Genomic DNA, 72,089 nt, shown 5'->3' with positions numbered 1-72,089 from the left:
GAAGGGGCTTGCGTAACTCAATGAAACTATAAGCTATGCCGTGCAGGGCCACCCAAGATGGACAGGTCATAGCAGAGAGTTCTGACAAAATGTGATCCACTGGAGAAGGAAATGGCAAACCACTCCAGTATCTTTGCCATGAAAACCCCAGGGACAGTACTAAAAGGAAAAAAGATATGACGCTGGAAGATGAGCCCCTCAGGTCGGAAGGTGTCCAATATGCTACTAGGGAAGAGCAGAGGGCTAGTACTAGTAGCGCCAGAAAGAATGAAGCGACTGGGCCAAAGCCGAAAGGACGCTCAGCTGTGGATATATCTGGTGGTGAAAGGAAAGTCTGATGCTGTAAAGATTTTTTTCTCCATAGGAACCTGGAATGTAAGATCCATGAATCAAGGCAAGCTAGACGTAGTCAAAAAAGAGATGACAAGACTGAAAATCGACATCTTAGGAATCAGTGAACTAAAATGGACAGGAATGGGTGAATTTAACTCAGATGACCATCAGGTATACTACTGTGGGCAAGAATCCCTCAGAAGAAATGGAGTAGCCTTCATAGTCAATAAAAGAATAGGAAAAGCAATACTGGGATACAATCCCCAAAATGACAGAAGGATCTCAATTCGAATCCAAGGCAAACCATTCAATATCACAGTAGTCCAAATCTATGCCCCAACCACTGGTGCTGAAGAGGATGAAATTAACCAGTTCTATGAAGCCCTACAGCACCTTATAGAATTAACACCAAAAAATGATGTCCTTATCATCATGGGGGATTGGAATGCTAAGATAGGAAGCCAAAAGATAACCGGAATAACAGGCAAGTTTGGCCTTGGAGTACAAAATGAAGCAGGGCACAGGCTGATAGAATTTTGTCAAGAGAATACAACAGTCATAACAAACACTCTTTTCCAACAACCCAAGAGACGGCTCTACACATGGACATCACCAGATGGTCAACATAGAAATCAGATTGACTATGTGCTCTGCAGCGAAAGATGGAGAAGCTCTATACAGTCAGTAAAAACAAGACCAGGAGCTGACTGTGGCTCAGATCATGAGCTTCTCGTTGCAAAATTTAGGCTTAAATTGAAAAAAGTAGGGAAAAGCACTAGGCCACTCAGGTATGAACTAAATCATATTCCTGATGAATATAGAGTAGAGGTGACAAATAGATTTAGGGAACTGGATCTGATAGACAGAGTACCTGAAGAACTATGGATGGAAGTTTGCAACATTGTACAAGAGGTAGCAACTAAAACCATCCCAAAGAAAAAGAAATGCAAGAAAGCAAAATGGCTGTCTGAGGAAGCCTTGCAAATAGCTGAGGAAAGAAGGGAAGCAAAAGGCAAAGGAGAAAGAGAAAGATACACCCAATTGAATGCAGAATTCCAGAGAGTAGCTAGAAGAGATAAGAATGCCTTCTTAAATTAACAGTGCAAAGAAATAGAAGAAAACAACAGAATAGGGAGGACCAGAGATCTCTTCAAGAAAATTGGAGATATGAAGGGAACGTTTCATGCAAAGATGGGCATGATAAAGGACCAAAATGGCAGGGACCTAACAGAGGCAGAAGAGATTAAGAAGAAATGGCAAAACTACACAGAAGAACTATACAAGAATGAGCTTAACATCCCAGATAACCACAATGAGATGGTCATTGACCTCGAACCAGACATCCTAGAATGTGAAGTGAACTGGGCCTTAGAAAATCTGAGCAACAACAAAGCTAGTGGAGGTGACAGTATTCCAGCTGAGCTATTCAAAATCTTAAAAGACAATGCAGTAAAAGTGCTACACTCAATTTGCCAGCAAATTGGAAAACTCAACAGTGGCCACAGGATTGGAAAAGGTCAGTTTACATTCCAATTCCAAAGAAAGGCAATGCCAAAGAATGTTCAAACTATCGCACCATTGCACTCATTTCACATGCTAGTAAAGTTATGCTTAAAATCCTACAAGATAGACTCCAGCAGTATGTGGATCGAGAACTACCAGAAGTACAGGCAGGATTTCGAAGAGGCAGAGGAACTAGAGATCAAATTGCCAACACACGCTGGATCATGGAGAAAGCTAGGGAGTTCCAGAAAAACATCTACTTCTGCTTCATTGACTATGCAAAAGCCTTTGATTGTGTGGATCACAACAAATTGTGGCAAGTTCTTAAAGAGATGGGAGTACCAGACCATCTCATTTGTCTCTTGAGAAACTTATATGCGGGTCAAGAAGCAACAGTGAGAACTGGACACGGAACCACTGATTGGTTCAAACTTGGAAAAGGAGTCCGGCAAGGCTGTATACTGTCGCCCTGCTTATTTAACTTATATGCAGAGCACATCATGAGAAAGGCAGGGCTAGATGAATCAAAAGTTGGAATTAAAATTGCCGGGAGAAATATCAACAACCTAAGATATGCAGATGATACCACTCTAATGGCAGAAAGTGAAGAGGAACTAAAGAGCCTCTTGATGCGGGTGAAGAAGGAGAGTGCAAAAGTTGGCTTGAAACTCAACATTAAGAAAACCAAAATCATGGCATCCGGCCCTCTCAATCCTGGCAAATAGATGGGGAAGAAATGGAGGTAGTGACAGATTTTATTTTTCTGGGCTCCAAAATCACCTCAGATGGGGACTGCAGCCAAGAAATTAAAAGACGCTTGCTCCTGGGGAGGAAAGCTATGGCAAATCTAGACAGCATTCTAAAAAGCAGAGACATCACCTGCCAACAAAAGTGCGTATAGTCCAGGCCATGGTTTTCCCAGTTGCAATGTATGGCTGTGAAAGTTGGACCATAAGAAAGACTGAGCACCAAAGAATTGAGGCCTTTGAACTATGGTGCTGGAGAAGACTCCTGCAAGTCCCTTGGACTGCAAGGCGTTCAAACCGGTCAGTCCTAGAAGAGATCAACCCCGACTGCTCTTTAGAAGGCCAGATCCTGAAGTTGAAGCTCAAATACTTTGGCCACCTAATGAGAAGGAAGGACTCACTGGAGAAGGGCCTAATGCTGGGAAAGATTGAGGGCAATAGAAGAATGGGACGACAGAGAATGAGATGGCTGGATGGAGTCATTGAAGCAGTAGGTGTGAACTTAAATGGACTCCAGAAGATGGTAGAGGACAGGAAGACCTGGAGGAACATTGTCCATGGGGTCGCGATGGGTCGGACACGACTTCGCAATTAACAACAACAACAACAACAAATTAAACAGAGCTATAAAACATGCACTTTAATTTTACAACTTAGTTGTCAGCATTTTTTATTAAAAGAAGACCAACTATCAGTTTTATTACTGAGATAGTAGGCAATAGTAGGCAATAGCTCAGATGACATAATTTATAAAACCCATCCTATTCAAAACTGCCCTAACCTGTTTTTTTTTTCTTCCTTCTCTCTCCTTGCTGAGCAAAGTGATCTTCCTTTCCTTTTGCACCCAACTTTTCCAAGTGGCACCTTCGTGCAAAAAATTACTTGGGCTGTGAGGCGATCCATAGGCCATGATATGCTATAAATGAAGACCAATTTGAAACTATGTACACATTCAGAAACAAGAATGAATATGAATGCTTATTTGTTTGTGACAGTTATATCCTGTCTGTTGTCCATAAGCTATATACTTAATACATAGCAAGCTTGGGTGGACAAACATACATATGTGAAGATTACACTTCATTCTTTTTACCCAACCCTCCGAGGCTTGTGCTGCTGTCCTGGATTGGCAGGCCGAGAACCCCAACATCTGAAGGCAGCCAGTTAGACTTTTTCTATCTGGCTCTCACAAAAATGGCCCCAAATCAAGGATAATAGAAGACTATGGGGCTATAAATGACTGGGAAAGCAAAAGACAGAAATGCTTCTTCTGCTTGTACAAAACAACTAGCCTGCAACCAGATGTTCCTTGTAAGGAAATAGGTGCCACAATTTTAGAACTGTAGGACCAATTTGGAAAATTGGGGAAGCAGTTTCTCCCAAAACATGATTAGGGTGATGAGACTTCAAAGGAGATATTTCCCTCAGAAGGAAAGAAAGCCTGGAGATATTTTCTAAAATAAAATTAAAGGCTATGAGGATGTTTATCCTATTTAATTTGTGGTGGGAAGAGAGGGATGAACTTTTATGGTATAAAGTTTTATTGTTCCATAATTGAATAAAAAAGAGTAATCATGCTATCGTGAATAAAATGCAGTCTAGGATTGTTCATTAGTTTATCATGTAGTTTTACTTGTTTAATAACTATCTTTAATTTTGCCTTGAATTTATGATAACTGAATGCAGTCAGTTGAATATTAACTGACACTGGAGAGATATTTTTCTGTTCTTCCAGATAGCCTTGAGTTGGAAGAGAAGATTCTTCTCCTAATTCTTAGAAAATGACTTTGCTTGTTCCCAAGAGCTGGCCCAGCACTTTTGCTGACTGATCGAAGCTATCCTCAGATCTTGGTATGGGAATAAATTGTTGGTTGAATTTTGTTAATGGCAACTGAGGAGTCCCCTCCATTTCCAAAAACAGGCTAATTTAGGGAACCCGTGACGAGCTGTGCCATACATCCAGTTTCAACATCTTGCTGGTGATTCCTATTGTTCTGCTTTGCCCCTCTTGAGTAATAGTCAGATGGGGGCTGCTCATTCTCAAAGCACAAAATTAGTCTCTGGAAAAGCTCATCCATGCCTAAAGCTCATGGCTGATGGAGAGAGAAAGGAAAAGAAAGAGAAAGAGGAAATCTGTCTTTCCCATTCAAAATTAGACATTCGGTCGGAACCTTATCAGCAGGAGCATCAGCTGAGATGGGACCGAGCCATTTCAGCATCGGATAGCATCAACCTGAGATGCTAACTGATGAATATCTGAAGGATCCTGCTAGAATGCCTTTGCCCCACCATGAGACAAGAGCCCCAAGGGTTCTCAGAGGCCCCATTTCTTTGCAGTTTTCCCATATAAAGGCTGAAAATGTGCAGCCCTTGGCTCAAGGCAAGCTGTTTATAAAAGTACTGTGGAAACTGGCATTCATACAGGCCGGCGCACTCCTCCCTGCTCTCCCTCCTTCAGTCCAGCCTGCACAGCCTCTCCAGCCCACTGGTCTTTGCTTCTGATTGTTACTAGATTTATGGATAGCCAAGGGAGGGAAAGTATAGAAAAGCCAATGCAAGTGAGGAAGGATACGGGACTTATAAGGCAAGTAAAAAGCAGGACTGAAGCTGCTATAGCCAGACATTTGGCTTGTTAGCTATAGTGCTGCTAATATAAATTAAAGACACAGTGCTCACCCTCTTTCAGCTTCATGCTAGATTTGCAGAATTAAAAAAAAAATCAGTAGGCGTGTTTGGGGTGAATTAGTTTTCAGCTAGAGCAGGGGGCATACGGCCAAGGCAATCTTTGTTTATCCATTCTTATCATAAAATTAGGGCAGCACACTTCACTTTTGCATGATAGAAAAGTTATGAGAGAGAGGACTAAGAACCAGAATATCTGAGTTCTGTTCCTTTTTCAGTTCATGAGAATCATGATTGTAGCAAAGCTACCAGGTCTGGACTCCAAAATTAAGGATAACTCTGTTCTGTGCCACTGGTTCAACAAAAGACATTTCTCCCTCTTGAACTAGGCATTAACCTTGCTGGAGAGAAATTGATATTGTAATATACTTTTATTTTACCTGTCCCTTCCTTACAACTGGTGCTAATTACTATTTCTGTTGCAATCTCATCATTGCTTGGAATTTTGCAGCCCAGTTTCTCTAACTCTTGAGGTAAGTGGGTTGTTAATACATGAGGCAGTTTGCAGAATGTTAAAGTGGTCAGGGAGCATTTGGGGAAAAAACAGTTTCCACCCATGGGGGCTACAATCTTGCAATTTTTGGAATGGCTATTCAGCAGATCTTGGCTCAATTGCAAAACAAAGCAAATATAATTTGGTTCTTTCTTTTTAAATTTTCTCCCTGTTATAGTAAGAACAAGAATGCATCTACAGTAAATGCTGGACTTTTTTGTGACTAATTGCTAATTGGCAGAAACTTCTGTCCATCTCTGTAGGATGACTAACAGTACAATTATAATAAGAAACTCCTGTACTAATTCGTGTACTAGAAAAACATTTTGCACTGTTTTGTTAAATTTATGTCCCTTCCCTTTCTCTAAAATTTAAATATTGCTTGTTTAATACCAGTTAATTTAGATTTTAACTGCAATCTATATAGCCTGGTCACCAGGAAGACATTATTCTAGTTACTAATGACAAAGAAACAAGTAGAGACAAATTTAGAGATACACTATTTATAGGACAAATGCCTCTGCTAATAATGGGCATTGTTGATAGTAACATGTAATTAGCTGAATTTGAATAGTTTAAAGTAATTATTTTAAGCACAGCATTCCATTATTAAAAAGTATTCAAAAAGAGAAAGGTTGTCAGAGTACATTTAAGGAACAAAAGCTGATAAATATCCCTTAAAAGTTGATTTTATGCAGTGGTGCCTCATGGCAGAACTAAATTGGTTTAATAGACAGGTGAACTCTTGTCAATTGAATTGTAATACACAATTATGTCGAACTATAGAATAGGACTGTGAAAACAGCATAATAAGATTGCTTGTATCATGGTCTATAACAGTGTTTCTCAACTTCAGGCATTTTTAAAATGTGTGGACTTCAACTCCCACGCTGGCTGGAAAATTCTGGGAGTTGAAGCTCACACTTCTTAAAGTTGTCATGGTTGAGAGCATTATCCTAGACATGCAGGCCAGGCTCAAATAAGCATCCAATTAGGTTATAAACACCAGCAAGGAATTGTTTTTACATGGAGAATTAAAAGTTGTCCTCTGATATTAGATGCAGCCAATATAAAATCTTAATTATGTCAGAAGGATAATGGAAAATTCTTAGCCAATTTGTTCCAATTTGTAAGAGATCACATATTATTTGAACTGAGTGACAAATTATTTGTTTTGTAGTATACCCAAGTCTGAATATTGGAATGTAATTATTGATCTCTCAACAATAAGGTAGGACACCAAGATCTCTCTTACAGTTATTATTGTTGAGCCTAGTGCTGCTTATTCTATATCTGTATGGTCCTGTACTTAGGCAGGTTTTTCCTGCTTCAGTGCAGGACCTTACTTTTCTCACCACTGAATGGCATCTTATGGGATACGGCCCAATGTTCAAGTCTGTCGAGATCCTTCTGAATCCTGAGTCTATCTTCCAAATTGTTGATGTCTGAAAGTTTGATGAGTTTCCCGTCTATTCCCCTCATCTAAATCATTTATGAAGATATTGAAGAGCACTGGACCCCAGGCAGAACCTTGAGGTTCATTCATTCTAACCTTTCTCTATCCATTGCAGGATGAAGGCCTCTTCCACATGTTTCCAACCAATACAGTCTTGAGCTTTCTTTTGCCAGTTGGTCCCGCAATACTTGCTAATGTTGTCAATTCACCTTGTTTTAGGTCTCTCTTGTGGATGCTTTTTATCAAGCGGGATCCATTCAACAACTGCCTTGGTCCACCTATTATCAGTTCTTCTTGCTATGTGACCCGCCCATTTCCAATTCTTTTTCTATCCCACATTATTCTAGCTGAAACAATCATTAGTGTTCATTTGGGGGGGGGGAATTGGGGAGGAATAGTAAAATAAAGGCACAGTACAGAATCCCATCCTTTTTTCCTGAAAGGACCAAGAGAGAAACATTTTTTTCACTAAATCATAAGATGGAGAAAGGTTTTAGGGCTACTATATGTGAGCTGCAAAAATCTAGATGACTATTAGTTGACAGGAAAGCCCAATCATTTTCTGAATCTCTTTGGAATCATTCCTTCATTGTCTGGATATTTGTGTCCCAGATATGTAGCCCTGAAGCTTTACAGGTACAGGTAATCCTTGACATACAACCACAGCTGAGACCAAAATTTTGGTGCTAAGCAAGACAGTTGTTAAGTGAGTTTTACTTAATTTTATGACCTTTCTTGCTGGAGTTGTTAAGTGAATAACTGCAGTTGTTAAGCTAGTAATATGGTTGTTAAGTGAATCTGGTTTCACTTTGCTATTTGTTGACTGCCTAGAAAGTCACAAAAGGTAATCACATGGCCTTGGGACACTGCAACCATCATAAATACATGCCAATTGCTAAGCATCCAAATTTTGATATCTTAGTGGTTTTTGGTACCATCGATCATGGTATAGTCTGGAATGACCACAGAAGTTGGGAACTGGGGAACCATTTTACAAGGTGAGGGTTTCTGAGCTTTTCTTGAAGACATTTCATTATCCAAACTAGGTGATGTCATCAGTGCACTCATTTTAACCCTGAGATACACACATTTTCCTTAATTGATTTTACAAGGTCTCTTACTTCCAACCTGGCCAGGTGATATTGTCAAGGACCTATCCAAGTGCCTGCAAGCTCTGGCCCTGGATGAAGAGACAGCAATATCAACTTAATCTTACCAAGACAAAGTGACTCTGAATATTAATATATACACACACACACATTTCCCAGATCTGGGGATTTTCCATTTTTAATCTTAGATGATGATATGCTTCCCCATCAGAATCAGAATAGAGCTGGAAGGGACCATGGAGGTCTTCTAGTCCAACCCCTTGCTCAAACAGTAGACCCTATATACTATTTCAGACAAGTGACTGTCCAGTCTCTTTTTAAAAAGCTCCAGTGATGAAGCACCCACAACTCTGACAGCAAGGTGTTCTACTGGTTAATTGTCCTCACTGTTAGGAAGTTTCTCCTTAGTTCCAGGTTGCTTCCCTCCTTGATTAGTTTCTGTCCATTGTTTCGTGTCCTGCCTTCTGGTGCTTTGGAAAATAAGTTGATCCCCTCCTCCTTGTGGCAGCCCCTCAAATGCTATCATGCTATCATGTCCCCCCAGTCCTTCTTTTCTCTAGACTAGCCAAACCCAAATCCTGCAGCCATTCTTCATATGTTTTAGTCTCCAGTAATTATCTTACTTGCTCTTCTTTGCACTTTTTCCAAAGTCTCAAATGTCTCAGACATGTCTTTTTACATGTTATATATTGATTAGTTGGATGTTAACTTTCTATTTATATTATATTATGTTTTTATTTTGTTATTTTTTGATAATGTGACTGCCCAAAGTCATTTTGGAGTTGGATGATGCCTATATCTAAATAATTAAAAACAAATAATTCTGAATCATAAGCAAATCTGCCCAAACCAATTCCCAAACCCACTTTGCAGGATTTTTTAAAAGGAAGCTACAATTTCAAATCCATTATTTCACATAAATTACCATGTTTTTCAAATACATATATGACGAATAGAATCCCAGTTAAGTATTTTATCTTTTGTTAGGCTTCAATGCCACTTGTCAATGTCATTCAGCTTTCCAAATTATTTTCCTGCCTGAGCAGGGGGTTGGACTAGATGACCTCCAAGATCCCTTCCAACTTTACTATTATTATTATGGATCATCGCACAGTCAGCCAGATGTTCAGACTGGATTTGGCATTTTGTCTACCTATCGAGTCCTTACCCAGGACCTGGGATAGGCAGATGTGGATGTTTGATGGTATTATAGATATCGTCGCAGGATGGAAGCAGTTCCTAGTAAGGCCGCCTTTTGCAATTGACTAATAGCGAATTTGTCAATGCCAATCGTGTTCAAGTGGTGCTCCAGTTGTTTTGGGATTGCACCCAAGGAGCCTATTACTATTGGTACTACCCTTGCTTCCTTTTGCCACAGTCTTTCTATTTCTATTTGTAGGTCTTTGTATTTTGTTATCTTCTCCAGTTCTTTCTCGTCTATTCTGCTGTCTCCAGGCACTGCCACGTCCACTATCCAGACTTTTTGTCTTTCTTATCGACAATTGTTAAGTCTGGGGTGTTATGTTGCAGGTGCTTGTCTGTTTGAATTCTGAAGCCCCAGAGCAGTTTAATTTTATCATTTTCTATGACTTTCTCTATTTTATGATCCCACCAGTTTTTGCTTACAAGCAAATGATATTTTTTGCAGATCTTCCAAAGCACCATTGTTGCTACTTTGTCATGCCGCTGCTTGTAGTCAGTCTGTGCAATCTTCTTGCAACAGCTTACCAGGTGGTCCACTGTTTCTTCAGCTTCTTTGCATAGGCAGCACTTACTGTCTGTTGCTGTCTTCTCAATTTTGACTTTATATGCATTTGTCCTTAAGGCTTGGTCTTGTGCAGCCAGAATTAGTCCTCGGTCTCTTTCTTCAATTTTCCTGCTCTTAGCCATTGCCAGGTCTTGTTATTATCTGCTTTCCCAGCTATTTTTTTAACGTATTGGCCATGTAGTGCTTTGTCTTCCCATGCCTATTATTATTATTATTATTGTTGTTGTTGTTGTTGTTGTTATTATTATTATTATTATTATTATTATTATTATTATTATTATGCTGTTCTCTGGGAAACACAGCTGTGCAAGTAACAATGGAGTGAATAAGCCTTCAACTTGGTGATTTCAATGAGAGCAAGAAATATTCCTTGTGAAACCTCACAGTTAACGTGTTGGACTGTCTCAATTGGTGCCAAAAGAAAAAAACCGGTTGCACAGTGTCCATTTCTTGGTGTTTATTCAACTTATGTTGCCTTCCTGTTCCATATGAGAAAGCAGACAATACAGCTTATAAAACACAAACAGCATAAAAAATAAGGGTTATGCTTCTGAACAAAGAAGGATCAATCAGAAGATTAAGATGAAAACATGAGTAGATGGTTCATGAACAAGTGGCCTTTCTTCCTTCCTCCCTGCCTCCCTGCCTCCCGATTGAGGAGAAAGTCAATAGAGAAAAGCTCTTCCTGTAAATCCAATTTTCATTACATTTCCCAATAACGGAATGGTTACTGCTTTGTATAGCAGGCTTTCCCAAACTGTGGGATGTACATTTCTTTGGGGGTACAAACAAATTACAGTGGAGAAGTGAAGAATCTTTTAATTATATTGCAGTAATCTACTTTTCACAAAGTTTCATTTTCTTGTTTCAATTGTTCATTTTTATTCATTTTGGTGTTTGATTTTTTTTAGGGGAGATATGCACATTAAAATTAGATTTAAAGGGAGTTCTGATAACAAAATGTTTGAGTACCCCTGCTCTAAAGAATAGATTTATTTCCTCACAACTTTATCTTTCCTCAGAATATACATATGTAAATTTTTATATTTTTTATTTCCTTAAAAAATCCTCTGGTGCATCTGTGATTTAGTAAATAAACACATCAAACCTATTACAGTACTCAAAAATTCCACCACCACTGATGTAGGTGGCATAAAAATATACAGTGATAAATAGAATGTGACATTAAATATGCTTTAGTCCAGTTTGAAGAGAATGAAGAAAAAAATTACATCAATGTGAAGTAATAGAGGATCATGACAATAGGCTGCATGCAGTTGTGATCCAAGGTGACATTGTGTGAGGGAAAGCTATGCTGTATCACAAGATTACAAAGCACTGGAAAATATTTAATAAGTAATAAGTATCTTGTTCCAATTGCTGATTCAATGAATCATAATCAGCTGCTGGAAGAAAGGCTTTCTGAGTCAGGCCAAGAGATTCCAGCTATAGTTAAAGTATGCTTAAAAATGTGGAGTATGTTACATTTTTTAAACATAAAAAATAGCAGGATTCTCTAGATTTATTATGTAGTTCATTGTTATTTTTTTCGTTGTTGTTGTTTCTTATCCTGCTTTATGAATACATATCCAGATGCTTTTGAGAGGCCCACTTGAACTTCCCTGTGACACAAACATGCCTCAGCAACCTCTTTTTTTTTAACCATGTCCTCATGATATTGCCTTCATCTAATCACCATATTTGAAGCAGCCTTAAGTGATCTTTGTTATACTGGTGGTAGTGTTTTCCCCCATCTTCACCTGAGGGTGTTTTAGATATATTCTGTTAGCTAAAATATGGGAGTATTTATTTATTTATCTATCTATCTATTTATTTATTTATTTATTTATTTATTTATTTATTTATTTATTTATTTAAATGATCTATATTGTTATATAACCCAAAACAGTGCACAGAGTTAAAAACAGTTTAAACAATTCAAACCATAACATCTGAGGTGGCAAGCATCAATTCTAACTGGTCAGTAAACAACATAAACCAGTTGAATTTGCTTATCCTCATAGCCCAAATCCCAGGAGTGTGTGTGTGTGGGGGGGGGGGAATAGCCAAGTCTTTAATTCATTACAAAAGACTAAGAGGGTAAGACCCATTAGAGTCCATAGGTCTCTTGAGGGATGCTCTTATACAAGGAATGGATTAGCTCGGCACTTATTGGTCAGTTTAGGTAGTTCAGGCACACTGTGTCCTCTTGAATCCTTGGGCACTGCCTTCCAGAGGTTTTCTATTTTGGAGAGGAGGAAAATCCAAACTGGACTTAATCTCCATTCAAGTTTATGATGGTGAACTAGATATTTACCCAGGAGATCTAGATTGGCCTTAATAACAACAGATCAGTGGAGGTGAATAGGAGCAGTCTCTTTCTGAGCTGCCCAATTCTCCTTCCATCTGACAATTGTTCTTTGGGCTGCTTTTCAGCCCAGTTTTAGCATTCTTCTGGAATAGCATTATACACATATGCAGCTGCTTTTGAACACGGGTACAGCATGTTCTAAGATAGCGTTAAACCTGTGTTCAACAGGAGCCCAACTGTCAGCTAATATCAGTGGATAGTTAGGCTCCCTTTGAATATATCCACTGGAACAAAATCAGAACAAGTCTAGACAGATGGCTAAACCCACGAGTCCAGCCACCTGTTCTAGCTCACTACCTCATCTTCCAGCAACATCTCACATTAAGGAGAGCGATTATAGGTATTTTCCACTTATAGATAATGTGTGAGGGGAGAGGAAGGAAATAAATCCAGCAAACAGTCCTCAATTGTGGTGAGTAAAGAGGATGGTCTTGAAAGGCATTCAGAAGATTTTCTACCAAGGCAATGATCAGATAAATGAGACTCAAGTACAGAACAAATAAGTGATTTATGAAAATGGTTCAGGCAGCCCTTCTTGCCCCCAATTCTCATGAAGAGGAAGGGAAGCAACAATACATAGGAACTGAGAGAAATCACTTCAGATTCATACTAAAGTTTTGACATGGCAGAAACAGCAGAAATGCACTCAAGCTACTTTGAAAGGGAATTCACTAAAACACCAAAAACCATGGTGTTGTGTGTTTTGTTTTAGCTAAGATTCCCCTTGTCATTTTCTAATGTGATCATCATCCAATCCTTGCCTCCAAAACTCTTTTCAAGGAAGAGACATTTTAGAAAACTTGTTAATTGAGCCTGATGCTTTGTCTATCCAGTGTTTCCAAATCTTGGCCATTTGAAGATGTGTTGGGCCTCAACTCCCCTTGGCTGGCTGGGGAATTCTAGAAGTTAGTCCACACACCTTCAAGTGGCCAAGGTTACAAAATAATGATTTAATCTCACCCTCACTCATTTCTGAAGTCTTCTCTGATTAAAAAGTCTAATCTTATTATACCACAGGCATCAGCAAGTACTTTCCTGAGTAATCAGCTTGAATTGAGGAAATTTTAGCTGCCTGGGTATAATTAGGGAGAAGAACTAGCTAGTGGCTACTAAATTCTATTTCCTGTTCATGCTAATTTCTTTAATCTCTTCACCCTTGAAATTTAGTTCCCACCCTTGTCTAGAGGATTCATGGCAGTAATTGCGGGTTTCATAACAAGTGTTTAGTTGAGGGTAAGTTGCCTCTTCTTATTTGACTTCTCTATTTTCATTAGGATAATTATAGCCTGGTACTTAAATTGTAAAGTATTTAGAACTACAAACTCAGATGGATCAGCAGCTGCTTGTTGCTGCTGGAGAAAAATGAAGAGTTAAACTTTTGAGTTTTACATGATAGTTTGCAAAAGCTACAAAAGGAAAGACGCCAGCTATCAGTGCCAAAATAACCCAAGAGACCCAAAACTCAGAAGACAAAGCAAAAAGAACTAGTGTAGAATGAAGGAGGCTTGGCCAGACAGTGCTGCCCTCTGAGTGACTGGATTATGTTTTTCTAGCTCATTCTTTTGAGGTTTGGATGCATGAAAAGGAAAGCGAATGGTCTCGATGCTTTCTTTAGGGAAGCTACTACAAAGGAGGGAGGGGAGGGAATTGTGGAAGACAGGAGGGCTACATGGAAGCATGAAATAGAAATGGAGTAATACAGAAGTAGCGGAGCAGACAAGGCAGCACTAGCTGGGAGGGAGAAAGAACTGTGGGCAGGGAATGCTCTGCCAATCAGATCCATCAACATTTCCCCATTTCACACATGCTTGGGCTTCTGTAAATATTTAGAATCTCCATCCATCAGGAAATCGAGTCAACAACAAAACTGGATGCCCCCCAAGGTGGAAAAAATGACACCATTGCTTCTTAATACCATCAGGCTTACATCAGCATCCTTGGCAGGTGGCGATTGGCCACACAGCCTGGCCAATGGAAGAACTCCTCCTCAGACAGAAGGAGGGGGAGAATGCCAGAGCAAAGAGTTTTTAAACTCTTGCAGGGAAAACTCTGGAGAGTCAGACCTGACGTGCAACCAGGGAAGCAGAGAACCATACTGAGCAACACCACCACAGTCCCCCCGTCATGTCTGCAACACATTTCAACAGGGGCCCAGCCTATGGCATGTCAGCTGAAGTCAAGAATAAGGTAAGGGTAGCCTCTGGGTGTTTGTATGTGTGTGAGAGAGGAATTTTGAGAACCCTACTTCATGGAATGGTACTTTTTCAAGTGGAGGTGGGACTGAATTGTAGGACTGAAGAAGTGCAGAGATCTTTTTGCCCCTATGAAAAATCCAGGCATGAAGGGAGAGAAATGCGTTGCTTTGGTGCAGCTCCTCTCAAGCATTCCAAGCATTTCACAGTCATCCTTGCCTCTCAGTCTCCATGTTTCAAACTAATGTTTTCCTGTATCCTAGTATCACAGGCAAGAAGTGGACTGCGACTGGAAAAACTGTGGAATAAACTTTGGAATAGGCATAGAGAGAATGAAATAGTGAAAAAAAAGTTAATACCAATGAGTTGCATTTTTACTAATCCTATTCTATGTATGATTATACCCATTTTACAGATACAAAACAATATATATGATGCAACTTTTGGCCCTTAACAGTATAGAAAAAGAATTTTACACATGAGGCTTCTGATTCTCTATTTCATGATATTTATAAGGTCTGTTCATTGAACACTCAGAGGATGGCTTTTGGTCATATGAATAAACATTCCAGTCATTGGAGGTTTATATTTGTGCTTTAACTATTAAGAAATGGCCATTGAATTCAACAAACCTCACTTCCAGACAAAGCCCAGGACTTTGCATCAATGCATGATTCCAATCCCTGGCCCAACATCATCCCACCCATGAGAGTTGTTCACTAATATGAGCAACATATTTAGATGACACCAGGTTGGGGAATGCTGGGCACCTGTCACAATTACCGAAGCAGCTTTAAAAGAACTGTTGCTCCAGAACCCTGAGGACAACCCTGATATTTGTTTACTACCCCAATAAATATTTCTTTTAGTTTTTATAGATTAATTCAAAATAAGTCAACTTTAGACTACAGTTCTGATTTCTTTGCTGCTGATCTTTTTATTCTTTCCAAAAATTAATTTCAGTATACTCAATTTGGTATATATGGAATCCCAAGCAGTCTTGCAACAAAGCATTGACTCGTAATGAGTTTTTGCTATTATAATGCTTCCTTCCTACTTTAATGTATACATATACAGATTGCATACAGAGGTAATGTTTTTGCCTCTGTCTGCACAACATCTCTTCCTACAGGCCTACATCACACCGTTAATTTGGAGGTGAGATTTGAGAGAAGAGATCCAATAGGATTCACACTTCTCTTGAGAGATGTTGGACTCTCCCTTGCTGGAGTTGTTTAAACAGAAGTCAAAGGTTCATCTATTAGGGATGCTGCAGTAATAAATTCCTGCTATAATCAAGGGTTTGGACTAGACGATCCCCAAGATCCTTTCCAACTCTTATGTTGTATGATTTTATGAACATGCTACTGTATTCCATAAGTCATGTATTCCACCCCATAGAGGCTGAGTAATTATGGCTTCGCATGTTGAGGGAACCCTGTTATTATTTGCATGAGGCCTTTCTTGCCTCAGATCTCAGAGAGCTGGGAAGATGGAGACAGAATGATGGGCTTTCAATGGATTAACTACTGCACACAGAGTGCTTAAGGTAGATTAGCAAAATAGTGGGGAGCCCATGAAGCCACGAGGTGATGCAACTCCTATTTGCTATCAATGACTCTTCACTAAAGACATAGCAACGCAGCCACTTCAGATTATTGATCTGAGGTGCCATTTGGCGGATAGAATGGAAAACAGAACATGTAGAACTAATACTTGAATCATGGGTGGGGGAAGGCAACTCTCTAATTTGTGTGGGATCCTTAGCTGCTATTTTAGGTGATTTCCAGAAGGGAAAACGTAATTAAAATAAAAGAAACTGAGGGAATGGTGATGGCTGATTTGTTTATGTTCTCCCAGTACCCTTTCCTCCCACCAGTACAAGTGCTGTATAGTCACAATGAAGTGGAAAGATTCCCTGCAGAAAATCAACACTAGTCTTGTGTTCTTCCTTTCATTTTACGATTTGTGAGGGAAAACTTCATCAGGACTGTGAGGCTTATGCCCAAGCTATTAACAGTAGGCAGGAAAGTACCCTATATCTCTATCCTTAGAAACAGCTGTTAGATGCTTGGCAGGCCTTCAAGTGAGGACTTTGTTACCTTTTGCTGCTTCCTTGTCTGTGTCATGGCCTTTTATTCTAAACCACATTGGGAGCAAGAGATGATGAATTATCAGCAGGCTTTTTTCTTGTAACTTAGTTTGTTTGAATCTGTGTAGGGAGCACTCATCTATGGATCTCCCCGGATGTAAGAGCATCTGCCCAGCTCTGATCAGAGTATCCTTTGGATACTGTCCAGAGAGTTGATGAATTGCACATCAAGAGTCCTGGGTTTCAGACTTGGCATCTCCAATTGACTCCCTAATCAGTCAGGAACAACTCAGGAATGCGCCCTATCATCCCCTGTGACTGAGCTAGATGGACCATGGCTTGGCTGGGGATAAGACAGCTTCCTAACAGTTCCTCATCGATTAGAGAGAGCAAAGCCTCTGTGGATTGGCCAGGAGGCCCTGATTTCTCTCCTGGTATCCTGCCTTTCCCATGAGGGCTAGTTCTAGCCAAAGACCAGTCTCTTCCCTCCCCCTCCACAGCTCCTCTCTGGTCTGCATTCCCCACTGTCTTGCTGGAGTTTCGGCAGCAACAGACTCACCATATATGGTCAATTTTGGGGTTTCTTTGAAGGCTAGTTCTAAATAAGGGCATGGCTGGGCAGGGTGTACATTTTAATAGACAGCAGAGGGGCTGCACTGAGATATCAGGTAAGAGAAACCACCAACATTGCCTTCACACACATGTGTGTACATATATGTATGTGTGCATACACACACTTACACACACAGAGATATATAGACGAAGGTCCACCCTCCCTTCAGAATATAAACACCATCTGTAGCCTCAAAATAAAATATTTTTTGTGAATCAGGCTTCCTAAAGGAAAAGTAGTACCTTTGTCCCTTTCATCCTGTGCAAGCTGGTTACTCTGAAACATTACCACCTTTAATTGTAATAATATTTTTTCTGTTCTTAAGGAAAAATCAGTATCCTTTCAGAACAACTATGGATCATAAGATCCAGGATAAGTAAAAAAAAAGCCATTCAGTTTTAAAACTATCAAACTTTCTTCCAATTACATAGTTGTCTAGTGAACCGTGTACATATTTCATATATTTTATATTTTATTTCAATCTTCATCTCAAACATCTACAAGTAAAGAAACAGACCATAACACTTTCAACTGATGAAATAATTGACTTTGAAATAATTGAATTCTATAATACTATAGAACTTTCAGGCAAAATAAAAGAAATCCACTAAGAAGCCACAGAAAGAGCAAACATAATTAAAATTCAAATGTCTCCAATTCTTTCAAACATCCCCATAATAAGAAAAAAAACATGGAAACTTGCATCTTTTTCTATCATCAGATTGTGATTAAATATAGAGAAGGGTAAACATTGTGCATCTGAACTTCAAATTAAGTATACATTAGAACATTCGTTTTTGGTAGCTTTGGAATACTACCAGACTATATCTTAGGGCAAAGATTATACAAAAATATTCTCAGGTCCTAGGGAGTTACTACAATATGGCCCTAGAGATTGTTTTCAGTTGTTTTCTGTCTCCAAAATCTGGAAAAAGACTGCAAAAATGAGAGTTATCTTAATGGAACTTAGTAGAACCTGTAGATCTGCTGATTTGAAATGGTAGGAAACAAAAAGTAGTGACTTTAATTTCTCAGGAGAATAAGCAAAGGAGATTTTCCGCATGAAAATCAGATTTGTATATGCTTCACAGGTACTGCTAACTGCCTCTATATAATAAAACGAATCATAGAATCATAGGACTGGAAGGGACCTTGGAGATTTTATAATCCAACCACTTGCCCAAGGAAAGAGTCCTTATTTCAGCCCAGACAAATGGCTGCCCAATCTTTTCTTGAAAACTTCCAGCGAGAGAGCACCCACAATTCCAGGAAGAAAGCTATTCCAATGATTAATTGTTCTCACTGTCAGGAAATTTCTTGTTAGTTCCAAGTTGGGTATCTCTTCAACGAGCATCCACCCATTGCTCCTTGACCTGTCCTCGTGCTTTGGAGAATAAATCAACGCACTCTTCCTTGTGGCAGTCCTTCAGGAATTGGAAGACAGCTATCATGTCACCCCTAAGCCTTCTCTTCATTAGGTTAAAGATGCCTAATTCCCTTAGCCATTCATTGTATGAGTAGTCTCTAGACCTGTTATCATCTTTGTTGCTCTTCTCTGCACTCTTTCTGGGGTCTCAGCCTCTTTTTTGTATCTTGGTCAGATCCAGATCTTGATCAGAACTGGATGCAATATTCCAAGTGCGGCCTCACCACTGCAGTATAGAGCAATACTATTACTTCTCATAATCTTGATGCTATCCTTCTGTTGATGCAGCCCAGGGCTGCATTGCCTTATTTGGCAGCTGCAGCACACTGCTGGCTCATACTTAAGTAGTGGTCCATCAAGACACCTAGATCCCTTTCACAAGTACTAGTGTTGACCAGATACTGCCTATTCTGTACCTGTACATTTGGTTTTTCCTGCCTATGTGCAGGATTTTACTTTTCTCACCACTGAATTGCATTTTGTTGAATAGGACCCAATGCTCAAGTCTGTCAAGATCCTTCTGAATCTTGAGTGAATCTTCCAAAGTGTTAACAATTCCTCACAGCTTGGTATCATCTGAAAATTTGATGAGTTTCCTTTCTATCCCCTCACCTAGGTTAATTATGAAGATATTGAAGAGCACTGAGCTCAAGACAGAACCTTGAATTACCCCACTGCATGCTTCCCTTTATGAAGATGTAGTTCCATTGAGGACCACATGCTGAGTGCAGTTGGTCAGTTAACTGCAAATTCATCTGGTGGTGGTACTGTCTATTCCATGTTAGTCTAAGAAGTAGGCTGTGGTCTACTTTATCAAATGCCTTATTGGAGTCTAAGTAGACTATATCCACAGTGTTTCCTTGATCCACTAATTTAATTACTTTATCAAAGAAAGCAATAAGGTTTGTCTGGCATGATCTGTTTTTAACAAACCCATGCTGGATTCTATCACCCTTTCATTTCTAAGTGCTCAGAAATCTGCTGTTTGATTATCTTTTCCAGGATTTTCCAAAGAATTGATATCAAGCTGATCGGTCTATAGTTTCTTGGTTCCACTGTTTCCCCTTTTTTGCAAATTTAAACCACATTGATTCTTTTCCAGTCCTCTGGCATTTCCCCCATGCTTCAGGAGCACTGAAAGATTTTATTCAGTGGATCTGAGCTCACATCTACAGCTCCTTCAGAACCCTGGCATGTAAACCATCTGATCCCTGTGATTTGAACTCATCTAAAGTGGATAGGTGTTCTCTTACCAATTTTTAAGCCTGTTTTTTTACCAGAATTCCTGTTCTGTCTCCCATGATACTGTTTTTGATAGGTTGGGTGATTTTTTGCTTAGGTGTAAAGACAGATGCAAAGAAATATAATCATAAAAGCCCAGTCCAACACAATACCACTAAAAAAGAAAAACAAGAAATCCAAGAGGAAAACCAGCATGGTTGCACAAAGATCTCTCTGATAAACTGAAAGACAAAAAGGACAAGTACAAAAAATGGAAAGAGGGACACATAACTAAGGCAGAATATCAGCAGATAACCCGAATCTGCAAAGATGAAGTCAGGAAAGCAAAGGCTCAGAATGAACAAAGACTTGCAACAAAAGTCAAAGATAATTAAAAAAAAATTCTTTCCACATATAAATAACAAAAAAAATGTCAAGGAAGCAGTTGGTCCACTAAAGAGAGAAGATGGCAAGGAAGTAACAGGCATGAAAGAGCTGCTTAACTTATTCTTTGCATCAGTCTTCACATAAAAAGAAACTATAGCCTAACCTACCAAAAACATAACTGTAAAAGACAGACTAAAAATTAAAATTAAACTAAGCAACAAAATGGTAAGAGAATACCTGTCTGACCTTGATGAATATAAATTACTGGGACCTGATGGATTACATCCCAGAGATCTGAAGGAGCTGGCAGATGTTACCTCAGAACCATTGTATCATATCTTTGAAAAATCTTGGAGCATTGGGGAACTACCAAAGGATTGGAAAAGAACTGATTTGGTTCCCATCTTCAAAAAAGGAAAAAAACCAGACCCAGGAAACTACAGACCAATCAGTCTAATCTCAATACCTAGGAGATACTGGAAAAAAAAAAACAGATCTGTGAACATCTAGAAACAAATAAAGTTATAACTAGTAGCCAGCACGGATTTGTTAAAAACAGATCATACCAAACCAATCTTATTTCATTCTTGGACAAAGTGACTAAATTAGTAGGCCAATGAAATGCTGTGGACATAGTATATTTAGACTTCAGCAAGGCATGTGACAAAGTAGACCACAACCTACTTCTTGGTAAGCTAGAAAAATGTGGGATAAACAGCATCACCATAAGATGGATTTCTAACTGGCTGACAAACAATACTAACAAGTAGTCCTTAATGGTACTACATCTACATGGAGGGAAGTACGCAGTGTGGTACCACAAGGTTCTGTCTTAGGCCAGTACTCTTCAATGTCTTCATAAATGACTTAGATGAGGGAATAGAAGGGGATCTCATCAAATTTGCAGATGACACTAAGTTGGCAGGAATAGCCAACACCCCAGAAGATAAACTCAGGATCCAAAAAGATCTTGACAGACTCGAATAATGGGCCCTATCCAACAATATGAAATTTTATGTGGAGAAAAGTAAGGTTTTACACCTGGGCAAGAAAAACCAAAGGTACAAGTACAGATTAGGCGAAACCTGACTCAAAAACAGTAACTGTGAGAGGGAGCTTGGAGTCCTGGTGGATGATCACTTAAACATGAGCCAGCAGTGTTTGGCAGCAGCCAAAAAAGCTAATACAATCCTTGGTTGTATAAACAGAGGCATAGAATCAAGATCACATTAAATATTAGTACCTCTTTATAAAGCCTTAGTAAGGCCATACCTGGAATACTGCATCCAGTTTTGGTCACCACGTTACAAAACAGATGTTGAGACTTTGGAAAAAGTGCAAAGAAGAGCAACTAAGACGATTAAAGTCCTGGAGACTAAAACATATGAAGAACAGTTGCAGGAACTTGGTATGGCCAGTCTAGAGAAAAGAAGGACTAGGGGGGACATGATAGCTATATTCCAGTATTTGAGAGGCTGCCACAAAGAGGAGGGGGTCAACTTATTTTCCAAAGCACCAAAGGGCAGGACAAGACACAATGCATGGAAACTGACCAAAGAGAGAAGCAACCTGGAATTAAAGAGAAACTTCCTAACAGTAAGGACAATTAACCAGTGGAACAGCTTCCCTTCAGAAGTTGTGGGTGTCCCATGACTGGAGGCTTTTAAGAACAGATTGGACAGCCACTTGTCTAAAATTGTAGAGGTTCTCCTGCTTGAGCAGAGGGCTGGAATAGAAGACCTCAAAAGTCCCTTCCAGCTCTATTCTGATTCTATTTAGTTCTGCTTTCTCCCTGCCATCACCTTCTTGTCTTCTCCCATTAATGGACCAATCATTTCCTTGATTTTCTTTTTATTTCTTACATATTGAAAGAAAATGTTTTTTGTTATTTTTGTCATTTGTTGCAAGTCTTAATTTATTCAAAGCCTTAGCTTCCCTGGCTTTGTCCTTGCAGATTGGGGCTAGTTGCTGGTATTCTGTTTTAGTTATATGTCCCTCTTTCCATTTTTTAAATACTTTTCTTTTTTTCTCTCAGTTTGTCAAAGAATTCTTTATGCAACCAGGCTGATTTCATCTGGGTCTCTTGTTTTTCTTTCTCTATGGTATTGTGTTAGATTCAGATTTTATAATCTCATTTTTCAGAGCTTCCCAAGCATCTTGAGTTGTTTTCTGCTTTAGGATTTCTATCCATGAAATTCTTCCTAATCTCTCTCTTAGCTTATTGAAGTCAGCTCTCTTAAAATCTAAATCATTAGTCTGACTTGATTTAATTTCCTGTGCCTGAATTATGGCAAGTTGTAGAGTGACATAGTTCCCTCCACCAACTTATCCCTATTAGTAAAAATTAAGTGTAGTATAACTGATCCTCTAGTTCCCTCCTCTATCTTTGGGATGACAGAATTGTCAGGCATATCAGGAACCTGTTTGATCTCCCACTTGCTACAGAGTTTGTCTCCCAGATGATGTCAGGGTAGTTAAAGTCTCCCATTATTACAATGGTTTCCTGTACAGTTTTTCTTGTACACCTCAATTAACTGATTAGCAAAAAGTTCATGTATTTCCTCTGCTTGGTTGGGTGTCCTGTAGTACATGCCTATAATAATATAATTTCATTTTCCTCTAATATTCACCCAAATACTTTCAAGAAGACTTTCATGCTTGATATTGTGAATATTTCTGTAGAGGTGTAATAATTCTTTACATACAATGCAACTCCTCCTTTTGTGTTGGATCTATTGCTTTTGAACAATGTATATCCTTCAAACAGTATGTTTCAGTCATGGGTTTCATCCCACCAGATTTCAGTAAAAGTAACAAAATAGTATCTACTCTCATGTACCAGGACTTCAGGTTCTCCTTGTTTGTTTCCCATACTTTTAGCATTAGTGTATAGGCATCTGAGCCCTTTATGGCTGACCCTGTGTTTGCTTCCTGCATCTTCTGTTAACATGCCTGAGTGCCCCTTCCTTCTCACCCCACTCTTCCTCATTGTCTGCAGCTGGCAAAAAAGCCAACAGAGTCCTAGGCTGCATTAACAGAGTTATGAAATCGAGACCATGCAAAGTGTTAATTACCACTTTATAATGCCTGGGTAAGAGCACACTTGGAATATTGCTTCTGGTTTTGATTGCCTCAATATAAAAAAGATGTTGAGATTCTAGAAAGTGTGCAGAGAAGAGCAACAAAGATGATTAGGGGACTCAAGGCTATAATGGTATAGGTCGCCTGAGCAGGGGGTTGACCACTGGACTGGACTACTAGAAGACCTACAAGGCCCGTTCCAACTCTGTGATTGTGTTACTATTTTATTATGTTATTCTGATTTGTTTTCTTAGGATTTATGCTTTGGTTTTGGTCCTAAAGATTGGTCTCCTTCCCCCTGCAGTTTTATTTTAAAGCCCTTCAGATGAGCTGAGCCAATTGTTTTCCAAGTACATTCTTGGTCTATATGAGGTGCATCCCATCTCTTGCATTGCATTGCATTTTGTAACACCAATAGTTAGCCATCTTAACTGCCCCTTCAGCTATGTCCAATAAGGCTGTTTTTCAACAATAGCCATGGCTTGCAGAAATAATCTGGTTCCTCTCTTATATTTTTGCTTCAAGTTTCTCTGTAGACGTGCTTGTTGTTTATGTTACACTATGGTTTTATGTTTGCTATGTTATAATAGTGTATTCTTTTAAGAATTGGTCTTGAACAATAAATAAATATTTTCTGTTAGGAAGGCAAAAGATGGACTTGATTGCTGTTATAAAGGGACCAGGAAGAACTGATGCATAACAAACTACATAAGACATCTGTTCTGCAGAAAAAATGTGCAGGAGGAATTTTTTATTAAATTTTATTAGAAAAATGGAAAGAAGTTCTACGTAATCAGAATGGGCAAGTATGAAGGGACAGGAATTATCCTCAGCCAAACCAAGCACACAAACTCTCATAATTATCAGAAATCTTTCAATATATGTGAAAGTCTCAGATATAATCTGGAGCCAGTGGTGGGATTCAGCCGGTTCGCACCGGTTCAGTAGAACCGGTAGCTAAATTTTGCTGCATTCGGAGAACCAGCTGGCTTCCAGAAGTCCAGTCTAGGCCTGCATGGATGCCACTTCCGGAAGTCCGTTCTAGGCCTTGGAGGCCCAGGCCTGCAATCGAATAAGAGAACCGGTTGTTCAGGTATTTGAATTCCACCATTGTCTGGAGCTGATCAGAACAAAGCAATAAGCATGCATGGAATGGCTTATCTAGAAAATATCTCTAGACCAGTGTTTCTCAATCTTGACAATTTTAAGACATGTGGACTTCAACTCCCAGAATTCCACAGCCAGCAATGCTGGCTGTGGAATTCTGGGAGTTGAAGTCCACATGCCTTAAAATTGTCAAGGTTGAGAAACAGTGCTCTAGACTCAAATCTCCTTCAACAGTGTCTGAGTCAGAGGGATCCTCCTCTTCCTTTATTAACATTACTCTACTTTCTTTATGCATGAAATTTCAATACCGTTGCCTTCATTTCATCAAATGTGGCATGACCCTAGCTGTGGAGCATAAGAAGTGGAAGTATTAGAGATGCTTTTAAGAATGCAAGAGAAATGTCTAGCACAATGTTTACAGTGCTTGGCATGAGAAACTGCTGCTATTGGCAACATTTTTGCTTGATATCCATGATTTGCAATTGTTTGCATTTGTGAAGCTGCTGTCAGAGATTGTTTGGAATACATCCCAATCCAAACTTGCTTCCCCTTCTTAGGTCAAAAGCAAAGTTTAAAACACAGAACAGTCTGTGATAGGCATTCCTGTGAGAACAGTGTCCCATTAACATCATGTGATAAATTCTGATAATGGGTCACAAAAGCCAAAGCTTCCAGCAATCTTGCCTGCATTTCTTGTAGCTCCACAACTTGGAACCCATAAATTAGTATTTATTGCCTCTCTAAAATTGCATCGAAGCCTAGTTTGTACAAGGGAATTTCACCACATTAGCTGATTTTTCAAGCAGTCCCTTCAAAGGACCCTTTGTAGATTTTGGAGTAGAGTTCAAAAGAAAGTTTTGTAATGTTTCTTCTGCACCACACAAACATTAGTACTAACTAGCAATATATCAGTGAGGGACAAAAACAGGGGTTGAGAGTAACTGACAAAGGAAAAAGAGAGATGGTGTTTGGCCTGATAGCCAGTTCCTGCTTGGTATCACTAAGTTGCTTCTCTCTTGATATGCTGATACTCCCCAATGCTACCATATCTGGACTGAGACATCTGGAAAATAGATAACTGGAAATAATTAGACATTTTTTAGCTTTTTACAAGAATCTAGTACTTGTACCTACATCTTGATTTCTGCAGTTCAACTATGGTAGCTCTAATATTTTCTCTTTTAAAATGGTGTGAATATGAGAATGCAAGAATTACATTCTAGTTATATAATTTAAGTTTCATTTTGGAACTGATTCATTTGTTTGATAGTTGTGAGCTTGGACATTTACCCAATTAATTAGTTTTAGAATACATAATCCAATATTCAAAACTCATCCTTGGAATTAGTATGTTGAAAGTAGATGCAATTGCTATGTTCAGCTTCAAACTGTAATCTGCATGAATCAATATGATAGTTGAAACCTGAATTTGAATTAGCCACAAAACAAATTATAGTTTCACATAAATATTTTAATATCTTTAATAACAGAGGCCCATCTCTCCATTCTTGAATCTTTCATTCTTTCTGTCTGAGCGTCCTATGCAATATATAGATAGGATTCATTTTTTTCTTTAATTCATAGAACCTGGGTACACATATTTGCAATTGCAATTCATTTTTGCAGTATTCAGATTTTGTGAATTGTGCCTATTTACGTAGGGTCAGATGAGCACTTGTTATTTAACACACTTTCTGACCACGGTATGCTTTAGAATTATTTCAGGTATTAGAAGTTCATGATATTACCTGGGAGTTTTTGCTTCTCTTGGGTCTTAACAATGAGCCTGACTAATTATGTCTCATACTTCTAAATAGCCCCTGCCTCCCAGGGTACAATTGGAAACATTCTAGGCATTTTAAGAAAAATGCAGCTCTCAGAAAGTTTGGAAAGTTCCATGATTTGGGGTATGAAAATGCTAAGAATTTAGTGATAAATAAATCCAAATACAAAATATTTGAAGCATTTAACGTTCATCTCTCTAAATCAAAACAGTGGAATGAACACTGGTTTAACATGGATTTGATTATTTTTAACACTTATACTTCACATTTTGTAAGCACTCCATATATACCAAAAGATAAAAAGCTAAAGCGCACGGTATGAAATGAAAAAAGAGAAGAAATAAAGCATTTGATTGAACAACAGCTGATATTTTAGTCATAGTAAAATTTTAATTGAGAAATTACAGTATAAAAAGATAAATAGCCAAGGATCTGACCTCAATAATATATTTAACTTTTGTTAGAAGAGCGGTGGGGTACTTTCACTGAAATAGCGTGCTATATTGATTCTGTGAGACTTATGCATGAAGGCAAGCTGCACTACAGCACTTTTTCCCCCCCACAGCTTTTGTGGTTATTTATTTGATTTGTATGGCTGCCCATCTCACCAAAGTGACTCTGTGCAGCTCACAACAGTTAAAAACAACCCAATAAAAAGTTGCTAATATAGATTTCTCTTTTGATGTTCCTAGATCACCTGCTATGTGATAACTTCCTATAATTAACAGAGAAAACAAGTTTAGCTGGCTCACATGAACAAAACAAGCCACACATCAAATTAGAATTCTCTGCATTGTTTTTTTTCCAGTCTAATCTCTATTATGTGTATAGATAGCAAAGGAAAGTGTAATGTTGGCCAGAGCAGTGAAAGCTGTTCTAATACAGTAATGTAACAGATAAAGTGCCAACACTGTGCTACTTTTCTTTCTCAGTCTTTTTTGTTTCTGTAACATCTGGCTCGTTCTCTGAGAAATATTAAAAAGGAACAAATAAGTGAGTCTTGACAGCAGGCTAAATAAATAGTCCTCCATTTGCTAAACTTCCACATAAGTCCTGCCTCCATTTAGGTAGGCCTGATCTTTGAAACATCCCAACCAAGAGATAAATTTTTGTGGATCTGCGACAAGTATATCCTCCATTTTTCTCCCAAGTTTGGTGAATTCCTTTAGAGGGGACACAGCCTGTTTGGATTGGCAGAACTCCCTGGCACAGCTGAAGGTATGAAACTGTCTCATATCCAGAGAGAGGAAAGGCCCCAGGAATGCATATGAGTTCTTGTTCTCAGCTAAGGCATTCATGCCAAGCACCAAGAATGGAGAACAGTGCTGGGGAGGGATGCGATCAGGACGCCACTGACACAGACTTTCCTTTTATATAAGATGAAACAGAACAGCTTGCCTTTTCCTAAATACTTAGTCTTCTAATGGGGGAAGTCTTACTTGGGAAAAATCATAATTTTGGTAGGAGACAGCCAGATCTCTGATTTATACATTCCTTTTTAGATTTATATTGATCTTTCAAACCTGATCTCTCCCCTCTGGTTCTTCTTGATTTCAAGCAACTTTCCCTGTGCTTTTTCTTGAGAATGTTTGTGCTTGCTTTTTAACTTTTCATTTGGATATAAGTACTAAAGAAGCTATTCTTCTATCTGTGCCCTATAATCATTGTGTATTATGCATGGCACATGCAGATGTTTGCTCCAAACCATACTCCAGAATGTTCACTCAGGATCACACTCCAGAATGTTGATTTGCACATCACTTTAACACTCTTCCTTTTTCAAAAGTGAGGAAAGTATACCTGTAACTAATGTTCCATCAATAGAGACTGACTGATTGACTGATTGTGTGCCACTGAATCATTTTATACTCAGAGCAACCAGATAGTTTTCTTCAGGTCTCCCAATGCTGCTCTCATTTTCACTGTAACTGTGCCCATCCACTTTGGTTCTTCTCTTTTCTTCCATCTTTGTCGGCATTAGAACTTTCTTCAGAGAGTTTGTATACGTGTCTGAAGCAGGATAATTTGAGTCTTGTTGTTTGAATTGATTTGTTCAATGATTCATTGGTTTGTTTTCTTATCCATGTTATTCTCTAGAGTCTTCTCCAACATCAAATTTCAAAGGCATCAGTGCTCTTCCTATCCTGCTTTTCTAAAATCCAACTGAGTCTCAGAGAATACCATTGTTTGACCGATTCTGATCTTTATATGTATAGATACTCCATGGCATTTGAACATCTTTTCTAAGGCTTTTGTGCCTGCTGTACCACAAAAAGGTGGTAGTTGTGGCAAATTTCTTGACTGCTTGTTCTTTTACTTTTGGCAGAAGCTATCCACCATTATATCTTTTACACAGAGAGATCACTATGTGCCACGTGGGATTCCATGACTATGTTGTAAGAAATCCTCCAGGCCTGGTGGGTATCTTGGATGGCCAGGTCTTGCTTTACAGAGGACAATCCTCTGTCTGAAAACATGCAAATCCAGTTTAAAAATAATGAATTATAAGAAGGAAGACCAAGAAGCTGGAAGACCCGGATAAGTAACTGAGCAGGCAGACAAATTAAACAATGGCTATAGTCATCACACTATGTTGATAAATTTATTTAAACATATAGAATATATAATGGTATAGCCACCATTATATTCTGTAATGAACATTCGAGGAACATGAGACATAGGAAATGCATTTCAGAATGTCAGTAATAATTAGCAATCTACCTTTGAGGGTATATTATTCACCATTATTAATACTCTGACACCTGAACTGCTGCTCAAAACCTCAAGAGCTCTAAAGAACAAAACAAGAGTTCTACAACATCACATAGGATCCAGCAGTGCACTTTTGCAGTTTCATGTTGCTCCACTGCTGCTTCTAGAGCATGGCCCTCCTAACTGGCGATTTGGAGAACTTGTGTAGCCAGGATGGGAGCAGAAGAAAATGGCAAAGGCGAGGCAGTTGTGTTTTTGTTGGAGGCAGTTTCAAATTATTCCTTAGGCATGAAAGTGGTTAGCTGGCCAGTCTTGGATTAGTCTCCAGATCTGCAAATCTTCTGAATTCTTAGAGTGATTTAGATAAGAGATAAGATAACCCTTATTGTCATTTATATATATCTTTTAGCAGAGGTTATCTAGGACTGAATCTGATGTCACACTAACCTCTCTATCTGCTTCTAAGCTGTATTCAGCTTTCAATTTCACATGCAAAAGGAAGGAATTTAAGGAGCTTTCCTTTCTCTCCCTGTAATCGAGAAAACCAATGTGGATTTTTCAAAGGTCCCTAGGTTTTGCTGTGTGAAGGTTGACTAAACTCTTGCCCCTTAATATTACAGGTTCTCTTCCAAGCACCAAAACACCCAGTTTTGATGGGAAGATTTCACTACAAATTTAACTTGGGTCAAAGAGCACCAGCCACAGCTATGCATATCAAACAAAAAATGTAAATTGGAAGCATTTCAATTCATCACAGCTTCTTTTAAGAGTATTTCTATCTTATTTTAATCACTCCCTGAAAATCTATAGTATAGTATAAACTACACTATACTACACTAAACTTTAAGCAGAGTATAGAAAAAAATAAGCAGAGTTGAACATGATTAGTAGTTAGGTGGCGTATACTATGGCTGCCATCTAGGCTACTTATTTTTTTTTTTTTTTAAAAAAACGTATTGAACAATTTCTGTATTGTTCCCAAGAAAATATCCAGAGGCAATCTCAACATAAAGAAGATTTTATCCATTTAGGAACTGCTGCTGTTGACTAATCATGGGTCTGGTTGGCTTCTATGACTTTGGAAAAAGATGTGTAGAAGATTATTCTGTTCATACTATAATACTTAAATCTTCACTGAAGTGTTTTGGGCTTTCAACATTTGATCTTTTTTTGTGCGTTTTGATTTCAATAAAGATTTCTCCAAAGACTGCTGATTCCTTATTGAAGATGGAGCTATTTAGGCATTAGGGTTCATATCCTAAGAATAGGGTGTAAATAACTGAGAGCAGCAAGAAAATATTGTAATGTGGAATATTATTAATAAGGATATGTGCCTGTCAGTCAGGCTCTAGTTCTTATTTTCATCTTCATGGTTAGCCAGTCCTGACCCAATTAATTTCTCACCCCATTTCTTAAAATTATGACCTACTATTATTATAGTACTTTTGCAAATATTCATTTTTTCATCCCCATTTTGGTATGAATGTTTTCTAAATTATGCTGTGTGGAACACAAATGTACCTTAAATAATTTCACAATATTCTGCAAGCTCTCTGCCACCAAGGTTTTCCTCTTGTATCCCCAACTGAATAAAGTCACAGGCTAAATCTGTATTCAGTACCCACAACCAAATGGTTGGATATGTTTTTTAAAAATTCATATTCCCAGATGTGCTCTGGCTAGGGGTGGCTAAAAGAATCATATTGAAAAATTAGAAATGTGATACTATTCCGGATGTCAAGGAATGGTTGTCACTATGTGATTTGTTTTGGATTTTCTACTAATCAAAGTATACAGCAGTACATGTGATTATGACAGAAACACTGAGACACTTTATAACAATATTTTAACTGATTTTTTTTTCAGTTTTTTTTTCAATATTTACAAAATACAGACTAACAGACTTGGAAGGGACCTTGGAGGTCCGACTCCCTGCTCAAGCAGGAGACCCTATACCATTCTGGACAATGGCTGTCCAATCTCTTCTTAAAAAACACTCATGATGGAGCACCCATAGTTTCTAAAGGCAAAGCGTTCCACTGAATAATTGTTCTCATTGACAGGAAATTTCTCCTTAGTTCTAGGTACTATTTCTCCTTGATTAGTTTCTGTCTGTTACTTCTTGTCCTGCCCACAGGTGCTTTAGAGCAGTGGTTCTTAACCTGGGCGATATCGCCCCCCAGGGGGCGATTTCATTTTTCAGGGGGGCGATGGAATGAAAAGGGGCGACATGGGGGCGAAGGAATGAAAAGGGGGCGATATGGGGGCGATGGAGCAAGAAGTTTTGGGGACATTTTTGAGCCTGCCCCTGCAGCTCCGAGCCTCCTCCGCCATTTGGAGAGAGGGGGGGGCACTTGTGCTTCTCTCTCTCTCTCTCTCTCTCTCTCTCTCTCTCTGATGCAGATTTGCCCCCTCACAGGGCTCCTGGTTGGCCCTGAGCCCGGGTGCCCCGCCTTCTGGGACAAGCGCAGCCAGGAAGTCCATTTCCCTGGCTGGCCCCATACCAGGTACACATGGCCGGGGAACTGCGCAGGGGATCCCCAGGATCCCCGCTGGGAGCAGCCCACCAGAGCCTCAGCCTAGCGGGCCAGCCTTCCTGCAAGCTGCGGCCCTGAGGGAGAGCTGCCCCTGTGATCCCCAGCCATGGGACTGTTGGCCCAGGTGGCCAGGAAGGTGCACCAGAGCCCTGGCTGCTTTGAGAGGTGAGTAGAAGATGGGGGGGGAGAGAAAGGGAGGGGGAGGCATTTTCCAACCAGACCCACGGGAGCGCCTCCTCCTGGGGTCTGGCGCCGGCTTCCTTGCCCTCCTCCTCCTCCTCCCCTTATTCCTCCTGTTGCCCCCCGGGCGGCAGTCCTGGCTGGGATGGTGGCCGGCTTCCTGGGCGATGCTGGTGGGTCGCGGATGGCCAGGAGCGTCGTGCATTGCGGAGCGGCCCCAGCTCCTCCAGCAGCTGATGGGGGTGTTCTGCAGATGCCCTGCGAGTTAAGCCGGGGACGCTGGTGGCGCAAGGGGAGGCTTGGTGATGCAGCCGATGGGTGGGGCATTCTGCAGATGCCCCGTGGCCCCGACTTGAGCTCAGGGATGCCAGCGGTACATGGGACGGCCTGCCAACATGACTGTGAGCCGGGGCATCCCTGCAGGCCCGGCGGGCAGCAAAGCTGGGTGCCTCCAGCAGCGACGGGGTCTTCTGCTGCCTCCTGCCCCCCTCCCCGCCCCTTTGGTGCCCTTTGCCTTTCATTCTCTCTCTCTCTCTCTTTTTCTCCTCACCTGGAGAAAAAAGGGGGAGGGAGGGAGAGGAAAGAGAGAAAGAGAGAGGGAGAGGGGAAAGAGAAAAAGAGAGAAAGAGAGGAAAGAGAGAGAGGAAGTGCAAGTGCCTCTCTCCCCCCTCTCCTCACTTGAAGAAAGAAGGGGGGGAGGGAGAGGAAAGAGAGAAAGAGAGAGGGAGAGAGGAAAGAGAAAAAGAAAGAGAAAGAGAGGAAAGAAAGAGGACGCGCAAGTGCCTCTCTCTCCCCCCTCTCTCTCCTCAACTGGAGAAAGAAGGGGGAGGGAGGGAGAGGAAAGAGAGAGGGAGAGGGGAAAGAGAAAAAGAGAGAGAAAGAGAAGAAAGAGAGAGGAAGTGCAAGTGCCTCTCTCTCCCCCCCTCTCCTCACCTGGAGAAAGAAGGGGGAGGGAGGGAGAGGAAAGAGAGAAAGAGAGAGGGAGAGAGCAAAGAGAAAAAGAGAGAGAGAAAGAGAGGAAAGAGAGAGAAAGCGCAAGTGCCTCTCTCTCCCCCTTTCTCTCCTCACCTGGAGAAAGAAGGGGGAGGGAGGGAGAGGAAAGAGAGAGGGAGAGGGGAAAGAGAAAAAGAGAAAGAGAGAGAGGAAGCGCAAGTGCCTCTTTCTCCCCCCCCCCTCTCTCTCACACACACACACTGAGTGGGGGAAGAGGACTGGCAGACCGAGGGCAGAAAGAGGGAGAGAGGGAGGGAGGGAGAGAGAGGGAGGGGGGGAGAGAGAGAGACCCTTTTGACATTTAAAATGAAGATAACACTGAAGATATATATATATATAATAAAGGTAAAAAAGGATATATGCAGTGTTATCTTCATTTTAGATGTCAAAAGGGTTTTGCGGCTCCCGGTGTTTTGTTTTCAATGGGAAACGGGTCCAAGTGGCTTTTGAGTGTTTTGGGTTGCTTACCCCTGCTCTACCCATACAGTGGCTCACCATTGGCCAGAATGGGCAGTGATGGAGGGGGGAGTGCTTCTTTCGAAACATCGCATGCTGTTTTGTGTGTCTCTTTATTTTGTACTTTTTTAGCATGCACTCCAGTTTGATATTATATTTTCTTTGTGACTTTTTAATCCTTTTTACAGTGTGCGTGACTATATATACTTTCCTCGAATCTTAATTTAGTTTCAGAGTTTTCGTCTTGAAATTCTTGGTTCCTGCATTGCGGTTTGTTCTTATGCCCTTTTTATATTTCTTTTTGCATCTTAAATTTCACTTGTAATTCAATCATTAAATGTTACTATTTTTCTTTTCGGGCATTTCACTTTCTTGCAGTTGAATTTTGTTTTCAATGGTCATTACATTTAAGTGTCTTGAATAAATAAGATAATAATGAAATACATGTATCACGAAGTTTGGGAATAAAGTGACGGGTGGCACCAAAATTTTTCACACAGTTGAGATACGGGAAAAAGACTGGAAATAAATTATTTGCATCATATGTCCTGATGACAATTTTAAAGAAAACAAAAAAAGTCTTTGCATAAATTGAAGAATTATTTCCTATGTTGTGATTGAGAGGTTATGTTGGGGGAGGGGGGCGATGACAACTTCCTCCTTGGCTCAAGGGGGTGATTCATTCAAAAAGGTTAAGAACCACTGCTTTAGAGAATAGGTTGACCCCCCCTCTTCTTTGTGACCACCCCTTAGATCTGGGGTGTCAAACTGCTGGCCCGTGGGCCAGATGCGTCATGATGAAACCACGCCTACCCCATTGCCGGCAATGGGGAAAAAGTTCCAATACGTCGTGCGACGTCACGTGATGTCGCGAGTTTGACATGTCTGCCTTAGATATTAGAAGACTGCTATCATGTCACCTCTAGTCCTTCTCTTCGTTAGACATACCCAGTTCCTGCAACTGTTCAGTGTATTTTTTAGCCTCCAGTCTCCTAATCCTAATCATCTTTGTTGCTCTTCTCTGCACCTTCTAGAATTTCAATATCTTTTTTGTATTGTGGTGACCAAAATGTATGTAGTATTCCAAGTGCAACCTTACCAGTGCAGTATAAATCAGTACTAACACTTCACATGTTCTTAGTACTATCCCTCTGTTGGTGCAACCTAGGACCACATTGGCTACTGTAATGTCACATTCATTTGCCAGTATATGAGGAAATCTTGTTGGCATCTAAAGAACAAATAAAGGTCTTGAAGAGCCCATTTAACCAGAGAAAAAGCCTGCAGCGGATCTTTCCCCCCATGCAACTCAAAGCAAAACTCTCCAGCCTTTGCAACAGCTTGCGAAAAACCCTGGATGAGAGCTTTCTAAAAAAAATGTCAGAGGTTCAAGCATGGCAATAGGTTTTTTCCACTTGCCTCCCTAATGACAAATGCCGTTTCCATTAAACCAGAGTTTTACCAGTGAACAAATCATACTGTTAGCCTGTTGGCCAAGTCCAGATTGTCCAACTCCTTAATCAGATTACACCTGACAGGAACACTTGCCTTTGTTTGCTAATGCATATATGCTGGTTTTGGCTTTTTAAATACCCGGCAGCTGCAGGAATTCACAATCTGAACCAAAATTGGACATGTGGAAGCACTCTAATCAAGTTCCTCTCCCAGCCGAATGAGAAGTTGCAGTAATAAACATTTGTGTGAAAAATAAACAGGAGTCAGGAAAAAAGAAAAACAATCTCTTTTTTACTGGTTAAAATCTGATGCGGATCAACTTCCAGCAGATACTTGAAAGTTCCTTAAAGGGTGTGGGAGAAACTACATCTCTTGTAGTTTGATTTTTACAGGCTTGCTATATTGCTCTTTGCAAGACATGGTGATGAGGCAGAAACAAAAACAATTAGTGTTGCTCTACTCTTATCCAGGGCTGGCTTTAGCCAAGGCTAAGTAGGCATTGGCCTAGGGCACCAAAGCTTAGGAGGCACCAAGGCTGCCTCTCCTTCCAAGTCATTAAAAATGCAAACCTCCACACTGGTGAGAGGTGGCATCATCGGTATAGCCTGGGGGTATCATCCACCCTTGAACCAACACTGCTTCTATCCAGTGCTAGTTCAGTTTGTGGACAGGAGATGTCACACTCAAATGCTTCTTTTTGTCTTTGATGTCCTTGTTTTTTTAAGAAAAGACTTTGTTTGGATTGGGGGAAGGAACAATCTCAATCTGTTCTCTTCTGTCTTAGGTAAGAAGCCTTGTTTATTTGTTTTATCATAACAGAATGTTCAGAAGTGTAAAATGGCAGAGTTCATTCTCTCACCTCAGTTCAAGGGATATGTAGTCCAGGCTCCATTCCAATTTTCTCTATCTCTTTGCATAAATGAAGGATTGCCATTTTTTCTATTATGACTGACTTGTATTGTCATGTGTTTAAATTTGAAAACATTCAATTTCTGCAAAGTATGTACATGGTAGAAGGAGAGAGGGTCCAAGGAGATCAAACTAAATAAAAAAATCAAAGGATATACATTGACAGATGACAATCAGGAATAGATTTGTGAAACATCATGCAATTATGTCAGTGAAATAAACTATATTATAAATCCACCTTGGAGTAAATTTAGGGGATTTCCTTCCCATCAAGTTGTGGGGAGATTAATATTTGCAGGAATAAGATATCTTTAGTGTATCTCTTTCCCTCAAAATAATCTTGTTCACTTTTATAAATGCACAAGGTAATAGAGCTCTTGGCATTTCCTTCCTTTCTGTTATGGGAAGAATAGCCAATGTCCTCAGAAGTACAATTCTGAAACTGGGTGTGTTCAGATGGTTGAAGTGTGACAGAAGAAAAGCAGCCTTATCAGAGGCCTCCACAGGGCTCTAAGTGTGGAAGATATTCTTCATGAAAATATGAAGGAATTTTTTTGAATGACTTAATGTAAGTGAGTAATTCCATTTCCCCACATGCAAAAACAAGCTAGTTACTTTTTTCCAGATTTTAAAAATGAAAAATGTGAACAAAAAAGTCTAGCATGGAAATCAGCCCATCAAAGAGGCAGTAAGTTGGATCTGATTTACTTGAATCCCTGTGTCACTTATCAAAAAAATGTAAAATTATTATGTGTAAGTAACTGCCCTTGCCAGGGAAAAAAGAATCATAGCTCACAGTAGGATTTAGCAAATGTGCAGGAAAAAACTATTCCCCTACAGAGAATATTGCAATCTCATCTGAACTGTAGGATAGCTGGTATACTGTGAAAACTATGGACCAAGTCAAGCTGTGAGGGATCTTTGAAGCTAAACTCTCTGAGGTTTTCCATGTACTGTATCCTCTGAACCGGTCTCCACGCCTCCTGGTTGCTCGGCCGCACTCCGCCTCCGGCTGCGCTCCGCAGCGTGCAGGAGCCTCCCCTGCACCACCCGGCCAGCCTCCCTCACCATCGGAGGCCGCCTTGGCCCTCTGGCACCCAGCGTGGCCATGGGGCTGCCAGGCAGGAGCGGCTCCTTCCCAGCTCGCTGGGCTCCAGGCCTCAGAAGCGGCCAGGGGGCAGGGAAGAGGGCGAGGTGGCGGCGATGCCCGCATGTGCGTTGGAGAAGGAAGGAGATTGAAGGGGGGAAGCGCTGCCAAGGACACCCAAGCAGCTCTGCACAATTGTCCGGGCCGGGAGGGGAGAAGCCTTCTGAGCGGGAGCTGGCGCTTTGGCCACGCCCCTCTCGTGTGCGATGGGCTGCGCGGTGTGGAAAGCAGCTTCCGCAACCCAGCTGCTGCGATGGTACTCAGGAGGCTGGAGGGGTGGGTAGGTCCTGGGGGGGTGGCTGGGAGAGGGCAAGAGGTGCCGGGATGAGGATGGGGGGCTCCAGGTTGGCAGGTGTGAGAGGGCAGCTGATGGCTCTGAGGCGTGCGGATCTTCCGCGCAGCTTCCGAGGCCCGAGATGTGCCGCCGCTTGGCTCTCCACCAGACTCTCCGCCAGAGCCTTCCCCCCCTCCCCGGACAATTGTGCAGAGCTGCTTGGGTGTCCTTGGCAGCGCTTCCCCCCTTCAATCTCCTTCCTTCTCCATCTCCTTCCTTTCCCCTTCAATCTTCCTTCCTTCCATCCAACTCCATCCTTTCCCCTTCAATCTCCCTCTCCTTCCTTCCTTCCTTCCTTCCTTCCTTCCTTCCTTCCTTCCTTCCTTCCTTCCTTCCTTCCTTCCTTCCTTCCCCTTCCCTCCCTCCCAACATTTTTGAGCAAGGAAGAGCAAGCTTCTCCAGCGAGCATTGCTATATTGTTTATGTGATTAATCACTATGCTTTAATTATGCTCAATTCGTAACAATGAAAATACACCCTGCATATCAGATATTTACATTACGATTCATAACAGTAGCAAAATTACAGTTATGAAGTAGCAACTGTTTTAAAGGGTTGCGGCATTAGGAAGGTTGAGAACCACTGCTCTAGCTCCTTCAGCTGCTGCATTTTGCTTTGAGTCCGTGTGTGTGTTCTGGTATTGACAAAGAGGAAGAGAGAGGATTTTGAAATAATATGGAACCTAAGAGAAGATGATGAGGATGCCAGGCCAGAAGCTCAAAAAACTCTTGCCACTCATTTTAATAAGTGGAGTCCTAACAAACTAAAAAAAGAAATAACAAATCAAGTTTTCAGTTTTTCTTATTGGCTTTGTGTCTGTGGAGATTCTCAGTCATCTAGTTCATGGCTTTGTGGTTTTTCATTTAGCCACAACATCTAGCTAACCTTGCTGATATTACAAAGCTAAACAAGGCCGGTTCTGATTAGTATTTGGATGAGAGATCAAGTGGGAATACTCAGGCAGTTCCCTAAACTGAGAAAAACATCTGAGAAGCAAACAGTAGCAAGCAGACCACTTCCGTAAAACTGCCAAGAAAACTGCAGGATTGCAATCAGCAGGATTCAAAGTTGATTCAAGTGAACCTTTGACTTTTTAAAGCTAAACAAGTTAATACTTTTCTCTGTTTGCCTCCATGTCCACCCAAAACATTTTGTCCCAGTGGCAGACTGCTTATAAAAGATACAGGAATAATGCCAGCAGCCAGTGTTTCTCAAAACAAGAAATTGGGAGTAGGATTAGAGAGTGGGTGAGTTTAATGCTACATATTGATATGAACAACCAACAAGTTCTTTGGCAAAACTCTTTTAATAATCTAATTGCCGAACACACCTACAGGCATTTTCTTTGCTTCAAGTGATATTTCTTTTGTTCCATACTCCCACCTGCACTGTTGTTTCAGACCTTAGACGTTTTAGCTCAAGCATGTTTCTCTTCCATGAGCCCTTCATAGGAGCCTCATTTTGAAAGAAGGAAGAGATTTTTGGGGGGGGGGGTGACGTATGCCTACCATCATCCTGGAGCAGGAACATTTTTGCTCCAGCATCTTTCCTGAGAAGTTTATTTTTTAGCAACAATGAGCAGAAACATAGTCTATGAAGATGCCTAATCTTAATTATTCCATCACCTGTCATATTTTTCTGGCAGAATTTTTTCACAAGGCTGAAATACTGTTTTGGATTTATTTTTATTTTTTTGACAAGATCACAAACTCTTCAGAGCTGTCTCCTGTCACTTGAGCAATCTGTTCACAATCAACCAGTCAAACTAGGGCTGTAGCTGCTTTGGGGGGCTGCAAACGCCTTAGAAGGAAGACCAGGATTTGGCTTGCAGGTACATTTCCAAATAAAGTGGCGGACTAGGGCCAAGATTGCTTTTCCCAGTGGCATGATAATAATAATAATAATAATAATAATAATAATAATAATAATAATAATAATAAAAACACTGGGGATATTAGTCCCACATCTGATTAAATTTTTATGATGTTTGACTGATGAAACTGTAGATTTTCAAGGATCATATAAGCTATATAAAAGTCTATACAGAATTTAACTACTATCAGAGTTTCAGTTTGGCAGCAAAAATGGTATTTTTTGATAGCATAATCTTCTATTTGCAGGGTTTTTTGCCACAGTAATAGCACGATGGCTGCACTAAACCTTCACAATGATAAATATGGCCATCTTGTTTTTCAAACACCGTTCCTTGAAAAATCAGCAAAAAGAATGTCAATGCAATCCATTATGGGGAAAAATCTTAAATGTACTGCAGCAATCTGTATTTTTAAATAAGGAAAATTATTCAAATCATGAATAATTAGGGTGATCTTGGAGGCTGAACACATTATTTTAAGACCAATTTAGACAAAATAAGCAGAATGATGGAATAAAATCTACCAGTGCTAGTTGCCATTTTAGTCAGAAAGGCTATAAGAAATTCTGCCTTCACAGTTTATTTCCTGCTTTTCTTTGAAACAGCCACTATCTGGAGCAATAAAGAGAAATGTTTATGGAAAACATATCTCCCACGTCCTTTTGTCCTGGAAGACACCCTTACTGACATCCGGAGTAGGATATGAAACAAGAATCTTAGCTAAGATAATAATATTGAACTATGAGTTCAGTAAAACTAGCAATACATGTATATTGTCTATAAACCAACAACATTGGAAACTTTTTCCTAATGTAGTCCCAGACAGATTATTGTACTAAATTATTAAAATCAGCTAATACAGAAATATTCTTAGGATCATTATATGGGATTAGTGTATATTTAGAAACACAAATTTGGAAGACTGACTATCCACGTGGAATGACCTAGAACAGGGGTAGGCAACCTTGGCTCTTTTATGACTCGTGGACTTCAACTCCCAGAATTCCTGAGCCAGCATTCTGGGAGTTGAAGTCCATGAGTCATAAAAGAGCCAAGGTTGCCTACCCCTGACCTAGAACTTTCACACATGCTATTTCCTATGATTAAAATAGAAGATTTCCATTGCCACAGGGATTTGCCAACATAGTTTCCACACGCATACATGTTGGCTAGGAATTCACTCAGTGCTGAAATATGTGGCCAGTTATTATTTTTTTAGTGATATGAGAAAGAGTGAGGGAGAGAGGAAAGGAAAGAGGGGAGAGAGATTGAGAGAGAGATAGAGAAGGTAAGGTATTATAAAAGTAGTGTTGTAAAATAAGACAAGATCTTATTCCGTGTCTATTTGCCCTTCCTTTTTTTTCAAATCAGTAAAAGAATGTTTGCTCCCCAATATACAAACTTCAAACCCAATGCAAAATGGAGTATTTTTTTAAAGCCAGGATGAGAGATATCTTTTGTTTTATTAAATCTCCGTCCTTCACAAAGCATTGTTTCCAATGTAAAGTTCAACCTATACAATAAACTGAACTTTACTTTGACAAAGAGTAGTTTTAAAATTTTCAATTAGTCTTTCCTCATACACGTACCCATCGTAATCATTAACTCTAGCTTTTAATTTTTACAGTGCATAAATAACTGTAGTTAATATATGGTGGTGGTGAGATTTGAGAGAGAGAAAATGTCTCATCTTTTGACTTTGTCAGCAGTAATTTTTAAACTTTGGATTGGATCGAAGATTTCATTTCACTTAAGAATGAAACAACAGAAATCCTCAGAGCTACAATTCATGACTAAATCAGTATCCCGATCAGCTCTATTTATATCATCCAAGTCTGGCAAGTGTGTGCAACACTTAACTGTTGCCTAGAAGAAAACCCCGTAAGAATTCTGGCAGATTCTTGCCTGGGAATTAGGGAAGATCCCATGATGTTGGAGGTTCAAAGCTTTGAAAGCTACTAAGGCACAGCTGGCTTCCATATAGCAAGGAAAACCTTTTTCCAGCTCTTATCGCTCATGGCTGTAGATCAGCGGTTCTCAACCTGTGGGTCACGACCCCATTTGGGGTCGATCGACCATTTCACAGGGGTCGCCAAGCAAGGCTGTCTGCCATTTTTTCCCCCTTTTCCGGCGGGTGCCTTACCTCCCTTAGGCTAGGCCAGCTGGTGGCCCAGCCGGTGGTTGGCCTGCTCCGTCTCTGCCGCTTGCCAGCTACGCCTCGGCCGGCGCAGGGGGCGGCACCGCGCATGCGCGGTGCTCCCGGGCAAGGAAAGTCCTCGACTTACGACCGGCTTAGTCCTCGACTTGCAATCGGTTGGGGGTCGCGGCATTAAAAAGGTTGAAAACTACTGCTGTAGATGGTCCTGGATGAGACAGTAGAGCAGCTACTAAGGCAGTGCACCTTTCAATAAAGCTTGGAATAAATTTTTTGGGCTCCACACAGGTACAGCATCTTTGTGCTATTCCTTAAAACAGCCCATCTTTTGCCAGTCCTTGAAAAAAATTGCCAGTCCCATTAAAAATCTTTGTAATTCTTAAAGCAACTGCTACTTTTATTTCAGGCTCATGCAGATGTCTGAAAAAAAAAGACTGATGAATGAATGAGAGGTGACATGCTTGTATAAGGTCTGAAAAATTTTATTCAAATTATTTCTGGAGAGTGCAGAGCCTTAATGGCTACATTCAAGATACATTTCTTTCAATGTGCACACATGGGCTGCTTCTGAGATTGGTCTGGAAACTACAAAGCTGCAGCATCATAGCTAGAATGCTGGAGGGGAGAGATCTATTTGTAAACTTGTCTGAAAGAGAAGCACTGATTGCTGCTGCACTGCTGAGTTATATTCCAAGTGTCCATGCTGACATTTTACCGATCTAGGCTCTGAATGTATTCTCTTACATGCATTCTCTTACACATTTCTCAGTCATTAAGGTCTACTGGGGATGCCCACTGGATGACATGACATTTGCCAAGAATTCACTAGGCAACAACTTGTAAAAGGTTGCTTTCTTCACAAGCATCCAGATATGTACATTATTTCTTTCTGCAGCTAGCACAGAAATATGATCTGCAGCGGGAACTTGAATTGCGACAATGGATTGAGGAAGCAACAGGGAAGCGCATTGGAGACAACTTCATGGAATGTCTGAAAGATGGAGTCATCCTATGCGAGTAAGACAACACAGAAGGAGGGGGAAGTTTGTTTCCCAAAGACTGAGGGTGGACAAAGAAGGCTTCACAGCATTAACTGTTTTAATTCAAATTAATTTTTTAATGACTATCTTTTTCTAGATGGGCATTTTCAGATATACTGTATGGGGGAAAAGAAATATTATCTCCTTTTAAAAAAAACTCGTACATGAGGAACATTTTTATTTAGATTCACAGTTCAAGCTATGCCAAGGATTCATCATCACCAAGACAATGAATGACTTATTATAGATAATTTGATAAACCTGGATAATAAAACAAATAAAACTAAAATTACTTAAAAAGGAGATAAAGAAATCTGATGTATCCCCTGTGTTCAAAATTTTGATCCCTAAATATGTTCCCCCAATTCCAAGTAATGGAATAACTCAAGGATGCTTTAAATTTAAGACAGGGGACTGAAACATTTTTGGTGGCTTAGGTATAATGAAATGCATCAAAGATGGATTTTTTTTCCAGGTTATTTGGCAACTCTATTTATCATCTCAGCCAACTGGCAGAAAAGCAGATGTACCACTGTTTCCATTTTACTGCATTTGTTTTTATTACTATGAATATTAAACAATTTAAACATAACCAGTATTTGTACACACAGGTATAAGGCTGCAATGCCACTCTATATGTTTAAAGCAATCTCAAAATATTTGTAGTATCACTGACCCACATCCCTTAATATTTTTTTAAATTCCATTAATTTCCAACCAAGAATCATGACTGTAAATATCTCCTAAATTGCTTAATAAAGACACTACTTTTTTGGAGACCAATTAAGACGTTGGAGAATCTGCAGCTTTTAATATATTTAATTGATAGTGAATGCCTGGGATTTTAAAACTAAGATTACTGAGCTGCACTGAGTCTTTTTTGAAGATGTAAAAATGATACAGCAAATTTCTTCTGACTGACCATTTCTTGAGAATATTCCATGGGTGAGCACTCATAAGTATTTTTGTTTAGATACAACTTTTCAGAAGAAAAAAAGCATATAGGTTGCCATTTCTGAATTACGTGGTATTCTTGCATCAAAGTAAATGCACAGAAGTCCTATATTGATGCTGAAGAAATAAATACCTTGGGGTAAAACTTTCCTTTCCCCCTCTCTTTCAGACTTATCAACAAACTCCAACCTGGATCTGTAAGAAAGGTGAATGAGTCTACCCAGAACTGGCATCAGGTACCATTCTCTCTTACCTATGTCCAGATCAGTGCTACCTTTATATTATTAAGAAACTTTTACTAAGGTTCATGAAAAAGGTTGTCATTATGGCAGCAGGAAATAGCTGAGCTTTTCTCTTTAGTACACAGCTGCTTGCTGTAAATAGTAATATATTGGCAACACAAACAAAGAAATGTTTCAACTAAAATAAAAAGGTTAAAGAAGTGAACTATTAACAAATACAAGTGTATTGGACAGAAATAAATAGTGAAATTCTATTTCAAAGTGTAATGAGCAAAAACATGCAGCCAAATATTGTGGGAGAAAGACTGGCTGATGCATTTGGGAGTATGAAGATCAATGAGGAAAGGAATTCCCTTCCCTGCTTTTTTGATCCAAATACTCCCTCTCAAAAGTAGCTTTTATTGGTAGAGTTCTGCTATGCAGTACATTAGCAGCCCCCAACTGGGTACCCAGGACCGGTTCTGTGGAGAGGTATTTCTGTGGACCGGAGGGGGCATGGTTTCGCATGCTGCCTACATCCCATGGATGAGGTTTCACTTGTTTGTGCGGCCTAGTTTCTGGCATGCTGGGGCCCGGTGCCGGTCCATGGACCGGGGGTTGGGGACCACTGAAGTACATGTTGTGTGGCTATTCTGATAGTACAGAGCAATTACCAAACAGGGCAGAATAACACTCATCTTTCTATTTTCACATCTTTTTACTAACTGTCACATCTTTGCTGACTGTAAAAAGAGGAGGAAGCACTTCTGGCTCATGAATCCACTCATTATTAGAAGAGTCCTTATGCTTGCACTATTGCACTTGTGATGCATTATGTAGATGGCTACGATTTTTCCCCTTGAGTTTTGAGATAGAACTAAATCAGTCTTTCCCCCATAATGCTTTTCAGACATGCTGGAATTACAGTTCCATGCCATATTGGAGAAGGCTGCCTTAGACCTTTACATTCCACCATCTACTTATTAGGAGAAGCATTATAAAGGAAACCATTCTTGGAGAACTCTCAATGATTGTAAATGATTAGTTGACTCTCCTGTTTTGCAGCTGGAAAATATTGGCAACTTTATTAAGGCTATCACAAGATATGGAGTGAAACCCCATGACATTTTTGAAGCAAATGACCTCTTTGAAAATACAAACCATACCCAGGTCCAGTCAACTCTGATTGCTTTAGCTAGCATGGTAAGTTGTTTTTCTTCAATGTATGATAACGTGAAAGTGTTTCATAGATATCACCCCAATAATCTAATATTGGTTAACACAATCACCATATTGCAAATGTGAATGGAGGTCAAAATCACAGTGTGGCCTAAGATTTCATTCAAAATGACAGTCTAGCTTTTCACTACTAGAAGAGAATACCTGTTATACTGCCTCTGATCTACAATATCCCTTATTGATCTATAAGTCTTTTTTCAGAGGAGTTATATTGATGGGCAGGAGAAACCTCTTTTCAGTATTTTTAGTTAAATACTGGATCATAGAAGTACTAAGAGCAAGTACAGAATCCTTTCCCTTTGCACCTCCGTATATGCTCAGCCTAATTTTATACACTTATAAAGAAGGTGCTGAGATTTCAGCCTGGACATCACAGAGATGATGTCTCAAGGAAATCATTTGCAGAACTAAACGGGTTTTTGATCCAATTTGAAATCAAATAACTACGTCTGAGGCTGGGGGAAACTTCCTGTTGCTCTCAACCCCATTGCAAAACAGACCTGTCTCATTCTGGCAAATACTGGAGAGAAACACCTGAAAGGATTTCTAATTGTCACAACACAGGCAAAGACAAAAGGCAACAGGGTGAATGTCGGAGTGAAATATGCTGAAAAACAACAGCGGAAATTCCTCCCTGAAAAGCTGAAAGAAGGAAGGAACATCATAGGACTGCAGGTGTGTAGCTTCGGTCATAGCAACTGTTCCCCTAAGATACAGATATTTTGTAGCATTGTCTGTAGGGAATAATTTAGGACAGGGCTTTTCAACCTTTTCACCCATTGTACCACTTTTAGGATATGGCAACATCTGAGTACCATCAGTTGCCTAGCAAGGTATCAAAAACTTGATGACCCCCCAAAAAGGGAAAAAAGTGATAAAATAACAGGTAGTCCTTGACTTACAACAGTTCGTTTAGTGACTGTTCAAAGTTACAATGGCACTGAAAAAAGTGCCCCCCAAGCCACAGCCGAGCAAGATACCTACCTGCCTGCCCGCCCAGCGGTACTCTTGTCTGAGGTTTCCATTGTTGTGAGCATTTCTATTGAGGATTGGCAGTGGGGGTGGGGTGGGGGTGTTTGGTTTTTATTCCCCCCCATCTGCTGGGTGGTTGCCGCAGGTTTTGGTCACTTCACATGACCCTGGGACACTGTGACCATCATAAATATGCATCAGTTCCCAAGCATCTGAATGTAAATCACAAGACCCTGGAGATGCTGCAACATTCCAGATGATTGGCGCTTCTTCTGGGCTCAGCAGAAGCCTCAGGATCAGTGCTGCTTTCCAGCTGATTGGTGCTTCTTCGGGGCTCAGCAGAAGCACCAGGATCAGTGCTGAGCTCCAGCTGGAGCCTGGCATTGATCCTGGTGCTTCCATTGAGCTGACAGTCCCAAAGAAGCGCCGATCAGCTGGAGCCTGGCACTGATCCTGGCGCTTCCGCTAAGCCCTGACAGCCCTGCAGCTCCAGCCATCTCTCGCTCAGGCTTGTGCAGTGCTGCCTCTGGTTCAGCTCATTCCCCTCCCCCGCTACCACTTTTCTAGGATGGTCGTGTACCACCTGCCAGGTGCCAATGTACCACAGGTGGTACCTGTACCACTGGTTGAAAAGTGCTGATTTAGGATACCTTGCTATACCTTCAAAATTAGTTTCTTTGTCCAAATGTGTACTGTGGCCACAAGTGCTTTCATCCTTCTGTCCAAACTTCCTGAAACAGTTTGAGATTGATCTGCAACATTTCTCACCACGGTCAGCCTTGAAGTACCAAGAACTAGTCAATGCTTCCTCCAGTTAGTTAACTGCAGAGGCACAATGGTCCCAGTGTGTCTGCTATTTTTAGCTCATATGGGTCAGCCACGTGTGCATTAGGCAGTAAAAAATGCTGATGAGAATTATGAACAAAACACTGAAAATTGCAGGAAGAGTAGCAACAGAAATTCCCTTTATCCCATTTTACATTGCAGGGAAAGAAAATATGCTATTAGAAGATTTCTTCTCCAAAATAGACACATCCAGGAGACTAGATCCTAAGCATGCTTTGAGCCCACTGCTTAGGGAAAAAAAAGAAAACATACATTTTTGTCAATTTCACATGAGCTGTTTTCACCTGGGTTATTGTGTGCAGGGTATCAAAACAATTTACTGCACAGTAAATGGGAATCAGTAGATTTTTTTTTTTTTTGTTCAGTGACATGCACCAAAAATATAGGAGCAATTCCTATAAAGGTATGCCTGTAAAACTCTCAAGTCACTTCTGTTTAAGGGCTCAATGGATACCAGTGGAGAATTGAAAATGATTTTGTTTGTAGGCTCCACCACTTTGAAATACATAACATTGTAATTCATGTGCAAAATGAGTGGGGCTTGCAATATGATGCTATTTTCATCATTCTGACCCCATCTGGCTCCTACTCTAGATGTCATTATTGATGCTCTGCCAGCTGAAGCCTGCAGCTGGGAAATGGCAAAAAGTTTTGCCCACAGACTGAAAACAGACCACTCATGAACTTCTTCCAAGCTTCATCACTGGAAACATCAGTATTTTACACTGCAGCCAAGCTAGAAATTAACAGGCTCAACTGGTGATAAGGAGAGAAGCGTAGGAGATTCAATTCTTGAAAGAATTCAGAAATGGTGCAAAGACTGTGGGTGAAGTGCCCTCAGTTCCATTTTATACCTGTCTCACTAAAACTGGCATATTGTTGTCTAAAGATTATATTTGCCAATGTGATTTTTGCCAGTTTGTTCCCCAAAAAATTATCTCTAGGGATGTCATTAGTGCTTTGAAGCAAGTTTTCCTGCATTAAAATCACTGCTGAATAGCTAAAGGAAACAGAAGACATGAAAAGGACCAATTCTTCACTTGTGATTTACAGTGACACCATGTAGCTGTCTTTATGTGGAGTGTTTTATTATCGGTCGTGGCTGAGTGATGTTACATGATATAAATCACTAAGGAGAAAATGGAGAAAAGGTCTAAGTGACAGAATGAACGGGAAGCTTTTAACCTATATATAAAATAGAAACTTGGCAAAGACAGAATGATGAGTCTAATTGTCAATATTGCATTCTTCCTAGATGGGCACTAACAAGTTTGCCAGCCAGCAAGGTATGACAGCATATGGCACACGTCGACACCTTTATGATCCAAAGTTGGGTGCAGACCAACCTCTAGATCAGGCCACAATCAGTCTACAAATGGGAACTAACAAGGGGGCTAGCCAGGTAAGAAATCTGAATGGAAAAAATGGATTACTGAGTTGATTTTGATACGCTTACCTGTTCTTCCCCTCATTCTTCCACTGGAACATCAACAATTTATTGACTAGCAGAATTACCACAACTGCGTGTACTATACCAGATACACTGCTTCTATCATAGTGTAATCTCTGTGTAGAAATGAAGGATAGGTTCCTGCTTTGCAGTTTCTGTATACTTCTGTATGCTTATTCAGATAATACTAGGCTCTTCAGATTTGAAGACAAATAGGTACTTTAGGGCACATGGTTTCTATATACAGCTATTTTCAAGCTGTATGCAGCAACCATAGAGCAACTTCTGTGCAGCTGCTTTAAGAAGTTAGACAGGTGCTATGCCCATGCATGCTCCAAAGCATCTGTTTGCCTTTGACTCTGAAGCATTTCAAGTCTATGTGGCTGGAACATTCCTAAGGTTTCAGACATACACGATCGCTGTGTGAAACTAGGTAACTGTATCTAGAACACTTTTATGTAGCTTGTGTTTAGGCCTCACTAAAACACAACCCTCAAATTCTTCCAAACATAAAATTCTTGTTCCTGTTTGTACATCAATATTTAATTTGGGAGCACGTGATTCCTTGGCTTTTGGTCTCTGAAAACATGTGAACTGAGGCTGAAGGAAATTCAAGCTAAGCAAAGACCATTATCTCAAGATAAGTTTGACATAAACAAGTCATACTTTGCTCTTTCCTCTAAGAGTAGTGTAGAAATTAGGTACTCAAATCTCAAAATGTTCATTTTTAGCTCTTAAAAATCAAGATAAAGAAATGTTTGAGGTATGTTAGAAGGTCAATTACTTCATCCTGAGGTGTATTAATTAGAAAATAAATACCTTATAAGGCAAAGAGCCAAATTATTTTCCTTAGGTGGCATATTTTCTTTAACACAAAGTTTTAGTGATCATATTAAATACCAACTGGTAGGTATATGTGTATGTGTGTGCATGGGTCATTTATCAATTGTTCCAGTCCTTTCACACTTTCTCCAAGTAACTGCTTTTTACTTTTCTATTCTTCCCCTTTTTTCCTCTACTGCACCCCACCTCAGGCAGGCATGACAGCTCCTGGAACCAAGAGACAAATCTTTGAGCCCACCCTTGGCATGGAGCGCTGCGACACCCAGAATATCTCCCTGCAAATGGGCAGCAACAAAGGAGCCTCACAGCAAGGCATGACTGTGTATGGGCTGCCGCGGCAAGTCTATGACTCCAAGTATTGTCTCACGCCCACCTATCCTGTAATTGGAGAGGATGAGGACCAATATAACCACAGCCATCATAACTTCTACAACTCTGAATAGCCAGCAGGAGTTGTGGGACAGATATAGAGACACCAGCACTGCAAGGCACTTCCTAAAAGATCCATCATCATGTGATTATTTTAACCCAGGAATATAAGAAGATTCAGTTCCCTAAATTGCTAACCAACTCACTAAGGACTCCTTAATACATGCCAGAGCCAGACTTCCCCATCACTGAGCGTTAAAGCTTCACCTCGATATCTTTCACGCTTTGACTTATCAACTACTATCACTGCTTTTGAGCATGCACTAATATGGCTCAAAACTCTCAGGATGAAAGATCAAATAATAAAACCAGTAGGTTGAGAGAAGTAGAAACAAAAGGACGAGTCCTCTTAATTTGGCTTCTCAATTGACAAAAAGCCCTGGCAACTGTCAATCATTATTTCCCAGTGCCAGTTGCTGCTAATGTTTTGGATCAATGCAGAGGCAGGCAATGAAGGTACAACCTGTAAAATTGTTAGCTCCTGCACTCTATTTTGTTTTCATTAATTACACAAATTGCTTCAGGACAAGCCACATTTTTTGAACTGCTTAGATATAAAATAGCAAGTTCTCCATGTGCTAACTTTGCCAGAGGCTCCAATCACTTCTTTCCTAAAACACAAAAAGTTTGTGCAAGAGCAGTGGCAACCTGAGCCAGCCATTGACTTCTTGGAAAGCAAAAACTTGTGAAAAATGTGTATGGGTGGAGAGTGATTGCAGGAGGCTGGACACACCAGCCAGGCAACACCACCAGAGTAACATAAATATGCCTTAAGATTTGTAGATGACCAGTATGAGGTCATTTGGAAAGAATGGTGCAGAAAGGGAAATGCAAAGTTAAACCAAGCACCTCTGCAATTTTAGGCAGAAACTGTCTGGAAACTGAACAGCTAGTTGCCCAAGAATACAAACTTTTCTGCAAAACAGCTCAATGCTTTTTAATAAACCTGCTTGCATATTACATGGATAGGAATATCTTGGCAATACACAAATGTTTCTTTGTACTTGCCTTACTTATTTCTCATTAGTCAGCATGTCACTACATTACCTCTGATTTTATTTATCCCATTCATCCCCATGCACATATTTAATTTGCAGTAAATAGTAGACACTTGTGTGTTTGCATACAATCTAAGAATTTAAAGGCATCAGAAGTTAGTTAAAACTAACTGAACCTAGGTTATACCGCAATTATTTTTAAAGCATTCTTTTCCTGATTTATGTAAATAATCATGTGCCTTGTACAAAGATAGAATCATCTACCATAAAGTCAATACTGTGCAATTCAAAGGTTGAGTTATAAGCCCAACAGTATACAATTTGCACGAAAGTAGGATTTACTGGTACTTGCCTGTGCATCTAGCTGTGTTCTGCCTTTCTTCCAGGAACTCAAAGGAAGCATCCTTTCCACCAATTTCTCCCATGTTAAGATAGATTGTGAGATACCTGATCTGAGAAAAAGAAATTGTCTCAAAGTCGCCCAGAATGAACTTTTCTGGGCTACTCTACTCCAATACCTAGAACAGTGTTTCCCAAACTTGACAATTTTAAGGCATGTGAACTTCATTGCTGGCTGTGGAATTCTGGGAGTTGAAGTCCACATGCCTTAAAATTGTCAAGTTTGGGAAACACTGACCTAGAATATAACATCACACTAAATCTCACTTTTTGCTGCCCATGAATCTGTAATTTATGCATATTAAAACATTTTTTCTTTTAACTGATCACAATTTTACTCAATTATCATCTAATCCCTGCACTTGTAGTTCAGGATTGGTATGCCTGTCATCTATATGTATATTTAGTTGAGGAATGGCTGGCTTCACTATTTTTTTCTAATGCCATGTTGTCTGGTAATTATCTAGAACTAGAGGAATATTTGCTCATTTTCCAAATTAACATTTGGAAAACTGGCATAAATATATACTACTGAAAAGCTAATAGGAGTCAATGAAAGCACTTGCCCTTTATCTTCCTAAAAATCCACATCCTTCCTACAGTTGCAGGTGTTCTGCATGCTGAACAGCTAAAGGCACACTTCCCTTAAAACAAAAACCTATAAAAAGGTATGTTTCATTGTAATGTTCTGCTAAAATTTACTTCATTTCACTGTGGCACAATAAAAAGAAGAGAAAAGGTGGCTTTTAAAATATTATTTTAAATGCTATTTAACACATATTCTGATATGTCTGTTTAAAAACAAAACAAAATGAAGATGTCACCATAACCCTTCCTATTACAACCTGTCAGATCATTTACTTTAGTGGTTCTCCACAATCTCCAAGGCCTTTTGTAACCTTTGAATCTAAGATATTGCAAGAGAAGACAACCACACAAAATTTAATTATTCTGTGAAATCTCTATCAGCTAAGCTATTTGTTTCTCCAAATGTTTGAATTTTTATATAAGCATCTCTAATGGAAGCAGTCAGCACTGCAGAATGTGCTAAAGGCAAAACCCATTAGATTTGTTACTCTTAGTATGAGATGTGAAACTACATGATCATGAATACACTCTAAATTGCAGTATAATCAACAGCATGAAAAAGCCTTTCAGAAAATGAGTTATCATTAAAAGTTTTTGCTCCTCTTGAAACTAAACATAAAATTCAACATAGAGGGCAGTCTCTGGTCACTTGAATATTTCTGCAGGAACAAACTTTCAAAATACTGAAGGTCTGTATGCAAGATTGGGAAATTTAATGTATTTGTATCTGTATATCTATCTGGAAAGTAACAGTAGCAACCATCACTGTATTGTTGCCAAAATCATTACTGATGTATGCATATAGACACCATGAGCTAATTTTGCATATTTGGAATAATTGAGAATATTCTAATGAAACACAGGCTTAAAAGTGAAATAATATTTCAGTTTCTAACACTTTGTCGTAGCAAATCTGCTCAGTGACTTTTCAAATAATAAATTATACCCAAATCAGCTGATTTTCATATAAACCGATGGACAGAATTGCAAATAAAAGCCTATTTAGTATGCCCCATCATTGCTGATGTTCAATTCAAGGCAATTCCAAAGAGATAATCCCTAAGTACACATTTCACAATATAACATATCCAGACTAGACTCATACAGAAGTCCAAACAGCTGAATTAACAATTGTGAGCCATGGAGAGTCATTTGCTGAGATGAGCAGCTATAGAAATCAAATAAATAAATAAAACAATGAAACACTTGTCTCACTAGGTGAAGTAGTTTCAGTTTTGCCATCACGCAAGGATTGCCATTTTACTAACCAGAAAAAAATTAAGTAACTTTATCAAAGGGGAGGATTCTACTGTCAAAACTCCAGGGTGAAGCAAAAACTGTCAAGTATGTTGTTAATCCAGGTAGGAATAAAAGCACACAGTAGATGACACCTCCTTGCTTTGGTTGTGCTTCCAGTATCTGACTTACATAACTATTCGGTTAGGGTGGTGATATCATTAGCTTCTTAACAAGCTGCTGATTCATTTCCAAAATGATTTAGAATCCTGGAGCAGAGACCCACTGGAAAAGTTGAATACATTCACATGACAGCTTATAATAAGAAGATAACAGCTTATTATTTAAAAGGTTTAACACTAACAATCACTTAGCTCCATTCTATGCATCCTGAATTTCCAGTTAATATAAGCCCAAAGATTTATACAGACACTGGGAAAAAGTGACCTCTTGGCTGTCCTCAGAATACTTTCTGAAGTATCAATAACTGCCCTGAAGATTAGGCAACTGCATTTTCTCTCAGAATAAACAAGCCCAATCAGCTGATTTGCCACGAACACACCATTCTATGATCCCAGATTCTTAGATTACTTAGTTGTTCTGATAGCTGGAATCTTCATGACTACTGTATATTTTTCCTGAAAACAATATGGAAGTGGTTTGCTACTAACTTCCTTGAAGTAGAAAAAAGAGTTTAGACTTGCCAGTTTTCTGATTTGGAAAAGCAAGTTAATAAGGATGTTAGCTGCATATATCTTCTCTCTGTTCCAGATCTGCTTTTGTGCTATGGGGCAATTCCTCCTTATCATGAGACTTTCCTCCCCCAAAATGGGACTTGCCTATCCTCCCAGGAAATGCTTTCTTCAAATCTGAATGACCCCCTACCAAGAAAAGAGATTTTACTGGTTGGTTATTTAATTGACTTATTGCCTTTCTACTTACTCAGGACAGCTATGAAAAATGAAATATAAAAAATTAAAATCATACATATTATTTAAATGATGGGATTGGGAGGCAATTTGACAATCAGAAAGCAAGATAAACTCACTACATTACAAGTCATGGAAGACAAGGGATGGAATTCATGATTGGGCTATAGCAGGGGTGTCAAACTGCCGGCCCGCGGGCCAGATGTGTCACAACGAAACCGTGCCCACCCCATTGCTGGCAATGGGGGGAAAGCTCCAATATGTCGCGCAACATCACGTGACATCACAAGTTTGACATGTCTGGGCTATAGTAATGGAAGGATATAATTCGTTCAAAAGAGACTCAGCCCGCTTGGGGTTTGCAAAAAAGCACCTAAAGGACTCTCAGAGTGTGAGGAATAAAATTCTCTGGTCTGATGAAGCCAAGATTGAGTTGTTTTGCCTCAATTCTAAATGTTGTCTGGAGGGAACCAGGCACTACTCATCACCTGCCCAATATCATCCCAACAGTGAAGCATGGTGGTGGCAGCATCATGTTGTGGGGGTGTTTTTCAGCAGCAGGGACTGGGAGACTGGTCAGGGTTGAGGGAAAGCTGAATGGAACAAAGTACAAGGATATCCTGCACAGTGCTCAGGATCTCAGACTGGGCCGAAGGTTCACTTTCCAATATGACAACAATCCTAAGCACACAGCCAAGACAACACAGGAGTGGCTTAGGAACAACCCTGTGAATGTCCTAGAGTGGCCCAGACAGAGCCCTGACCTGAACCCTATTGAACATCTCTGGAGGGACTTCAAAATAGCTGTCCAGTGACAGTCACCATTCAATCTGGCTAAGCCTGAGAGGATTTGCAAGGAAGAATGGCAGAAAATCCCCCAATCCAGTTTGTTGCATCATTCCCCAAAAAATTCAAGGGTGTAATTGCTGCCAAAGGTGCTTCAACAAAGTACTGAGTGGTCTGAATACTTATTCTAATGTGATAAATTTCAGTTTTTTATTTTTAATAAATTTACATACATTTCTACAATTCTGTTTTTACTTTGTCATTATGGGGTACTGAGTATAGATTAATGAAGAAAAAAATGAATTTCAACAACTGTAAAATCAGGCTGCAACATAACAAAACTGACAAAAGTGAAGGGGGTCTGAATACATTCTGAATGCACTGTATACCAGATTCACACTCAAGCCACTACCTACCCTCCTATATGCATGGACATATTCATTCTAAAGTCATAAAAAGATTTGTTACTGGGATTCACGTATTAGGAAAAAAAGCAATTGAAAGAAATAATACATAGTATTATGCTAAAAGTAAAATGGTCAAATGTCCTTACCAAAGGAATTATAATATACTGGTAAAATTTCCCTATGTATATTGCACCAAAATGTTTTTAAGACGACGGCACCATTTCTCAGTCAGTCATGCAGGTTTGCTTCTTTGAATTATACTTTATTACATAACACAGTTCTCAAAATCCCATACCCAGTGTCACAGAAGAGTCCTGCGCACAATGTTTTCTGAAACAGAGGCAACACACTGCCATTCTAATTGGAGACATGTTATTAATAAAAAGGTTGATTTCATGATTATTGTTCCAACAGATAAATATGAAGCTTGTATCATGGGACCAAGATAGGGCTATTTTTTCTTATATTTCGTATATTCTTGCTGACTACACCTTGCAATTTAACATAGAATATAATATTCCAAGAACCATCACAGAATGGAAGAGAAGTTTATATGGAAGCCCTTCTCTATAAGCCCAAAATAAATTAACAAAAATGGAACAGCAGCATTTGATACACTTAACCTCCGATTTCAATCTTGAGAGAAAAATTTCCCAAGCATCAACCTGAATAAAAACTGACCTTTTCCACACTTGCAGGTCTTTTTTGATAGTCATTAGTTTCTAAACTCCACAATATTCATATAAAAAGGTAGATTACAGAATAGAAGAAAAGCGCACAAACCAGCATTTCATAGTCACTCCAGCTGTATCTCCAATGCATTGTGAAACAGATATCCCTACCCTTGAATAAAGAAACATTACTTCCAACAAGTTCCTTTAAGTTGTTATTGATTGGCTGCCTCACAAGCATCTATCCAATCACTGTAAACATCCACTGGTTCCGAAAGATCTTTAAGATCAAAGGTGAAGGATAATAATATATTAATGTATCTTCTACACCAGAAAAAATATCTGAATTCAGAGTGAATATGCAAAACTAATATTTCTATTATGACTGTACAGACACCATAGAGCAAAGGAAAATATACAATTGTGCTTAATAGGATCTTGATCAAGGTTCATTTACAGTGTCTTAGTACTGGGTAAGACAGAACATTCAAATTTCAAGAATCAGTTAAAGTATTTATCCTAAAATAAAAACTGGAAGTGCAAAAACAAGTTCAGATTTACACAGCAAAACAAAATCAGATGTTACCAAATACAATAAAACCTCAGTTTAATGTGCCTCAATGTATTTAGTTATCCCAGAGAACTTCTTTGTTCATCCTTTCCACTATCATTTAATGGACTAATATCAATTAATTTAAGGCTCAAACAAGAGTTTATTGTAAATGTTACCATTTATGCCAATTACATGTCTTGATGCAAGTGGATTTAACATATACTTGTATTTAATACACAATCCTCATCTTGAATGTTTGATTAAATTGAGGCTAAAATCCAAATATTTTTCTTAATTGTAGAGAACAGCTAGGACAGAGCAGAGCAATTATTTGATACTTGAAATAAATAAATGAGTAAAGGATACAAGTGATAGGGGTCTGAAATTCTTCCAGACATACAGTACAGGATATCACTCCAGTATTCCGAGCTCTTTCCCTGGAACAAAGAATCAAAACTGCAATTAAATAGTATTATTAGTCTAAATCAATCCACTAGAATTCTGATTGCAGAATACAATGCAATTAGGTCTTATGTGTTAGATATAAGCATACCAACTAAAAATACTATTAATACTAATTAGATTACTATTAACACCCCAAACTTTCTCAATTTCACAACTGCCCTATCTAGAAAAATATGTTTTGGTTTCCAAAATCTTTTTTTCTGGAGACCTAGAGCCCCAACAACTATCATATCCAATTCTGTTTGCCATCAAACAGGGAAACTGTGTTCTCCCATCACTTATATAAACAGCTTACATTTTAACATCACAGGATTTCTCGTGGTTACAAAAAGGACATGTAAATTGGGTCTCAAGTGTTCCTGTCATCTTTTTTTTGGGTGGAGGCTTCCGCTTTGACTTCCTACGACCCATCTTTGCCTGCAGCAAAAAGAAACAAATGATTAAGAAGGATTTGGGGGGGAAAGTGGGGGAAATTCATTAAAAAATTCTATCTAGTCCCAATATTTGTAAAGATTAAAGATGTAAATCTTAGCAGACAGTTTTGCACAGTTTATTGTTACTGGATAATTATGTTAAGATTCATCATCTGCAACAGGTAGAACATAGAGCAAAGAAAAGATGCATCACCAAAGATGGAACCTGCTGAGGCCCAGTAGAATTCCGTGATCATTATAAACTGAAGGCAGTTTCCTGCTATTCTGAAGGTGATACTCTGTATTGTCAGATCTAAAATAGACATTTAGATTATATGTGACTGCTATTAACAATGTTGTAATGATTGTGGTATTATAGTAATGCTGCATATTAGCAATTACTATATTACTAATTACTAATTACTAATTACTATTAGTGCTAGGTAGTTTATTGTATACTGCAGCAGCTCCCAACCTTTTCTATATCCAGCACCCCTAAAACGTTTCTGATATATTTTCTCACCCCTTACAAAAGCTCGAAATAATGGCAATGAATTATGCATATACACTATAATTTTGAAAACCCAAGTTTTCACATCCCCTGGAATATCATCTCGCGCCCTTGGTATACTGCTTTAGTAAGCTGCTTAGATCATTTTTTTTACACTTCAGTGCCATAAAAGCAAATGTAAGGCTCCACCCACTTATGGTCCTAAACAAATACAAAATAGTAAGAATGGCCTCTTAGGTACCAATCCCTGTGATACAATTTTTGGAGAACCGTTTTCAGATTATTGGTTGGTCCTAAAAAATAACAATTTCTCGGTGAATCGTGTAAAGCTTTCTGTCGCTTTGCGCCCTTCCCCCCTCTCTCCACATCCTCATGGGCCAACAGTGAGAGGGAGAGGGAGAGGGAGAGGGAGGGAGGGAGGGAGAGAGAGAGAGAGAGAGAGAGAGAGAGAGAGAGAGAGAGAGAGAGAGAGAGAGAGAGAGAGAGACCCTTTCCTTCTTCCAGCACGGGTGCCAATCCCGGCTCAAAACATCGCCACTTACACAGAAAAACCGCGCGGCTGTCACCTCCGACCTGGTTAGATAACTCCCTCAGACCGCGTTTCCAACGGAGACCAGCGCTTCCGGCGTTGAGGCCGGAAACGGATATTATCGTCGGACACAGTAGAGAGGACAGAAAATGTAGAGTAGACGCACGATAGCTTTAAGGTACAAACTTCCGGGTTCCCCTTGCGTAGAGAAAGGGTTTGGCGCTGCTCGGTATCAAACCCGGTTTTTGCTAATGCCAGCAATACAGATTTGGCGCTGCTATTCTTCCCAGGGCAATCCATCTGGAAAACTGCTTGATACGATTGTTCTTCAACCCAGAATTTCTGCGACAGAAAAAAAGTATTCCAGACTTCCGTAGCAAAAAAAAAAAAAGAAAATATTTGTTATAGGAGATTCAGTTCTTAAGGGAGCAGAAACTATAGTCTTCAGATCAGGCTCCCTAGACCATGGTCTGCATTACCTAGATCAAGGGTAGGCAACCTTGGCTCTTTTATGACTCGTGGACTTCAACTCCCAGAATTCCTGAGCCAGCTCGAGTCATAAAAGAGTCAAGGTTGCCTAACTCTGACCTAGATGAAGGGCTACTGGCAAGGGATGGACTGCACCTCACAAGAACGGGAATGAATATGTTTGGAAAATGAGCATCTTATCAAAATGGCCTTAAAGTGAAATTGAGGGGGGTGGCAATCTTGACAACCTTTAGAGCAGACATGTCAAACTTGTGATGTCACATGATGTCGCGCAATGTATCGGAGCTTTTTCCACCATTACTGTCAATGGGGTGGTGTGGCTCCAGTATGATGAAACCGGCATGTGGGCCGGCAGTTTGACACCCCCCCCCCGCTTTAGAACCTAATTCTAAATAAAAACCACTAGAAAACAATATTGGACTTCAGTAAGGCATTTGATAAAGTAGACCACAGCCTACTACTTGATAAGATAGAAAAATGTGGGTTAGACAGCATCATCACCAGATGGATTCGTAGCTGGCTGACCGGCCGTACTCAGTGTGTGGTCCTCAATGCTGCATCTACATGGAGGGAAGTGTGTAGTGGGGTGGCCCAGGGCTCTGTTCTAGACCCAGTGCTCTTCAACATCTTCATCAATGATTTGGGCAAGGGGATAGATGGGGAGCTCATCAAATTTACAATGCCTTGGTAAGGCCACACTTGGAATACTGCATCCAGTTTTGGTCACTATGATGAAAAAAAGATGTTGAGACTCTAGAAAGAGTACAGAGAAGAGCAACAAAGATGATTAGGCTAAAATATATAAGGAACGGTTGCTGGAATTGGGAATGTCTAGTTTAATGAAGAGAAGGGGGACATGATAGCAGTGTTCCAATATCTCAAGGGCTTCCACATAGAAGAGGGAGTCAAGCTATTCTCCAAAGCACCTGAAGGCAGGACAAGAAGCAATGGATGGAAACTAACCAAAGAGAGAAGCAACCGAGAACTAAGGAGAAATTTTCTGACAGAACAATTAATCAGTGGAACAACCTGACTCCAGAAGCTGTGAATGCTCCAACACCGAAAGTGTTTAAGAAGAGATTGGACAGTCATTTGTCTGAAATGGTATAAGGTTTCCTGCCTGAGAAGGGGGTTGAAGTAGATGACCTCCAAGATCCCTTCCAACTTTATAAATAATTGTTGTTGTTGTTGTTATGATTATTATTATTATTAAAAAGATCACTACATCTCTATAGAAATACACAAAACCAAAGATGAAAAACCTCCTAGGGTCAATATAAAAGGGGAAAAATGACATTGCTATAAGAGTATACTACAGGCCACTCAGCTAATCAATTAACAAATGTATGTAGGAAACACTCTACAGTAGTGTAAGGTTTTCCACTTAGCCTCACAATTGCCCCAGCGTTACTCAGGAATTTAAAAGAGCCAAAGAAAGTCCTGAGATTGCAACTTTATTTTGATCAAAACAGAGAGGGGCTGCCTGATTGCTCTTCGTGGCTGGTAGAGGAATGAAGGCAAGCAACCAGAAAAGATGTCTTCCACCTTTTATACCTTTCCAGAACAAAAAGATCAGGTCTTGGTACCAGGAATAAGATGGTACAAAAAAATGATAACACTATAAGTCTCAATATAAAATGGTTACTATATATAAAATAAATGCTAATGTCAAACTTAAACATACTAAAATCATAAGCACAATAAAATCCCTTCAGTAGTAATGGGGACTTTAACTACCCTGATATCAACTGGGAGACAAACTCTGCAGCAAGTGGGAAATTGAACAGATGCCTAACCAACTTAGCTGACAACTTTGTCACCTGAAAGATAGAGGAGAGAACTAAAGGAAAAGCTATACTGGACATAATTCTTACTAGTTGAGAAAAGTGATAGAGGAGTTGAAGTTGCCGGAAGCTTGGGTGAGAGTGACCACATCATATTAGAATTCAATATAATGCAAACACAAGCTATCAAATATAATCCAACCAGTGTCTTAAACCTTAAAAGAGCTGATTTTAACAAACTCAGACAGAACCTAAGCAAAATTTTTGTGGATAAAAATCCTAAAGAGGAAAACAACTCAAGAAGCGTGGCAAACACTGAAAAATATGATCATATAAGCCCAATACAATACCACTGAAAAAGAAAAACAAGCCAGCATGTTGCACAAAGATCTCTCCGATAAACTGAAAGACAAAAAGGATAAGTACAAAAATTGGAAAGAAGGACACATAACTAAAGCAGAATATCAGCAGATAGCTCAAATCTGCAAAGATGAAGTCAGAAAAGTAAAGACTCAGAATGAACAAAGACTTGCAACAAAAGTCAAAGATAATTTTAAAAAAAGTTTCAACATATAAATAACAACAACAAAGGCAATGAAACAGTCAGTCAGCATCCAGTTTTGGTCACCACATTACAAAAAAGATGTTGAGACTTTGGAAAAAGTGCAAAGAAGAGTAACAAGATGATTAAGATCCTGGAGACTAAAACATATTGTAAGGACCCACCCCACTTTGCATCTTAAGAAGACAGAACTCTTGGAATATTTCTTCCAACAGCCATCCTTTATTAAGAGAAAATGATTGCAGGTGTTCTAGACAGGACCTGGGGCCCAAGCCCTACGGTTTAAGGTTTTAAGGGGTCCCCAGCAACCCCACCCCACCCCACTATCTTTCCAGCGACAATTCCAGGCATTACATTTCCACCCCCTTTTTCCTCACTGCCGGTGGAAGGGAGACTTCAGAGAGGAGTAGATGAAAGCTGATGGCCCCATTGTTATGATTAGTCCTTTTGGTGGTATCCACATTCAGTCCCTTTGAAGTTGTACTGAAGGAAGTGAGGGCCATAAAACCCCTTTGTTCCCCCCCCCTTCCCTTCATCATATGACAGAATTCAGAGAGGGCAGAAATGGGGTTTTCCATAGTCGATAAGTAGAGATGAAATATACCTGTAATTGGATTCTGACACATATGAAGAATGGCTGCAGGAATTGGGTATGGCCAGTCTAGAGAAAAGAAGGACTAGGGGGGACATGATAGCAGTATTCCAGTATTTGAGAAGCTGCCACAAGGGGGAGGGGGTCAATTTATTTTCCAAAGCACCAGAAGGCACAGCAAGAAACAATGGATGGAAACTAATCAAGGAGAGAAGCAACTTGGAATTAAGGAGAAACTTCCTAACAGTGAGGACAATTAACCAATGGAACAGCTTGCCTTCAGAAGTTGTGAGGGCTTCATCACTGGAGGTTTTTAAGAAAAGCCTGGACAACCACCTATCTGAAAGGGTATAAGATCTTCTGCTTGAGCAGGGAGTTGTAGAAGACCCCCAAGGTCCCTTCTGGCTCTATTCTGATTTCTTTATTATATTAATAAAGGGTCTCGATCTTAAGGATCACTTTAGAACATAAAATCAAAGGACTGAAAGGACCTTGGAGGTCTTATAAGTACAACCCCCTTCTCAAGGCAGGAGCCTTATACCATCCCAGTCAAATGGTTGTCCCGTCTACTTTTGAACACCTCCAGTGATGGAGTGCCTATAACCCCAAGAGGCAAGCTACTGCATTCATTAACTGCTCTCACTGTCAGAAAATTTCTCCTTACTTCAAGGTTGATGCCGTCATCATATTTGTCATTGTTGCTATTTTTGACAATTATCTGTATGAAAGTAAGAAAGAAGCAGCAACTGTACTTAGCAAGGGAACCAGCAAGGAGGGAGCCAAAAGAAATGTAACATTAGCTCAGAATTGCTTTTCAGACTGAGTGGTGGCATATAATTTTAGTAAATATATATAAATAAATCTAATTCAGCTATATCAAAAATTGGCAATTATTTTGAATTTTCATAAAATGGCTGTTGTTGCCACAACTTGCCAATTTCCAAAGTTCCTGTACAGTAAATTGAGGGGATCGTTCCCTCTCCTTTCACCCCCCTACAATCCCTTTTCAAAATCCCTTTTTCTCTGAGCATGCAAGCACACTTCTACTCAAAGCTCTGGATGGCAGACTAATGATTTTTCTAAGAACATATATGTGGGCCCCAAAAGCACTTTTATAAATAAAGATACTATAGAGGCTGACAGTTTGATTTGTAACACGCCATCTTTCCTCTCCACCTGTCCACTCCTCTCATCTCCCTTCCCTTTTCTTTCCAAGTTTCTTTAAAAATATTCAAGTGGGATAGAGAACCTGGCAAGTAGCAATCAACATGTCTTTAGACACAGAGTTGTGTATCTCTAATCCGGGTCAGTTAGGCTTAGAGTTTATGCATGATTTCTTTAGGGTAAGGTAGAGAGTATGTAATAGACTGTACACCCTAGATCATGATGATGATGATGATGATGATGATATTTATTAAACTTACTCCTTTAAACTACTGCCTTACTCTCTCTGGGTGACTCACAGTAATTGCAATCAAATCAACAATCTTTAAAAGAAAGCAAATGCGATGAAGCAAGCGTCTTCATCTCCCTTGCCAAAGGCCTTGGTAAAGAATCAGATTCTCACAGTTTTTCTAAACATCAGTAGGGTCAGAATCATCTAGAACTCAGCGAAAATTCCATTCCAGATGGCAGGGGCCGCTACACGAAAGTTGGGCTTCTGGGATCCCAATAGGTGGCATTTTTTAATTAAAGAAATGGCAACTCTGCAAGATCAAATTGGCCAGGCAGATGCTATGAGAAATAGATAGATTTCAAGTAACCAGGCTCTATAGCATGTAGGGCTTTATAGGTAACAGCCAGTACTTTGAATTGCATGTGGAAATAAGCCAGCAACCAATGTAGCGCACAAAACAGAGGTATTACACGGGCATACAAAGCATGCCCATTACTGCTTGTTCTGCCATACTGTGGACCAATTGAAGCTTCTGTATGGTCTTTAAGAGCAGTCCCATGTGAAGCACATTGCAGTAGTCAAGCTGCAAGGTGACTAGTGCATAATTGATTGTGTAAAAGGCCCTCGAATGTAGGAAAGGGTGCAACTGGCATACAGATGGGGTTGTGCAAAGGCTTTCCTGGCTGCAGCTATTATTATTTCATATGGCATAACAGAATACAGCATTAATGCATAAAAACTCACAAAAATAACATATAAAATGTATATCAAAATATAAAACATCAAAGCAGTGAACCATCTTAAAAACACACAGCATGAGTTATGAATAAAATTAAATTATATATGAGCAATAACTGGGGTTACTGGCCATAGCTGACACCTTTGAATAGGAGCTGCGAGACCAGGAAGACCCTGAATTCATAAAGAAATGTACTTATGATTGTAAAAATTGTTCTGTTGATGCTGTTCAGTGTTTTTGAATTATATGGATGAAATAATTGAGGGGACGCACACCAAATTTGCAGATGGTACAGTACTAAGAGAGTGGCTAGAATTTTGGAGAAGAGGTGAATTTTTTTTAAAAAAACTTAGCTAGCTAAAACAGTAGGCAGAAACAAAAAATAATAATTCTTGTTTCTTGTTCTGAATCAAGAGGATCAACTGATCTCTTACAGTACATCATTGTAGCTACAGACTGAAGGCAACAGCAGGAAAACAATAGCAATAGCACTTAGACTTATATACATCTTCATTGTGCTTTACAGCAGCAGCCCCCAACCTTTTGGGCACCAGGGACTGGTTCCGTGGAGAGAGGTTTTTCCGTGGACTGGAGGGGATGTGATTTCCCATGCTACCTTCATCTAGCAGATGGGGCTTCACTTGTTTATGCAGCCCGGATTTAGGCATGCTATGGCCTGATGCTGGTCCACGCACCGGGGGGTTGGAGACCCCTACTTTACAGCACTCTCCAAGTGATTTACAGAGTCAACATATTGCCTCCAACAATTAGCCTCCTCATTTTACCATCCTTGGAAGGATGGAAGGCTGAGTCAACCTTGAGCTGGTCGAGATCAAACTCCTGGTAGTGGAATGCAGAGTTAGCCTGCAATACTGCATTCTAACCACTGTGCCACCACTGCTCTTAAAAAGCATGTTGAACATGCAATATTTATTCTAAGTATGGGCTGCTGAACAATAGTTTTGCAGAATATGATATAAGGTAGGGTTAAGCCATATATCAAAACCAAAGTTTCTGCTTCATGGACCATGGGATAAAGAATGGTGGATGTCCCTTACTTGTGTCAGTTTCAACTTACTTCATGGCAAATTGGGATTCTTGGGGAAAAATTGAGGGATACCAATAGTATCTGTAATATATGTGCATGTTTGTAATGTAGTTGGTAAAGAGAACCAATTGGGCTAGTCTAGTAGCATCAGGCTAGAAACCGAAGAATATGAGTCCTAATTCTGACTTGGCCACAAAGCTAGATGGATGACTTTGGCTACTCACTTAGTCTCAGCTCTAGAAAGGAAGCAAGGGCAAACCATTTTGAAAAACCTTGCCAAGAAAACTGCAGGGACTTGTCCAGGCAGTCTCTGATAATTGGACATGATTGAACAGAAGAAAAAAATGTAGTTGGTATACCTTCAGTGAATTATACCCTCCACCTAAGGACTTCTAAAATGAATACATATTATATACCCAAATTTAAAAGGATATCTTAACATTAAAATGAGGCACTAATAGAGAAAATAAGGGAAGAAAACAACTACTCTTTCTCCAGCTGATTCCTATTTTGAGGAACTGCTGTCTGTAATCATAGAAAAGCATGTTACGAAGGTCCCATGACGTTTTGTACATCTGTTCCTATTTTGAATAGGACACTCATTCTTGTCAATATGTGGTGATATCAGGAGGTGTTGTTCAGAGAGGCTGAGAGGTTAATCCATCACTTGTTTGCCATTGTGAGTCACATGAATTCAGGACCTAAGAACTGCTGACCAAAGAGCTCATCCAGATGTTGGATTATAAATCAGCTGAAACATCACATCTGATGTTGGACAATTCTTTATGTGATTCATTTCTGCTGTGTAAATAATTCTAAATTGTATATTATAGGAGATGGAGAGGGAGACAGAGAAGAGAGAGAAAGTGACATCTTAGTTTTCTTGGCAAGATTTTGGAAGTGATTTTGGAAATTGATGCAAATATAAAATAAATTTGAACATATACTGCCAGTGGTTATTACTGGCAAATATTACTTACATTTCTAGAAGTCTAATTTTTAAAAAGACAAACAGTAGTGCAATAGCATCAGAGTTGATCCTTGTAATAAAAAATATGTTCTGGGCTTTTATGTCAAGTCATGTGTGCAAACAGATGCAGGATATCAATTTTCTTATGCAAGGAGATGAATAGGAAAATGATGAAGGAATTTCACTTGAGGTTAGCACTGTGTTAAGACATGAATTAGTTTTCTCGGCAAGTTCCTTAACATGCACTTTATTTTTATTTTGAGGAAAAAAACATTTCTGATGTATCCAGTGTTATTTCAAGTTAATAAATCAAACATGTGAGTTATCACAGAAAACATAAGCCAGTACATATTTAGATGATTGAAAATCCTTTTCTATGGCAGCAAATGGTAAGATCTCCAGAACAATGTTGTTGTTCGTCCATCGATTTCGATGAAGACCTTGACATCTTGTGGGTTATGGGCCATCAATGATGTGTCCGTAGGTGGCTAATAAGACCGATGTTAGCACGGAATGTTCTGCCACATACTGAACAAAGAAATGTAGACACTGTTACTTCAGCATTTGCAGCTCTGGCTTTGCAGAGTGCTCACTTTTCTTGTGCCAAGATTGTCCTTCTGTGTTCATATGTCTGGCAACCCTGGTACACCAAGGTGCGCCATGTCGGTTGATCATGCACCAGAAGTTCCCAAGAGATGGTGTTAATATCCAGGGACTTAAGAGAAGCTTTCAACGTGCCTTTGTATCGCTTCTTTTGTCCCCCGTGTGATTGCTTTCCTTGAGACAGCTCACCATAGAAGAGCTGTTTACGGATGCGATGATCTGGCATCCTTACAACATGGCCTGCCCAGCGCATCTGGGCTTTCATAAACAGAATGTAAACTGATGATAGGCCTGCTCTGGAGAGGACATATGTGTCTGGTATCTTATCCTGCCACCGGATCCTCAGAATTCTACAAAGGCAAGTCATGTGAAAGTAGTTCAGTTGCCTAACATGCCTCCTGTACACTGTCCAGGTCTCACTAGCATACAATAGGGTAGTTAGCACTGCTGCCTGGTAAACTTTAAGCTTGGTAGCAAGACTTATTCCACGGCGGTCCTACATGTTAGTCCTCAATCTGCCAAATGCAGAACTTGCCTTGGCAATTCTACAGTTGACCTCGATGTCAATTGTCACTGCACAGGAGAGGGTACTACCAAGGTACGTAAATTGGTCCACTGCTTGCAGTTTTTGTCCCTTTACTGTGATGGTAGGCTCTTGATATTGGGCTTTTGGAGCTGGCTGGTACATCACTTCAGTTTTCTTTGTGTTGATGAAGAGGCCAAAGTTGTCAAAAGCGGCTACGAATTTGTCCATGCTGGCTTGCACTTCCTGCTCCGATCCTGCATTAAGGGCACAGTCATCAGCAAAGAGGAGATCTTGTAGCACAGCCTCCTTTACCTTGATGACAGCCTGAAGTCTTCGCTGGTTGAACAGTTTCCCATCGGTTCTGTACCTCAGATTAATTCCCACTGAGTTGTTCTGAAAGGCGTCTGACAGCATGGCTGAGAACATCATGCTGAATAGGGTTGGTGCCAGCATGCAGCCTTGCTTAACGCCGTTAGTAACAGGGAAGGCCTCTGAGGCTCCACTGTTACTCAGAACACGAGCCACCATGCCATCATGGAACTGTCGTACCATCAGAATAGACCTGTCAGGGCACCCAAACTTCGACATAATGTGCCATAGTCCTTCACGACTAACTGTGTCAAAAGCCTTGGTGAGATCCAGAAGGTGGTGTATAGTTCACGATTCTGCTCCTGACATTTCTCCTGGAGCTGTTGAGCTGTTGAGCTGCAAATATCATGTCCACTGTGCCACGCTCTTTGCGGAAACCACACTGTGTCTCAGGTAGTATACCCTGTTCCAGATGGTCAGTCAGGCGATTTAGCAACACTCATGCAAAGATCTTGCCTACAACAGAGAGAACTGATATTCCTCTATAATTATCGCAGACTTGTCGATTTCCTTTCCTCTTGTAGAGGTGCATGATGGACGTGTCTTTCAGTTCCTGAGGAATGGAACCTTGTTTCCAGAAAGATCGAAACAACTGGGTAAGTTTTTCAACAAGCACAGCACCGCCAGCCTTATAGACTTCCGCTGGGATTGCGTCAGATTCTGGCACCTTGCCACTGGAACATTGACTGATGGCCTGTGAGGTTTCAGCCTCTGATGGTGGGCATCTAGGCTATAGTTCATATCTACCTGGGATATCCTGTCAATCGCCTCATTATTGATGGTGGATGGGCGGTTCAGCACAGAGTGGAAATGCTCGGCCCAACGGTGTAAAATCAGGGTCTTCTCAGTGATAAGAGTTGCACCACTCGAATCCAGTAAAGGAGAGCTTCCTAAGGACTGAGGTCCATACAGGGATCTAAGGGCTTCATAGAATCGTTTGGCATCGTTTCTATCAGCAAACTTCTGGATTTCATCTGCTTTGGCACTCAGCCAGGAGTCCTGCATCTTGCAGAGCTTGCTCTGTACAATCCTGCAAGTGTTTATAAAAGCACTTTTCTTTGCAGTTGACGATGGGTCATTCTGATGAGTGCGGTAGAGATGGTGTTTTTCGGCAAGCAAGGCCTTAATCTCTTCATCATTTTCATCAAACCAGTCCTGCTGCTTCCTATATGAGGGTCCAAGAACCTTAAGTACAGAAGAGTGCAAGATGTCCCGGAAACATTCCCAGTCCTTCTCAGCATTTTCCTGTATTTGCAACTCCAGGAATTGATTGTCAAGATCTTTTACTAATGAAGCTACTACGTCGGGGTTTTCCAGTGTACTGACGTTGATCTTTTTCATCACAACTCTGTTTCCCTGTGAACGATTCTTTGGCTTGATGTGAATATTTAACTTGGAAATGATGAGTCTATGGTCAGTCCAGCAGTCAGCACTTGGCATAGCCTTAGTTACTCTTACATCTTGCATGTCTTTCCTCCGCACAATGACATAATCAATGAGATGCCAGTGTCTGGAGCATGGATGCATCCAGGACATCTTTTTACGAGTGGGTAGGCAAAAGATGGTATTAGTAATGACCAGATCATGAGCAGCACATGTCTTCAATAGCAACAGGCCATTGCTATTACATGTGCCAATTCCATTTTTACCAATGCCACGCCAGGTAGAGTGATCGGACCCCACTCTCGTGTTAAAATCACCAAGTAAAATCAGCCTATCGGTGCGCTTCACAGATGAAAGTAGGGCATCAAGATCTTCATAAAACTTGTCCTTTACTTCATCTGGATTTGTCATTGTGGGTGCATAGGCACTGATCAGTGTGGCTTGTTTTTCATTTAGTAATGGGAGATGCAGTGTCATGAGTCGATCATTCACACCCTTAGGAAGACTGGCAAGTTGGCGAACAAGATGGTTCTTAACCGCTAAGCCAACTCCAGACTCACAACGTTGGTCACTGCTACGTCCACACCAAAAGAATATGTAGCCGCCTCCTGTTTCTGTGAACTGATCTTCATTGGCTAGACGAGTTTCACACAGGGCTGCAATGTCAATGTTAAATCTTGCAAGCTTTCTGGCTACCAGAGCTGTTCTTCTTTCTGGGCGATCTGCTAATGGATTGTCTTGAAGCGTACGTACATTCCATGTACCAATAATAAGTGGTAACACCTTGTGTTTCATCTTAAATTTTGTATTTCGACCGCATGAAATGGGATCCCCTCCAACCGCGGTAGGCTGGACAGGGTTTGAAAGAAGCAACAATGTTTAGGGCACATTTTCTAGCCCCTTCCTCATACTACAGAGGTGAGCAGTGTGATCCTAAAGAGGGCTGCTCAGTTGCTCAGATAGATGCTGAATCCAGCTGTTGCTTCATCAGCAAGAAGCGACCATTAGACCTGAGCCGCCTGTGTGCAGGTCCGCGTCCACAGCTCCCAGTGATTCCATACCTGCTGCTTCTTCACTCACCTATCGCCACAGGACTTTGAGATTTATCAAAGTTAGGGAAAGTCAAGATGTCAAGACTTGCACATGGATTGGATTTAAGTGAAGGAGAGGTGCGCATAGTCAGCCTCACTCTCTCTTCCCAGATTCCATCTTATTCCAATGGCAGGACAAAAGTCGAGACAATTGGAGATGGGCTGGGTGCAGTGGTTGACCAGGGCATGTTTTGTGTCTTGCCGTGCTCTCAGCATACCACGTCGCTTGCAGAAACTGCCTTCATGACTGTTGGTTCTATTTTAATAGATCTCATCCGCTCACTCCACCAGAGTCTGTCTTCACATACTTGGGATAGACAAATCCTTTGCTCACCAAGTGTCGAAGACACAATGGCTACTCTCAACCTGGTTTGGCCAGCCTGTCGAAGCTGCTGCCCGGGGTATGGCGGCTGTGCATGTTACAGCTACTAGGAGCCACAGGTGAGAGCTGAATGTCAGGTGGGGACCAAAGGTGTATGAGCTACCCTAAAAGGCACGACATACCCTACACCAGAGGTACTATCCCTCCCTGAACACCCCATACACCTCAGAACAATACAGTTGCTAAGGAAAAGAATCTGCTGCACTCTGATCACCCCTGAAATGAGATTCTAGACTGCCTGAATCCATCAGAAATTATTCCAGCCCCAACAGCTCCAGAAGAAATATTTCCAAGCCCATCAGAAAGAGTGGAGTGCCAACAGTAGTATGGATGCAGGAGGCAAGCAAGCCATCTGTGGTGTCTACTGCCACCATGGACATAAATTAATGTAATATATAAATTGGTTAAATAAATAAACAAGGTACAGAACCCCTATGGGAGCCATAGTGGAAATGGCCAAAGATGCATAGACCCCTGTGGCTGGATTGGGAGTTGTGGTCCTACAATGAGCCAAGAGGGCACCTGCAAGTTGCTCAGCAGCAGATTCGCCCCAGAATAGAGCTGACAAGGCTATGTCCTCCACAAACACTTAGCAGCCTAACTCTAAGGTGGCCAACCATTCTCCTTTAGGGAGGACAGTCCTCCTTTTGTAAGTTCTGTCCTCCCTTGAAAAGTGTCCTCCTACATGTCCTCCTTTTCGATATTTGAAGACTAATCTGCAGGGCTTTTTTTCCCCTCATAGAACGCTCAGAACGGCGTTCTGACACCTTTTTTTGATAGTTTTTTTTCAACTTTTGCATGAGCTGTGCTACTCCCTCTATTGGCTTTCAAAAGCCAATAGGAATTGCTGCTGAGCGCGCCAAAACACTCAGCCGGCAAACTTTGCACATGTAAGTTGTCTGCAGCGAAGGCGAATTGGCAGGAACTTTGCACCCCTCCCTGCTACCCAACTACACCATCTCCTAGTTAGTCCCGAAGATACCTGGAGGAGACTAACTTCCATTTAGGGATGGAAAAATCAAAAAAGAGGAAATGCCATTTCAACAATAAATTGAATAAGGAATTTCCATTCATCACATCAAAGAAGGATAACATTGTTTTTTGCAATATTTGCAGTGGAGAATTTTGTATTGGGGGCAGAGCAGCTATTACGAAACACTTGACCACCAAGAAACATAAGCAATCATCAGATGCATCTGCTTCCAGTTGTAAAGTAACAGGTTTTTTTTAAAACTTCAAAGTATTCTGAAGATGAAAAACAGTTAGCTGTAATGGAGGGAACATTTGTATTCCATACCATACCATAATTCACTATCAAAGTTTTCGTAGTATGGATTATACAACTAAATTATTGAAAAAGTTTCACGATGCTAAATTTTCATGCACCAGGACAAAATGTGAAGCTATTATTAAATCAGTATTTAAAAATTACTGTGACAAAATACTTGCAGAAGACTTGGAAACTGCAGCATTTGTAACGGTTTTATCTGATACATCCAATCATAATGAAATTAAATTGTATCCAATACTAGTAATATATTTTAATGTTACCAAGGGCATTCAAGTAAAAATTTTAAATTTAGAATCCATTGAGGGTGAAACTGCTGAAATTTTGTCAAACCATCTATACAGAGTAATAAATGAAAACAATTTGAAATCCAAAGTTGTTGCACTAACAGCTGATAATACAAACACAAATTTTGGTGGGCGAAGATGCAAAGGGGTGAATAATGTGTATGTAAAATTACAAGATTTACTCCAAAAGAAAATACTAGGAATAGGTTGTAATGCACATATTTTGTCAAATGCAATCAACATGGCGTCATGTGCCATGCCAATTGATGTAGAAGTAATAATAACTACCATTTATTTGTATTTTAGTTGTTTTACCATTCGTGTGGCTACTTTAAAACAATTTTGTGAAGAAGCGAATGTTCAATACAAAAAACTTTTAGGATATTCAAAAGTTAGATGGCTTGTTCTAACACCTGCTATAGGGTGTGTTCTACAATTATTTGAGCCTCTCTGTTCATATTTTTTAAGTTTAGACAAATGTCCTAAAATCCTGGAATCATTTTTCAATAATGAAATATCTGAGATATTAATGTATTTTGTACATAATCAAGCATCTATTTTTCACAAAATGATTCCGAAGATTGAAGGTGAACATATTTCAGCTACAGAAGTTAGTCTTATTTTAAATGACTTTATCCTTCAATATAAAACTTGATTTGAAGAAAAATTTCTTCCTTTAGTCATAAAAAGAAAATTGTCAGACTTACAGGAATCAAATCCAGGCATAACGGAAAAGTTTATCAAAGAAGTGCAGAATTTTTACCAAACATGTTTTCAATATATCGAAGAATGGTCTGAAACAAACATCACAGGAAATAACAGTTTTCAATGGTGTTTTTTGATTTCATCGCAAGTATATTGGACAGATATTGAATCTTGTGTTGAGTTTTTAGCTAAAGAAATGCCAGACATTAAAATAGACAACAATTGTCTCTTTGAAGAAATTAGAAGACTGAATGTATTTTTAAATTCTGAAAAATTAATAC

At 40.0% G+C, this 72,089-nt stretch overlaps 2 protein-coding genes across 3 annotated transcripts; one reads left to right on the top strand and one right to left on the bottom strand.

The window, feature by feature from the left end:
- Positions 1-14,389: 14,389 nt before the first annotated feature.
- On the top strand, positions 14,390-52,484 carry CNN1 (calponin 1). Of its 2 annotated transcripts, none has more exons than XM_039347513.1 (7): positions 14,390-14,648; positions 42,011-42,132; positions 43,279-43,345; positions 44,396-44,533; positions 45,134-45,244; positions 47,643-47,789; positions 48,872-52,484. In XM_039347513.1, exons 1-7 carry the CDS (start codon positions 14,586-14,588, stop codon positions 49,121-49,123), a joined length of 900 nt encoding a protein of 299 aa, XP_039203447.1. In that variant the 5' UTR covers positions 14,390-14,585; the 3' UTR covers positions 49,124-52,484. The 2 variants fall into 2 exon arrangements, with proteins under 2 accessions (XP_039203447.1, XP_039203448.1); XM_039347514.1 differs by lacking the exon at positions 14,390-14,648 and adding an exon at positions 27,174-27,582.
- A 2,214-nt stretch (positions 52,485-54,698) lies between these two features.
- Positions 54,699-57,726, bottom strand: ELOF1 (elongation factor 1 homolog). Its single transcript, XM_039347527.1, has 4 exons — positions 57,608-57,726; positions 56,437-56,558; positions 56,043-56,113; positions 54,699-55,403 (listed from the first exon to the last, which is right to left on the bottom strand). The coding sequence occupies exons 2-4, from the start codon at positions 56,550-56,552 to the stop codon at positions 55,339-55,341; spliced, it is 252 nt and encodes an 83-aa protein (XP_039203461.1). The 5' UTR covers positions 56,553-56,558; positions 57,608-57,726; the 3' UTR covers positions 54,699-55,338.
- Between the last annotated feature and the right edge of the window lie 14,363 nt (positions 57,727-72,089).

This window comes from Crotalus tigris, unplaced genomic scaffold, assembly GCF_016545835.1.
Source record: "Crotalus tigris isolate CLP2741 ecotype Arizona unplaced genomic scaffold, ASM1654583v1 scf7180000018084.670488, whole genome shotgun sequence".
Taxonomy (NCBI): domain Eukaryota; kingdom Metazoa; phylum Chordata; class Lepidosauria; order Squamata; family Viperidae; genus Crotalus; species Crotalus tigris.
Note: the sequence above shows the minus strand (reverse complement) of the source record. Positions and strands in the feature narration are given on the sequence as shown.

Bases quoted from the DNA above. Each gene is read 5' to 3' on its own strand.
- CNN1 (XM_039347513.1), top strand. From the start codon at position 14,586: ATGTCTGCAACACATTTCAACAGGGGCCCAGCCTATGGCATGTCAGCT. The intron at 43,346-44,395 runs GTACCATTCTCT...CCTGTTTTGCAG, and splicing joins CTACCCAGAACTGGCATCAG to CTGGAAAATATTGGCAACTT. The intron at 47,790-48,871 runs GTAAGAAATCTG...ACCCCACCTCAG, and splicing joins CTAACAAGGGGGCTAGCCAG to GCAGGCATGACAGCTCCTGG.
- ELOF1 (XM_039347527.1), bottom strand. From the start codon at position 56,552: ATGGGTCGTAGGAAGTCAAAGCGGAAGCCTCCACCCAAAAAAAAGATG. The intron at 56,114-56,436 runs GTAAGCTGTTTA...TCTTTGTTCCAG, and splicing joins AAATCCTGTGATGTTAAAAT to GGAAAGAGCTCGGAATACTG. The intron at 55,404-56,042 runs GTATCCTTTACT...TTGATCTTAAAG, and splicing joins ATTTCAGACCCCTATCACTT to ATCTTTCGGAACCAGTGGAT.